General features: G+C 43.5%; 1 protein-coding gene across 1 annotated transcript; it reads right to left on the bottom strand.

The window, feature by feature from the left end:
• Nucleotides 1–16,396: 16,396 nt before the first annotated feature.
• Nucleotides 16,397–40,507, bottom strand: LOC131189915 (neural proliferation differentiation and control protein 1-like). The gene is made up of 9 exons (XM_058166545.1): nucleotides 40,435–40,507; nucleotides 36,293–36,445; nucleotides 30,017–30,130; nucleotides 26,706–26,921; nucleotides 25,420–25,486; nucleotides 24,409–24,493; nucleotides 21,947–22,023; nucleotides 21,255–21,348; nucleotides 16,397–16,493 (listed from the first exon to the last, which is right to left on the bottom strand). The coding sequence occupies exons 1-9, from the start codon at nucleotides 40,505–40,507 to the stop codon at nucleotides 16,428–16,430; spliced, it is 945 nt and encodes a 314-aa protein (XP_058022528.1). The 3' UTR covers nucleotides 16,397–16,427.
• Between the last annotated feature and the right edge of the window lie 31,582 nt (nucleotides 40,508–72,089).

The following is a 72,089-nucleotide window of genomic DNA, read 5'->3' as shown; positions in this document are numbered from 1 at the left end:
GTCTTCGGAGGTTGTGAGAGCTTCATCACTTGAGACTTTCAAGAAAAGATTGGACTGCCATTTGTCAGAAATGGTGTAGGGTCTCCTGCTTTAGCGGGGGTGGGGGTGGGGGGTTGGACTAGATGACCTATAAGGTCCCTTCAGTGGTGGGTTGCTACTGGTTCACCCCGGATCTGGCAAACTGGTAGTGGCGGCGGTGGGAGGCTCCGCCCACTCACTCAGACTCTTCTGCATATGTGCAGAAGTGTTGCGCCCACAGGTGAACCGGTAGTGACGGGTTTTGAAACCCATCCCTGAGCCCTTTCCAACTCTGTTAATAATCTATCTTTAAAGTTGCTGAGGTTGAGAAATACTGCTGTACAAGTAGTCCTTGACTTACAACAGCTTGTTTAGTGACAGTTTGAAGTTACAACATCACTGAAAAAGTGGCTTTTGCCCATTTTTCACACCTACTATCATTATGGCATCTCCATGGTCATGTGATCAAAATTCAGATGGCTGGCAATTGACTCGTATTTAGGATGGTTGCAATTGTCAGGGTCATGACAGAAACTTCTGACAAACAACCGTGTTACTAATTTAACAGGTGCAGTGATTTTCTTAACAATCGTGGTAAAATGGGGGTAAAGCTCACTTAACAAATGTCTCACCTAGCAACAGAAATGTTGGGCTCAATTGTGGTCATAAGTCAAGGACTATCTGTATACTGTTAAAAACATTAAATATAGGAAAACTAACTGGGTGACCTTGGGCCACTCACAGCCCAACTCACCTCACAGGATTGCTGTTGTGAGGAAAATAGGAGGAGGAAGGTGTGTTTGACCACGTTGGGTGCCTTGAATTAATTTTATACAACAATAAGATAGGTGGGATATTAAATAAATAAATAAATAAATAAATAAATATCTGCCTGCACTAGCCCTTTATTTTAACAAACCACAAATCATGGAACAAGTGTTTTGCCTCAGTACTATCTCCAGCATAATCTTTATGACTTGGGCTGCTATGGAGTTGAGATGTAATGAAATCATTTGTGAATCTAGAGCTAGATTGGATTAACAGCTTAATTCTGGCCGAGATGAGAAGATATTTTTTTTCCTAAAGAAGAATTAGGGTGACATGACAGCAGTGATCTGTTATTTGAGAAGCTGCCACAAAGATGAGGGGGGTGGGGAGTGGCATTTATTTTCAAAAGCACCAGAGGGCAAAACAAGAAACAATGGATGGAAACTAATCAAGGAGAGAAGCAACCTGGAATTGAGGAGAACCTTCCTAACAATTAACTAGTGGAACAGCTTTGCCTTCAGAGGTTGTGGGTGCTCCATCACTGGAGATTTTAAAGAAGAGGCTGGACAGTCACTTGTCTGAGATTGTATAGGTTCTGGACTAAAAGACCTCCAAGGTCCCTTCCAAGTTTATTCTATTCTAAATTCTTTTTTTCCCCTTTCTCTTTCTCTTTCTCTCTTTACTTTGTTTGGGCATCTACTGTTGTGAGCTTAAAAGATGTTTTCACAGCAATATTTCACCGGGGGAAGGCAGAGGAAAGACCTGCTTGCAAAACTCACCTGCCTACTTTGACAGTCATCAAACTTAATGCAGTTCCAATTAAAGTGATGGATTGCATTTTTAAGGCAATTCAAAAAGCAATGAATTTTACGAGCCTCCATAATGTAGGCCCTGTGTGTTTGCTCTTAAAACAGTCCCGATATCATTGGCCTTGCCAAAGGTGCCTTTCAGGGCACCCAGAATTGGACCCATTAAGGAACAACCTGCCTTATATAATAAAAGCCAGTAGATATTATTATACCTTAAGATATTGAAGATCGTGATTTAGCATTGGGGGGGGGAGGAAAATAAAAGAGCTAACTCCCCAGAGAATTCACACCCTTGGTGGATATATCCACAGTTGCAATCTAGGGTATTATTGTGCAATCTATACTTTTGGGTCTTACTCTTTAGGCAAATGCCAGCACACCTTCCCAGCCTTAAAAACTTTCCTCCTTTTTGTAATGTCCCAATCCTCCCCAGGGGATGCTTACCCTAACCACTAGGCCCCATGGCCCCCAGACATTCCAGAAGACATGACAAGGCTCAGCCTGGCCTGTTAGTGCTCATCAGGACTTATAAAGTGATAAAACCCCAGCAGATCGCTGAGAGATAAAACCACAGGAGTCAAGGTCTCTCCCTCTTTTCTCAGCCCCTCCCTCCAGGACAATGTATCAAAGGGCCTTCAGGCTCCATTATCTTGCTAAATGGGCTGTCAAGTTATCAATTGCTCTTCTCAAGTCCTTGATGGCTCTCCTGGTGGGTTGGTTTCCTGGACTCCTATTTTCTCTTGCCTACGGGGGCTGCAGCCCTCCCCCCTCCTCCCAGCTCACTTCCAAAAGGATCCATCAGCTTCCCCCAACAATGAGGCATTCACACCTCTCTGCTTTCTGACAAGGGCCTCCTCCCCAAATTTATCCAACTCTAGTTGTAAACAACCTTCATCCTCTGCCTGGCAAAAATCAAGGTCATTAGATCCTGCAAGAGATCAGGCTCTGCTGTACCTATCCAGTGCATTTTTATTATTTTAACTTTAATGTTGAACCAATGTCCCATCAGAGCTAAGACACTGAGTTACAAAAATCAGATCGTGGTCTTAAGCAAGCCAGTGTCTGAGATTAAGCCCACCTGTCTGCAAAGAGACCCAGGCAGGTTTATTTGGCAGAGGTGTATAGATTACAACTAGATCCAGATAATGTTTGCAACAGCTTCTTGAATGAGAAGCAAAATGTTTTCAAGGGAGGAAAAAAACCCAAGAAAGTCCAGTTTCCTTTTGGAAAAGCACCTTTGGGACAACCATGACCTGGATGACTTGAGAATCTGACTTTGGTGTGTGTTGTGCAAAAGCTCATTGATTTGCCATTTGTTTAGAGTTGTGTATAGTGTGCAAACCAGGTAACTTGATTGATTCAGTAAATTAAAGGCTAAATCTGAAATGAGCAAATTGTTGCAAATATTGTTTTATACACCTCTGCTAAATAAATGGTCTCTTTGCAGAAGCTTCTTGGATGAGAAATGAAACATTTTCAAGGAGAAAAAAACCTAAGTAAGTCCAGTTGCCTTTTGGGACAACACATCCTAAATTACAGAAAAGCTACCCTAGATTAAAATTAATCAGGGATATTGTGCAAACTTGTGTGAATGTAGCTGAGGAATATGAAGACAGAGTATTTTACGGTATATTTCACCTTGAACTGGAAGAAAGGTAGGATACTGCTCTTAAATAAATATGAAACACCCAAAAGAGCAGGTTACAAATCTATATGTACTGCAATATGCAGCTTTATTTACCAACCATGCCAGCTGAACAATATTCCAAAACCTGATGCCATTTATTTGTTGAGTTGTGACCAGGGGCAGGATTCAAAACCCATTGCTACGGGTTTGCTCGTGGGCACTTGTGCATATGTGTGATGCTTTTGCGCATGCACAGAAGTGTCCAGGCAGGTGGGTGGAGCTTCCTGTCGCCGCTGCTACCGGTTCCCCCAATCCAGAGCAAACCGGTAGCAACCCACCACTTGTTGTGACTCTTCCAGAGTTGCTGGTTGGAATGAATGGAGTCTATTGTCATACATATGAATGCTAGTTGGGGAAGGACTGGTTATATGGTAGTGGCTGGGGAAAGTAGAAGTTGTAATATGCCTCAGGGGACTTGCCAAGGTGGTTAGGTGCTGGCTTAGAAATGTAGAAACTCTGATTTCTACTCTCACCTTAGCCATGAAAACTGGATGAGTCAGTGGGGTTTGGGCCAGTTTCTCTCTCTCTCTCTCTCTTTTCCCCTCTTCCCTTCTCCCTCCTTCCCTCTCTCCCCAACTCACCTCACAGGGTTGTTGTGAAAATAGGAAGAGGAGGGAGTATTAGGTATTGTCATCGTTTTGATTTACTTACAAAGTAATAAAGATGGGATAAAAATCTAAATAAAAATAATTAGGAAGGCCCACAACGTCTTATGATGTGAAGTTGAATCAAGGAATAGCAAAAATATAGAATATGTCAGGGTGAGGAGTTACTTATAAAAATGATCTTTTTACATCCCAATCTCAGGTTAACCTATAAGACTGAAAGAAAAAAAATATGTAAGCGTGGGTTTCCCCCATCTTTTGATGTATTAGCAGATCTTTTTTCAAGCCATAACAACAGTCATCAAAGTAGTGCAGAATCTTAGGACACTAGATTGAAGAATGACTTGAGTAGGTGTTTCTCAATCTCAGTGAGGTTAAGATGCATGGACTTCAATTCCCAGAATTCCCCAGCCAGCCATGCTGTGAGTTGAAAGTCCACACAATCTTAGTGGTTGAGAAATATTGAATAGAATAGAAGAAAATAGAATTTTTTATTGGCCAAGTGTGATTGGACACACAAGGAATTTGTCTTGGTGCATATGCTCTCAGTGTACATAAAAGAAAAGATACCTTCAACAAGAATCATAAGGTGTAACACTCATTGATAGTCATAGGGTACAAATAAGCAATCAGGAAACAATTTCGATATAAATTGTAAGGATACAAGCAACAAAGTTACAGTCATATAGTCATAAGTGGAAGGAGATGGGTGAAGGGACCGATGAGAAGATTAATAGTAATGCAGACTTAGTAATAGTTTGACAGTGTTGAGGGAATTATTTGTTTAGCAGAGTGATGGCGTTCGGGAAGAAACTGTTCTTGTGTCTAGGTGTTCTGGTGTGCAGTCCTCTATAGAGTCATTTTGAGAGTAGGAGTTGAAACAGTTTATGTCCAGGATGTGAGGGGTCTATAAATATTTCCACATCCCTCTTTTTGACTTGTGCAGTATACAGGTCCTCAGTGGAAGGTAAGTTGGTAGTAATTGTTTTTTCTGCAGTTCTAATTATCCTCTGAAGTCTGTGTCTGTCTTGTTGGATTGCAGAGCCAAATCAGACAGTTATAGAGGCGCAGATGACATCATTGAATATTCAGAAAGGTTCATAAATGTTTAAGTACCATTGTTGTTTTTTTCTTTTGGAGTAGAGTTTTATTAGACACAGCCCAGAAAAAGTGTGAAAAGTAGAAAGGTGGGAGATAAAATGGAATCTACTTTAATTCAATCTAATTTACCCCAGTACTGTTTACAATCTCTCTGTCTTATACCTTGTATCATTTTTTTGTTTGTTTGTTTTAACCCCACTCGTCTTTCATGGGATCTTATCAATACCATCCACTCAAGATATTTTGGGACTTCCTCTTTCTTTTAATGCATTCATTTTTCTTTCGTTATCCTGCAATTTGATCTCCATATGTATATTCTCTCGGACTAAGCCACCTCAACGTACTTCCTTCATACCAATCCCTTTTACATTCAGTCCTTGCTCAATTCAATTCAATTCAAATCTTTTATTGTCAGAGTACAACATGTGTACAATGAGATTGGCTGAGCCTCCCTTCGTGTACCCCCCCCCCTTAACACAATGCAACTCACAGTGAAAGACAAAAAAATAAAATCTTTAGCCCAGTGAATCCTACTAACAAACACTCAGTCCTATGGCACCATGTGAACTTGTTGCATGTCGTGCAGGCCCCGCAAGTCGATCGTACTATGTTGTTGTAGAGTTATTTTCCATTCAGAAGCCTAACAGCCCAGGGATAAAAACTGCTCTTCAGCCTGTTTGTCTGGCTGCCTATGCTTCTATATCTCCTTCCAGACGGTAGGAGAATAAAGAAGGTTATGAATAATATGGAGAACGGTTGCAGGAACTGGGTATGTCTAGTTTAATAAAAAAGAAGGACTAGGGGAGACATGATAGCAGTGTTCCAATATCTCAGGGGTTGCCACAAAGAAGAGGGAGTTGGGCTGTTCTCCAAGGCACCTGAGGGTAGAACAAGAAGCAATGGGTGGAAACTGATCAAGGAAAGAAGCAACTTAGAACTAAGGAGAAATTTCCTGACGGTTAGAACAATCAATAAGTGGAATGACTTGCCTGCAGAAGTTGTGAATGCTCCAACACTGGAAATTTTTAAGAAAATGTTGGATAACCATTTGTCTGAAATGGTGTAGGGTTTCCTGCCTGGGCAGGGGGTTGGACTAGAAGGCTTCCAAGGTCCCTTCCAACTCTGTTGTTATATTATTATTATAAGGGCTGACCAGGGTGTGAGTCATCCCTAAGGATTTTCCTCACTCTTCTAAGGCAGCGAGCCCTAGTGATGTCATCTACTGGTATCAGGGGACAGCCCACGATGTTTTGTGCTGTGCTCACCACCCTCTGTATTGTCTTTCTATCCGCGGCTGTCAAGCCAGCATACCACACCGTAATGCACTGAGTGAGGACGCTTTCTATTGTGGATCGGTAAAAGGTGGTCATCAGGTGTTGTTCCGCTTTGTTTTTTCGCAAGACCCTAAGGAAGTGGAGTCTCTGTTGGGCCTTCCAGGCCATCTGGGTCCTGTTGATTTTCCAGGTGAGATCTTCACTGAGATAGACTCCCAGGAATTTAAAGGAGGAAACTCTCTCCACACAGCCCCCCTCCACGTAAAGCTGGCCAGGTTCCTCTCTCTTCTTCCGGAAGTCTAACATCATCTCCTTTGTCTTGCTGATGTTCAGGTACAGGTTGTTTTGTAAGCACCATGTGGATAGTTTTTGAACCCACCCACCCCCATACGCTGTTTTGTCTCCACCTGTAATAAGACCCAATGCGGTGGTATCATCTGCGAACTTAATGATCACAGTGGATGGGTCAGACGATGCACAAAAGGGCCTCTGTGGCTCAGACTGGTAAGACAGTCTGTTATTAACACAGCTGCCTGCAATTATTGCAGGTTCAAGTCCCACCAGGCCCAAGATTGACTCAGCCTTCCATCCTTTATAAGGTAGGTAAAATGAGGACCCAGATTGTTGGGGGCAATAAGTTGACTTTGTATATAAATATACAAATAGGATGAAGACTATTGCTAACATAGTGTAAGCCGCCCTGAGTCTTGGAGAAGGGTGGGATATAAATGCACACACAAAAAAAATCATGTGTGTACAGTGAATATAGGTAGGGACTGAGCACACAGCCCTGTGGGGAGCCAGTGCTAAGCTTCAGGGAGGTGGATAAGACAGACCCAACCCTCACTGTTTGTGGCTGGTCCCTCAGAAAGTCTTTGATCGAGATTTCTTGACCCTCTCTCTCTTCTTTCTGCCCATCAGGTGATATGAAAACTTTGAAAAGTCTTGACATCTGGGTCTCTCTCCTAGAAACAACTAAGGAGGGTAAAAAATTACACCATCCCTAGAAGATGACCGAATTTGTCTAAGCGTGCCTAGTGTAGGAACAGCAATGCTTTGATTGTCAAGAGTCACACTTAACATTTGTAACCTCTCCCCTCTTTGCCCCATTATTGGGGAATGAACACAAAGTTGGTGGGTCTGGACTACTCTTTTTCAACACTGGTTTTGGGGAAGAAGTTGAAATTGGGGTTAAGCCTAGTTTGGCCTTTTTTAAATATGGTGGGTTGTCCCAGAGGTGCTTTTCCAAAAGGCAACTAGTCTTTTCTTGTTTTTGTTTTTGTTTTGTTTTCTTGAAAACCTTTTGCTTCTCGTCTAAGAAGCTGCTTCTTGGATCAGAAGCAAAATATTTTCAAGAAAACAACCACCACCAAGAAAGTCCAGTTGCCTTTTGGAAAAAGCACCTTCTAGACAACCATTACCCGGATGATTGAGTATCTCCATAGACATGTGGAAGGTTCTTAAAATATCAGGAAAAGGGACTGTTGAATTCACTTGTCCTGTCCTTGAAATTTGGCAGTACAATTGGAGGGAGATCCAGAGGTCGAGAAAAAGAGGGGGACATACCCACCCATTTTTCTTTTATTCAAACAGGAGAAATATTCTACGGCAGTGTTTCTCAAGCTTGGCAACCCTAAGATGTGTGGACTCCAACTCCCAGAATTCCCAACCTGCATACATAGATGTTGAGAAACAATGAAAGATTTTGCTCTGAGCTCTACCTGAGCCCCTTTCTTTAAAAGGTGGGTCTGGCATCAGAAGATTGGGACATTTGTCCAGAGTTGCAATGTCTAAAGCAAAGAGGAAGAGATAAAGGCTCCGTAAACCAGCACTAAACACTAAACTAACCATGGATATGTTCTTAAACACAAATCTGATGTGATGAAGACATCCTGAAGATATAGCTCATGCATCTCCAAACTTGGCAACTTTAAAATTTGCAGACTTCAACTCCCAGAATTCCCCAGCCGGCCAGCCAGGTTAGGGAATTCTGGAAGTTGAAGTCTACAAGTCTTAAAGTTGCCAAGTTTGAAGACCCCTTCAAACTAGCTCTTGAAGAAGACGTGGCTCCCCCTCCCCCCAATTCTTTGGTGAGTATAAAGGAAGGAAGCCCTCTTGGATTTTGTACATTTGTTTTCTTTTCCTTCCTTTCTTGTCAAGTTCTTGCCATCTTTTTTAAAATTATTATTATTTTTGTCTCGTATTTTTGGAAAACATGTTTTTACTTCTGTGTCGCCCCAAGATTGGGCAGTGTATAAATTTAATAAATAAATAAATAGATAGGTGAAAGTTGAATGCCAGATTGTCTTCTCCCCCCAGCATTTTACAAATGAACATAAGACCATCCTTGTAACAACTCTAAAGGATCACATGCAAGATAGCTCTTCAAGTTTGTCTAGGCCTAGGCCAGGGGTCTGCAAACTTGGCTTTTTTAAGACTTGTGGACTTCAACTCCCAGAGTTCCTCAGCCAAGTTTGCAGACCCCTGGCCTAGGCTACCTACTGATGGCAGCTCAAACTCCTGAATGCTTTTGACAATAACTTGCTCTATGCGATTTTAAATACAATCACAGGAAGCATTATTTCCCCTCCCCGCCAAGAAACAATAGAATAATGTAATTACCTGACAAATTGTGCTATGTCATGGTTTATTTAACTGCAGTTTGTTGGAAAAATTACAATTGTTTGGTTTGGCACAACACACTAAAGTATATGTTATAGTCTGCAAACCACAATAAGCTAGTTTGGGACATCATGCTAGGGCATAACCTGTTTTGTTTTGGCATGGCTTAATTATGCTAAACCAGAATTTCGGAGTAGCTGATATGATCATTTTGTGCATTCTTCTTCTCAGCTTCCAGCTCTGGCTTGTTCGGGAGTAGACAGAAGCTAACATTAACTTCAGAGGAAGCTTGTGTAGTTGGTTTAATGCCGGAAATGCCAAGGTAAGGAGATTAAATTCATCCACAAGAGAGGATTCCAGTTTAACATGACATACAAACAAAGCCCATGTGTGATCAGAGTTTATCTGTGCTTTGGCTGCTGAAAAATGGTCCCCTGCTCCACACATGCAAATATTTGTGCACACATGTTCCTGAATGAAGAGTCATCAAAGAGACTGGATGTTTTAAGAGATGGAAAAGAAGTCAACAATAACTTTCTAGTAACTCACGTTAGCTACATTTATTAAGGTATCTCCTCAGGTCTCCAAAATAATCATTTTCAATTTCCATATTAATTATATTTTTATTAAGTTAAATTAGCCAACATGGTGAAGGCATTGAGCTAGAAGTAGGGAGATCCAGATTCTAGTTCCCTTTCAGCCACAAAGCTTCCTGGATGACTTCCGGGCCAAACATTCTCTTACAATTGAATAGAATAACAGAATAACAGAGTTGGAAGGGACCTTGGAGGTCTTCTAGTCCAACCCTCTGCTCAGGCAGGAAACCTTTATAGTATACCATTTCAGACAAATGGTTGTCCAGTCTCTTCTTGAGTACTTCCAGGGTTGCAGTATCCACAAGTTCTGGAAGCAAAGCTGTCCCAGTGTGGTGATGGTGGCATTTTGGGGGGAAAACTGGAGGAGGAAACATTACTATATGTCTTACCCTTCTCAAGAAAAGGGAGAATATAAAGCTAACATATAAAATAAATAAATGGAGGGTAAATTGTCCTTCAAAGATCCCCAAAATTTTGCATTCCTTGTAGATTTACTCAGAACGATGACCTATCAGGTTCAGCTGAGCTTCTTAATACAAAGGTATACATACAATTAACCTACACATAATTCCCGCCCTTTTATAGTGACTTGCTACTGAGAGCCAGTATTGGCTATTCACCTTCTATGCCTTCCCCTGAATGGTCTTAGTTGCCCTTTTATTTCCATATTCTACCCAATGGCCGTTTGATTTAATTACCCAGCAAATCTTAAAAGGTGCTCCAACCTTCCTTCAAGGCGATACTTCTTAGATTGGCTGGACTATGACGTCCATCAACCCATGGGGCATTTTCAATAGATCTATTCCATGATAGAAATGCCATACTCAGAAAGACTGTCTTTAATCCCCCACTGTCTGGCACATGCCAATTCTTTACCAGCTTGGATGAGTCAGAGCAGGACTTGATAAATTGAAGTAGATATTAAATGAAAGAGGAAAGATAAATGTATGCATTAAGAAAATGATGATAAATGTTGAAGATGATGGCACAAAAATGTTGTACCCAGTTGTGACACTGTACATTAATAATGTACAGGAATGATAGAAGAGATGTAATTATAGTGCAAAAAAGAATTCAAAATGAAGATGTATGTAAATAGAAAATCCGGGCTGCTCGAATACCATCTTCTATTGAATTGAAAATGGAAAGAACAAGGGAGTGGAAAAGGAAAGAGGAGTAGAGAGAGGGAAGGAGGGGAGTAGGGAGGTAAAGAGAGAGAAGGAAATTGTAATGTCCTTCCTGTCAAAGACTACTTCAGCTTTAATTGCAATAATACAAGGGCAACCAATAGATTTAAACTTAATGTAAACCGCTTTAATCTAGATTGCAGAAAATATGACTTCTGCAACAGAATCATCAGTGCTTGGAATACTTTACCTGACTCTGTGGTCTCTTCCCATAATCCTAATAGCTTTAACCAAAAACTTTCTACTATTGACCTCACCCCATTCCTAAGAGGACCATAAGGGGCGTGCATAAGCGCACAAACGTGCCTACCGTTCCTGTCCTATTGTTTTTCTTTTCTTCTTCCTATATATGTTTATATGTGTATATACTATATAATCTTTTTGTATGATGTTGTGACAAAATAAATAAATAAATAAATAAATAAAGAAGAGGAAGACGGAAGGGGAAAGAAGAGTAGGAGAGAGGGTTAGAAAGGGAGGAATAAGAGAGGAGTGGGGAAAGAGGAGGAAGTAGAAAAGGTAAGGAGAGGAGGAATGAGGAAAGTAGAAAGAGATAGAAGAAGGAAGAAGAGGAAGAGGAAAGGTTATGGTAAAATAGAGGAAAGGAAATGGTAAAAGAGCAGACCCAAACAATTAACAAATGAAAGTAAAAAGATGAGATGAATGAATAATGATTAATGATGGATAAGGGACTGTACATTTAAATATGTTGATGAAAATTAAAAATAAAAAAACTTTTTTTTAAAAAAAAAAGATAAATTGAAGTAGAGGACATTGGGTGGTAGTTTTCTCCCATCTGCCTCCTCTGGCATTCTACACCAATTTGGGACATCCTTGTGGCAGGCAACCCCCTGCAATTCTCCCTCAATGAGAGGAATAAAACCTCAACCAATATCATAACCATTGATAGCAGCAGCAGAAACACCTTGCAAATTATTGCTATTAGTTCAACTCCATTCAGTTGCAAATGTGCTAAGCTGTGCTTTGTCTCATCCTGGTTTCTTGAGCAAAACCCAATGGGCTAGGACAGGGGTCTGCAAACTTGGCTCTTTTAAGACTTGTGGACTTCAACTCCGGAACTCTGGGAGTTGAAGTCCACAAGTCTTAAAAGAGCCAAGTTTGCAGACCCCTGGGCTAGGATTACGCAAAGCCACACGTTAGGCTTTAAAACGATAACGGTTCACATACTATATGGAATCTGTGCTGCTCAATTCAAATGAAAACAGCGAAGAGAGGTTTTCTGTCTTCTATTAGGCATGAATATTTTTGCATCTTAATTCCAGCAACTCTACATTAAGCCAAAATTAAAAGGGAACATCCTATTTATTTTTTTATTTTTTTGGCCTGAGGCAAATTTAAACTTGCAAGTGAATTTCCAGGTGAAAAAGACCTTTAAAGGCACAAATCAGCATTTTTCAAACTTGGTAACTTTAAGATGCGTGGAATTCCAGAATTCCCCAGCCAGCCATGCCCATTCATTTATGAAGAGGCTTATGTGTAAAACAGTGTTTCTCAACTTTAGCAACAGATGGGTGGACTTCAACTCCCCAGAATTCCCCCGCCTGGCCGAGGAATTCTGGGAGTTGAAGTCCACCCATCAGTTGCTAAGGTTGAGAAATGTAGGTAGACAGAGGATCCAACATTGCCTGCCCCCATCTAGAATAACAGCTATTCCTCATTTGCAATTGAATTTCATACCCCCCCCCCACATAGGGCTTAGTTCTGTAAGAATAAGGAGGAATAAAAACTCCGAAACAAGTTTGTCTGCAACACCGAATGTATATGGTGTGCCCACGTCTGCGCACACAATCTAGGTAGACTAGATCCAAATTAGTGGATCAGGAAGAAGAAATGGTGAGCCCATTCACAACTGGTATAAGACTGCAATGCTGTTGTTTAAAGTAGCAAATTAGAAGGCCTTGTATACTCCTCCCCTTCTCTCAGGGAAAGCCCTTTTTCTAAGACAGGAAGGAACATGCTAAGGTTAAGAGGATTCCCACTATGACACATGATCACACTGCTTTTCGAAAATAGGCTCATGCTTCTCTAATATAGAACGGCTTTTCTACATTTGCACGTTAGCTTGGAGGAGGGGGGGGATTCAACTGGAACCTGATACAGGCGTGTGTTTGTGTGTATACACCCGCGCACATTGAGATGTTGTATGTAGAGGCCATGCAAGCTACCCAGCAGTTTTACATTCCACGCATACACGTGTGTGTTTTCACACATGGAAAAGAGATCTGTGAACATGCATGCAACCCACCAGGAGATGAGCCGATTTCATGCCTGCACTGAGGCAGCTGTGGGGTGATGGGGCAGCTCCCCTTGATTGGTCAAGGTTCAACATAATACAGGTTGAAAGGAAGGTGACCAATTGGGCATCAACATATGTAGAAGTACAACCTATTTAAACAAACCGCTCAAGTGCTATTTAAGCCTTTGGGGAGGAAAAAATATACTATACTATACTATATGATACTATACCATTTAAGGCAGGGGTCCCCAACTCCCAGGTTGCAACCCATTATGGGGCTGCAACGCATTCGGAACCAGGTTACACAAGGAATGGACGAGTGCGCGCAGCTCCATTTGCACCAGCAACAGGCGCTTGTGCTCACAGGTAGCCTTCCATTTGCCTTTGCACCCGCCACATGTGCAAATGGAGCTGCACCAGGGGTAAAATACTACCGGTTTGGACCGGTTCGGCTGAACCAGTAGCGATGACAGCAGGTGGTTCGGAGAATTGGTAGTGATGGCAGCGCGAGGCTCCACCCACCCATCTGGTCACCATTACTTCCTGGTTTTAACCAGGAAGTAACCTGTTTTTCCCCTCTGCGCATTCACAGAAGGGTTTGCACATGCACAGTGGGTCTGCCCGTGCGGGGTGCATGTACTTCCGAACTAGTAGAGAAGGTAAGTAGATTTCACCCCTGAGCTGCACACATGCGCCTGTCGCTCACCCAGAACCATCCCTTCCCTCTGCTGAGCTGCCAAGCCGAAAAGGTTGGGGACCGCTGATCTAGGGTACCTTAAGTACTATGTTCCTGATTCTCACCAAGTTGCAACCAAGTGAGGCAGGGACCTCAAAGCACATCCGTGGGGCCTCTCGTATGGAGCTGTTCATGCAAAAAATGAAGAGCTAGCCAAGAGGAAGGGAATTCAATTGCCTCAGGACTTAGGCATCCGAAGTATGAATTTGAAACTATCAAAGGATAATTTCAAGGTAGAAATATGAATCTGTTAAAGAAAAAAAGTTTTTCAGTGTTTTGGATTCCTCCAAATCCTCCTTTTGACTTGACCAATGAGTTCAGTAGATGAAAAGAAGAAGAAGAAGAAGAAGAAAAAACAGCACATTGACACACAACGGGAAAGAGTAGGTCTATGTGTTGAGGATGGGGTGATATTCAATGAGCATCTTGTCCCTCACAAACTTTTGGGTGTTTGTCTGCAGTCCCGAAAAAGAAACTCTCTACAGAAACATCTTATTGCTGTTTCCTCTCCTTCCTTTATATATGATCCCAAAATCTGTTTGCCACAAACAAGTCCACCTTTGAAAAATCATTCAAGTAGAGAAGACTAGTGAGATCTCTTGGTCTTGTGATCAATGACTCCATCATCTAAGATAAGTCAGGTCCTGCAGAGGAAGCCATAAACAAACAAAATTTGGATGGCCAACAGGTGTTATTATATAGCAATGATGGCTAACCTTTTTGCTGTCGTGCCAAAAGTGGGGAGAGCATGGGTGGGGGTGTCACACGTGTGTGTGCCCACAACCATAATTCAATGTGCCCTTCCCCCCATGCATGCGCGTATGACACCCACCCCCCTGTGCTCCCCCCGCTTTTGGCACGTGATGGCACAATGGGCCTGCTAGGCCCGTTTTCAGGTAACACCCTGCTGCTGCACCCTCCCCAGACTCCAGAGGCTTTCTAGGAGCCTGGGGAGGGCGAAAACGGCCTTCTCCACCCCCTGGAGGCCCTCCGGAGGCCGAAAATGGCCTGTTTTCCAACTTCTTGAGGGACCAGAAGGTCCATTGTTTGCTCTTCCCAGGCTCCAGATGCTTTCTAGGAGCCTGGGGAGGCCGAAAAATGGGCCTTTTGGTCCCACCGGAAGTCAGGAAATTGGTCGTTTCTGGCCTCCGGAGTGCCTCCTGGGGGTGGGGAAGGCCCGAAAATCAGCTGGCCAGCATGCGCATGCACGCTGGAGCTGAGCTAGGGCATCGCTCACATGCCCATAGATATGGTGCCACCTGTGGCATGCGTGCCATAGGTTTGCCATCACGGTTATATACAGTGCCTAATATCCAATCCACACAGGGCATATGCCGCCTCACTCTGTGATTGCCAGATAGTTGAAGAGGAGAAAAATACCAGGAAGGGAAAAGCAGCATCCATTTCAGCTGGCTCAAGGATGGGTGGAGAGAACTTCAGGAATGGTGAATCTCCCTTAGACCTTGCTTCTCGTATGTTTTGGCCGCTGGGTCGCAATGGAATTATTTTAGCATTATTCATTGCTTAAGACTCTAAACAACAGCATGGTTTTATAAATACATACGTAAATAAAAACCCACCATCGGGTCCCTAGCCCCAGCTTTGTTGAACTTGCAAGCTAAAACTCATCTAGAAGGAGTGGTGGTGTAGGAGATGACCAGGCTAAGCCCGAGGGAGGGGTCAAACCATCATAAGTCACGAGTCCCGCAAGAGATCTAAGTCCAACCCACCTTGAATTCCGTTCTTAACTCCCGCACATTCCCTTAATGGTCATTTGGCCAGATTTTTCTCCAGAACCTAAGCTTGCAATAAACCTTTATACTCATTTGAACTGCCTGAATCTCCTGATCTCCCCGATTTTTGACAGGTGGCCTCAAATAGAAGTGTGCATTTTTTTTCTTCCCAGTTAAAATGATATCTATCCAGCAACAGCATCCGGATGACTTATGCCAGGGGTCTCCAACCTTGGCAACTTTCAGACTTGTGGATTTCAACCCCCAGAACTGGGAACTCTGAGGAACTCTGGGAGTTGAAGCCCACAAGTCTGAAAGTTGCCAAGGTTGAAGACCCCTGACTTATGCAGTTGGGGTGGGACAAGGTCTGTTCCAACCATGGAGCAAAGCGAGACAGGAGACTTAAGTTATCATCATGAGAATGTAGCAAATTATATACTGTTGCTATTATTAATATTACGATTATTGCCAAGGAGAGGTGTTTTATGGGATTTACCACCTCTGCTGACATGACAAATTGACTAGCTTGTATATTATATACAGTATGTATATATATATATATCGTCCAGGAAAGAGTGAACACCACTGATGAGGAAAATGCTTTGGGCCAATCTTAGACCTCTAAGCGTGCCTCTCCATTCTCTTTTGGTACATGACAAAGGAAGTCTTCTGCTCCTTAAATCTCCACAGCTAGATTGGATACAATAATAAACCCTTCCAGTTCAAGAGTTGATGGCATCAGGAGAGCTTGAATCAAAATCCCCAAAGGATAAATAGGAACCTCCAGGATAAAAGTTCATTGTCAGAAGACCTTCAGCTGAAGCAAAGCTATGATAGAAAATCTCCTAAAAGCCTGAAAGCGTTCCCGTCGTATTAGAATAAGAGGATATGGGAAAAGGTGGGATGGATGTGATCTCCCTTCAGAGGAAGAGGATGGACAGACGGCACCTTGGGGATGTTTGTAAGTTTGAACCTTTCCTACGTGGATCCAGAAGATGACAAGATAAGATGAAGGAAGAAAAACAGGAGGGTAATTAGGGGGGGCATCGGTGGAGGGTGGACGTGTCGAAGAGAGGGTTGTGGATCTCCATTTCTCCACTCTGAAAAGAGAAGAAGACACTAAATTAATCGAAGCGTTCTTTTAAAAGGGGGAAAAAATGCAAGACCAGGGGTCTGTCTACTACATTGCCGTCTCCATCAGTGGATAGGCAAAGTACATGTTTGAACATGTCCCTTGGAAAGCAGTGAGATCAGCCCATCCTACCTCACAGGGTTCTTATTGTGGGGAAAAGACGAGGAGGAAGGAGTATTGGGTGTGTGCACCGCCTTGAGTTAATTATAAAAATAATAAAGGCGGGATAAAAATAAATAAATAAACTTCTCATGGATACCACGATAGCATCTCAAAGGAAAATATTTTAGGTTAACTTTATGCAGGGAAAGTTTTCTTTTCTTTCGCCATTAAAAGAGCATTCACCTTTGATTTTTCTACCTTTTACTGTGAACAATATTCGTACACTTAGCTAATCCTTTTGTAACAGAATTGATCTCTGAACTCTTCTCATATGAAATGTGAGCTTTACAATAAGCCAAGAGATCTGCTGTGTTTCTCTTACAATTGTGCAGAGTTATTAAATTAGGGAAGCCCACTGTTTTGGCCCAGTTGGGCAAACAATGTCTAATATGGAAATTATCCAAGCATCCAGGTAAATCCTAGATTTACAGCCAGTCAAAGTTAGGAGTTACCTGAAAAAGAGGACTTATGATCCAGGATCTGAAAGTTCTGGTGGTTCTCCACCTGGTCACATGACTGCAGTTTGTGTGCTTGGCGACATGGTGGCATCTACAGGTATTTGCAGCATCCTGTGGTCATGTGTTTTACCACAGTTTTGATAAAAATGGCATTTCTGCTTTTTGATAAAAGTGCGCCATAACAACGGGTCCATTTAAAAACTGCAGCGTTTGCACTTAAGACCATGGTCTTTGCTTAATGACCATTGCAAAAAATGTCATTACCTAATTGATGATGGTTTTATGCCTGTTACGACTTGCAGCTGTAATGGGCAGGCTCCATTATGGTTGCAACTCAAGGATTGGCTCCTTGGATTGGCTCACCAGATCCTGAAACCTCATGTATAGAGCCTGATTGGGATGGTTGGACACTGGCTCTTGAAACCATGTCAATTTTTTTTGCTTTGCAGTTGGTTGGTAGGAAGCAAACCAGAATGAACAAAGGAAAGAAACCACAGCTGTGTGTGGAGCAAGTGACGTCAGTGAGCACTCAAGGAGAGAAGTCGCTGAAGACATCTCAGCCAAAGTCCACCCAAACCTGGAGGTGAGACTTGAAGCTAGAACTTTGTCTGCATATGCAAATATTTCTGGATTCCTATCGCTTTCTTTAATCTCCTTACTTGTTCTCCAGTTTTAAACACCCATCAGATGGATACATGTGGTTAGTTACTCGATGGGACTATTAAGATGGAGATGACCAGACCAGGCTTGGAAGTTAAAAAAAAAAACAAGAAAAAAACCCAGGGGCAAAGCACTCCATTTCTATTGCCCAGAGATTGCATGCAATCGGTAGGAGTTGAGTTCAACTCAAAGGACTTCTCCTACTCTCCCTCCTCCCCCTTCCCTTCACATGGTTTAATTCTGAGAGTCCCCTGTTTTACTGTTTGCTAGTCACATCTTTATATTATGCATTTATGTATCTGATTATTGTTACATGTGGGGGGACGGTTCTAAGTCTTTTGTATGTATGGTTTTTTCATATACTACATCGTGTTATATGTCTAATCAATGTGTGTGCAGAAGTGAATGCTCCAATACTGGAAATTTTTAAGAAGATGTTGGATAACCATTTGTCTGAAGTGGTGTAAGGTTTCCTGCCTGAGTAGGGGGTTGGACTAGAAGGCCTCCAAGGTCCCTTCCAACTCTATTATTCTATTCTATTCTATTCTATTCTATTCTATTCTATTCTATTCTATTCTATTCTATTCTATTCTATTCTATTATCTACGTCACCTTTTATATCTAATCAGTCAATGGCTACTTGATGCAGTAGGCAAGACTCTTATCTTGGGAATTTTTATCATCGCTTTGAAACTCTCCACTCTCCAGCCAGAAATCGATTAGGTCTACACCTTCCCCATGTATCGAAGGGGATGGGAGCTATTTAAGATTAAATAGTCCTTATGGAACAGCCTCCTCCCTGAGATTAAGAGGGTCTTTTTTGGCCTTCTGAAGGTTACTAAAACCTTGTTTTTTACTCAGGCATTATAATACTGGGATGCTAGGGGAGCCCAAAATATGTGCGTTTGTGTCTATGGAGATTCTCAGTCTTCCAGATCATGGTTGTCCCAAAGGTGCTTTTTCAAGAGGCAACGGGACTTTCTTTGTTTTTCCTTGAAGATTTTTCACTTCTCCTCCAAAGAAGCTGAACTGAAGAAGCTTCTTGGATGAGAAGCGAAATGTCTTCAAGGAGAAACAATGTCCAGTTGCCTCTTGAAAAAAGCACCTTTGGGACTAGGTGTGTTTGTATTCTGGGATTATTAGCTATACCAAAGTAATTTTGTATTGGATCGTTTTTTAACTTCATCTTTGTCCAGTTTTAGGGTTATTGTTTAATTTTTATGTTTTCGTTTGTGTGAACTAGTTGTGAGCTGCCCAGAATTGTGCTTTTAAGATGAATATACAAATTTTAGAAGGAAAAAAAACAACTCACCTCCTACTTTGTTTAGCAAGTCTTCAGCATCAAATCTAACTACAGTTCAGAGAGGTGGGTCTGATGTCACTTAGGTACAGAATAACTCATTTTAGCATATAACCTGGAGCTCCACAACTTGTGATTCACAGGCAAAGTATCCCCAGCTTCTCCATTCCCTGGGGCCATCCATAATCCAGCTATTGAAACTGATGGCAAACTGTCCAATTATGAGGGGTTCCCCCCCCATTTGAAAAATAATCAGAAAAACAGATGTGATTTAATGCTTCTATTTTCCTAAAAGGGAAAGGGAAAATACTAAAAGAGAATCAAACATTGTGTCCTTACTGCTTTCACATGATAGTTCTTCCCACTATCCCAAAGGCTTAAAATGTTTTTTTTTTACCAAGGCCTGGTTATACCTAGAAAAAGGTTGTCCACCTATACCTATGAACTGTTCTGGTATATTCATTTAATTCCTATAGAACCACAGCTATCTCTGTATATGTCTACCTACTATTACAATGCTTAAAAGCAAAGAATCTTTATCAGCAAAAATACACAGGGGATTTCCCCCCTTTTCCCGCCTTTTTCTTCTGCGTGCTCTGTATGCTATTTAGATGGAGCGTGTGATATTCCTGTGTTCCCGACTACCTTGTCTGCTGTGAATATAAATGTAAAATATATCTATTTATATAAAACTACATGTTTGTGTCAGTGTCTCTGACTTCATTTGAAAACTTGCTGCACAATTCCCTGGCAGGATCTTTATCAGCAGAAATAGGGAGGGGAAGGGTGGACAAATGAATCAGAATCAGAATAGAGCTGGAAGGGACCTTGGAGGTCTTCTAGTCCAGCCCCCTACTTGAGCAGGAGATCCTATCATTTCAGACAAGCGACTATCCAGTCTCTTCTTAAAAATCCCCAGTGATGGCTGAATGGAAGGTGGACGAATGGAACGGTGGACGAATGGTGGTTTATTGCCTTATTATAACTAGGCATAGTTTCTTGTCTGTGCCTAAAGGTATGGATTGGGGGTAGGGGAAGCTGGGGACTGGAGTGTGTTAAGAGATCAATGCAAAATATGTATCCCAACAATCTCAAAAGTTAACACATTACTAACATTTTCCGAAGAAAAATTCAGTCCAGTATCATTATTCTCTTGAAAGTCATCGTAGTGACTTTTCGGCTTTTAAGGCCTCCAGAGCAGTTTAAAACATAAAAACTCATTAAAATGATACCGATCAGATTGCATGAAGGATAGTCTCAGGAGCACATTGACCGCTTATTGAGCAATTTGGCTAAGAACTGTTTGCAAAGAGTTATCCAGGCTCCAGTTGTTATTATTCAGCAGCACACCTGAGGCTTTGTTGTTACCTCTTATCTAGATTATGCTAGATTGTAAAATATGGGCCTTGCTTATTCATTCAGATAAGTAGATTATGTCTTGCTAAAATAAAGCCATTAAAAGAGATAATTTATATATTTACTATCTTTGTATACCAGTGGAGGGTTTCACATTTTGTTACTACTGGTTCGCTGCATGCGCACACACTTGCTTTGCGCATGCACCTGCCTTCCTTCCACACATGTGCCCGGCCTCAAAAACATGCCTAAATAAGAATGCATGGGGCCGGGGCGGGTGGGCAGGAGTGGGCCCACCTGCGATTTCCACAACCGGTTCGCCCGAACTGGTTGGAACCACCTGAATACCACCTCTGTTGTATACCCCTTCTCATTATTGCAAATACAGGTAATCCTTACAACCACAATTGAGCCCAAAATTTCTGTTGCTAAGCAAGTGAGTTTTGCCCTATTTTACGACCTTTCTTACTGCATTTCTTAAGTGAATCACTGCAGTTATTAAGTTAGGAAGGAGGTTGTTAAGTGAATCTGGCTTCCTCATTGAGTTGGCTCGTCCGAAGGTCACAAAAGGGGATCACCTGACCCCAGGACACTGCAATCGTCATAAATATGAGCCAGTTGCCAAGCGCCTGAATTTTGATCACATGACCATACGGATGCTGCAGGGGTCATAAGTGTGAAAAGCGTTCATAGATCACTTTTTTCAGTGTGCTGTTATACTGTAATTTCGAAATGTCACTACATGAACTGTTGTAAGTCGAGAACTACCGTGCATATATCCATACATACATACCGGGGCCAATCCAGGACATTCATATACAGTGTAGTCTCCACTTTCACTCTCTGATTCTGTAGGGTTCTGCTCCATTGTTTTGGGAGATTGTCTCCTGGGGAGAAGGACACAAAATAAAGTGATGGGATGTTACAGGGATCATAGAGTCCTCATCGGTTAGTTAGCTTCATCAGGTAGACCAGACTAAGAAGTCAATTTCACAGGAAGGCTGAAGCTCTTTTTATCGAGGTCATGCATTGGCTGAGGAATTCTGGGAGTTGTAGTCCACAAGTCGTAAAGTCGCCAAGGTTGGAGACCCCTGTCCTAAGTGATCAAGTGTTTGTCTGCTCTGCCTTGGGAGGTCTGTTTCCCAGCTCTGGAAAACAAATCTTTTAAAGCAGGGGTCTCCAACCTTGGTCCCTTTAAGACTTGTGGACTTCAACTCCCAGAGTCCCTCAGCCAGCTTTGCTGGCTGAGGAACTCTCGGAGTTGAAGTCCACAAGTCTTAAAGGGACCAAGGTTGGAGACCCCTGCTTTAAAGATATCCACAACTTAGAGATCATTTCTCTTGAGGTAAGAGGGATGAAAGTTCCACTCCCCCATGTCCTCTCTCCCAAGGAGCCATGGTTTTTCCAATTCTGAGATTTGCTACGTTCTCGCAGCTCTCCCATTCCCTCCCACCACCAGGGAAAGTTCTAGAGAAGAACACTTACTCCTCACTAGTAAGAAGTTTCTTCCGATGCTGATAGTGGTGGACTTGGCAAGACTGTGCTAGCCTGGAATCCATATACTGAGAAAGAGGAACAGAAGATGATGAAGGAGAGACTCATGAGATCAGGAACATCATCTACTCAAGCATCCTCCACCAACCCAATGTCTTTTCTGAAAGCCGATAGGCAAGCAAGACAATTATGATGGAATATTGTCCGGATTCCCAGGAGGGAGGGAAGGCATTCCAGAGGAGCAATCAAGGGTGGGATTCAGCTGGTTCGGACCCATTCAGGCGAACAGGATGCTAATTTTACATCTGGTTCACTGAACTGGTAGTTGCAAGGACTGGCTGGCCCCACCCACCCCGCCCCTCCCAGGAGTCTCCATACATCCTCCATGTGGCCTGCACGGAGACTCTGGGTTGGTGAAAAACGGGCCTCCCGGAAAGTCTGGAAGTCTGGAAACGGGCCCATTTCCAGCCTCCGGAGTGCTTCCGGAACCCAGGGAAGGCCATTTTTGTTCTCCCAGAGGCTCAAAGAAAGCCTCCAGAGCCGGGGGAGGGCGAAAACACCCCCCTCCACCCCATGGTGCAGGAGGCTGAGTAGGCCACACCCACCATGGCCATGCCCACCCAGGAACCAGGCAGAGAACTGGTTGCTAACATTTTTGAAGTTTGTGATGGAGAAAAAAATGGTGAAAACAGCTCCTCCTTAACACTTCCCAGAATATATGGCTTAGGGTGCCAAGTAGCTTGCTTTAGTTTGGCAAGATTTCTGTCTGGGCGAGGAACAATAAAGAAAAATGTTCAGAGGAGGCTCAATACTGGATTACTGCAATGCTGTCTACATGGGGCTCCCCTTGAGGAGTACCCAGAGGCTCCAGTTAGTCCAGAATGCGGCTGCGCAGGTGATAGAGGGAGCCCCTCGTGGCTCTCATGTGACACCTCTCCTGCGCAGACTGCACTGGCTACCTGTGGCCTTCCGGGTGCGCTTCAAGGTTCTGGTGACTATCTTCAAAGCGCTCCTTGGCATAGGGCCGGGATACTTACGGGACCGTCTGCTGTTACCGAATACCTCTCACCGACCCATGCGCTCTCACAGAGAGGGACTCCTCAGGGTGCCGTCGGCCAGACAGTGCCGGCTGGCGACACCCAGGGGAAGGGCCTTTTCTGTGGGGGCCCCCACCCTCTGGAACGAGCTTCCCCCAGGACTTCGCCAACTTCCTGACCTTCGAACCTTTCGCCGCGAGCTTAAGACACATCTATTTATTTGCGCAGGACTGGACTAGATTTTAAATTCGAATTGGTTTTAATGGGGATTTTATTATTTTTATTGTCATTTTTAATTATTCGGCCATTTGTAATAAGTTTTTTAATGGATGTTTTAATTGTATTTATATGTATATTTTTATCTGGCTGTGAACTGCCCTGAGTCCCTAGGGAGATAGGGCAGTATAAAAATACGAAAAATAAATAAATAAATAAATAAATAATACGTCTTTCCTGATTTTTGGAATCCTGTAGTGCAATAATACCAATTCAACCCAACTCTGATTTCTGGGACGTTATCCCACTGTCATCATTCATGACCACTAGAATATCCTTTGGAAACTTTTGATTTTGGGTTTTACCAGTTAGATAGATTTGTTGTTATAGAAATGGCTAGTTTCTATTATTATGAAAAAGTAAAAAAGTTGAGGGTAGACTTAATGCCTTAATTTACTGCAGCAAAGGAGTCAGAAGTCAATGCCTTCTTTCTTTTCCTTGTTCCCTTGTTTTCCCCCACTATCCACTTCCCTTTTTCCTTTCCTCATTTCCCTAATATTTGCTTCTGCATTTTTTTGTATGCCATATTATAAATGAATAAAACTATTAATAGACTATTGACTGTTTCCTAATATGATTTGATTGCTTATTTGTACCCTATTGACTATCATTAAGTGTTGTACCTTATGATTCTTGATGAACGTTTCTTTTATGTACACTGAGAGCATATGCACCAAAACAAATTCCTTGTGTGTCCAATCACACTTGGCCAATAAAAATTCTATTCTATTCTATTCTATTCTATTCATTTTTTTTAAGATTTTTTTTTTAATTGGACAAGTGTGATTGGACAAATAAGGAATTTGTCTTGGTGCATATGCTCTCAGTGTACATAAAAGAAAAGATACCTTCATCAAGAATTCTAGGGTAAAACACTTAATGATTCTATTCTATGAGAAAGCAAAGACTACTAGAATATCCTCCTCCCTCTCCCCCTCCCCCTCCTCCTCATAATCTCCATTCCATTGAACACGATCTACTAAACCCCATTTGAATGAGTTCATATGATACAACATGAACTATGATTTCCAAACCATAAAGGCTGGCTTCATACAACATGCTACACATATATATAACATGTCCTATAATGAAAGGTCTTCATCTTCCATTAACAAATTTCATTTTGCAAAGCCAACGTACTGCACTGGGTTGATGATATCGGTACTGGTTCCCCCGAGTAGCTGTGTATGCCATCTTTTGAGCCAAGCGTACTTCTTTCTGAAGCCTGCAAATTAATCATAGATTTATTTATTTATTTATTTATTTTGTCACAACAATATACATAAGCATCACACACACACACAAAAAAAATTATATAGTATATAAACATATACATGAAGAAATATAAGGAGGTATAAGCATATATATATATATAGGAAGAAGAAAAGAAAAACCATAGGACAGGAACGGTATGCATCAACTATATCAATCTGATATGATGAAGGGAACAATAGGACAATAGGACAGGAACGGTAGGCACACTTGTGCGCTTCTGCACACCCCTTATGGTCCTCTTAGGAATGGGGTGAGATCAATAGTAGAAAGTTTTTGGTTAAAGCTTTTGGGATTATGGGAAGAGACCACAGAGTCAGGTAAAGTATTCCAAACACTGATGATTCTGTTACAGAAGTCATATTTTCTGCAATCTAGATTAAAGCGGTTAACATTAAGTTTAAATCTATTAGTTGCTCTTGTATTATTGCAATTGAAGCTGAAGTAGTCTTTAACAGGAAGGACATTACAATAGATGATTCTATGAGTTAAACTTAGGTCTTGTTGAAGGCGACGATATTTTGATGATGTTTTAGATGTTTTGAGAGAAATACAGCAGCAACGACAAAAAAATATGAATAACTCCCAACGCATTGTTCTCCTTTTCCTGATTCGTAGATCATTAAATCTGCAGCCCAGTTCACCCTCAGCAATAGGAAAAACAAGGAATAAAGGAATTTACTGATCATGGGCAGAGCTTCTCCCGAAGGGTCCTCTCTGGTGCTCTCTGAGCTTGCTTGTTTTCTTGCAAACGTTTCATTACCCTAACTAGGTAACGTCATCAGTTTTAGTCTGTTTCTCCCACCTCAAACATGAAAATAATTATCATTATAACAATGGAGAAACAATATATGAAAAAGGGGACGATCAGATTCATACCTGTACCAGCAAATGGCTGCAACCACCAATCCAGAGACTCCTGTCACTGTGCACATGACCACAAGAGCTGAAAGGAACACAATGAACAACTCTGAGGGTTGGACCCACAAGGATATGACAAAACGCTGCTTTGCTAGCTATGCAGACACAAACATTTCACCATTCAGCTCTTCTCCTCGTTCTTGCCCCATCTTTTCTGGTTCCTTAAAGAAGACTAAACCAGGGGTCTCCAACCTTAGTAACTTTAAGCCTTGTGAACTGCTGGCTTACTTTGCTGGCTGAGGAACTCTGGGAGTTGAAGTCCACAAACCTTAAAGTTACTAAGGTTGGAGACCCCTGAACTAAACTAATGCCAATAGGTGCAAAAAAGCAGCTTTAAAATTGCCAATGAAGAGTGATCAAAGTTCTACTGTTCAATGAAGCCATCATAGCTTCTACTGTTCAAGATCAACCATCCACAGTAAAGGAACAAGCAGTCAAGAAATATCCTGCAGGCTAGCACTTAGTAGAGCAGCCATGAAGGCCCTGGAAATGATACTCAAACGCCATGATGTGTCCATACCTACAAAGATAAACAAACCATGGTATTAACAGAGTAACAGTTGGAGGGTCAATTATCCTAGCTCTTTAGAGACAGTTCCGGTACTGTGAAAGATAGAAGGAAAGGAAAGAAGATCCAGCAAGGGTTTGGCTTACAGTAATAATGGGACATGTTAAAAGACCAAGTTAGGGATAGATTGTCATGGAGAAAATCCATCCATGTGATCAGAAAAAGTTAACAACAACTTGAGGGCAATCAGTCAGTCAGCGAAGAATCAGGACCACATGTTAAGATCTAATTAAGTTGATTTATTGCTCATGCCTATATATAAGGATCTAGTCAACTAATGGTCAGCACTAAACTGGTGCTAGGTAAGAGTTAACACAATTCAAGAGGGGTTAAGCTTAGCAATAGCAAGAGCACTTAGAAATATATACCACTTCACAGTGATTTACGGCCCTCTCTAAGCGGTTTACAGAGTCAGGCTATTACCCCCAACTATCTTTTACTGACCTCGGAAAGATGGAAGGCTGAGTCAACCTTGAGCTGGTAACAATTGAACTGCCAAATTGCAGGCAACTGGCAGTCAGCAGAAATAGTCTGCAGTACTGCATTCTAACCACTGCGCCACCACAGCCCTTCTTAGACTGCTTATGGGAATGTAATGACTCTAGACTGGTTACTCTTTTGACTTCACCCCCAGACTCTGCCTGTTCTCCTATGGTCAATTATTCAGTCTACTCACTAAGAGTCACAGCTTTATTCATGCTAGTAACTGGAGGACGCGACCTCTGCTTGAAGTCCACTCTCACTCTCCTTGGTGGTGTGGTGGCTGAAATGGGAGTGATTTCATACGACTGAGAGGAAACTGGAGAAGTGTTCCCAGAATAGGAAACACTTGTTGGCTGAGAAGTCGGGAAGTCAGTCTGAGAGCTGGATGGTTCAAATACCTCAGTAATGCCTGTAAAATCAAAACACATTAATTTTAAAGAATGCCATTTTTTTTCCTGCCTGCTTTCTACTCATTGCTGTTTAGTACCAGATCCTGCCAATTTCTCTGTGAGACAAGTCAAAGCCAAATTCTAAACATTTTTTGGAAATATGGTCAAGAAAGCAATGTTGCTCAGAGATGATAAGGAACTGACAACAAGTGTGATATTTTGTCTTTAGTCTATGAGCTAATTTTTACTCTAGGTGAAAAAATTAAAAAACAATACACATCCCCATCCATTCAGTTGTTTTCCTCCAGATATACAATAGTAGAGGGATCGCCTGGTGTCTACCTTTCTATTCCTATTCAACTGTTTTACTATCCATCCATCCATCCATCCATCCATCATCTGTCTAGCTATAAGTGGAAGAACTGAAGACCACTTCCTTCAGGGTTGTTTAGGCAAACTCTCGTTTCCTGTGGGTTTAGAACAGGATTTCTTAACCTTGGCAACTTTATGATGGGTAGACTTCAATTCTAGGGAATTCTGTCCACTCATTTTAAAGTCACCAAATTTGAGAAACATTGCTCTGGAAAATGCTGTGCCTTTTGATCAAGAAAGAATGTAAGTTCTTGTCTGTAGCTCATATGCTTTCTCCTCTTCTTTATTTTCCCTGCTTTTTAGCCTTTTGTCATTATTATTATTATTATTATTATTATTATTATTATTATTATTATTATTATTATTATTATTAACACAAAATGACAGTATACACAGCAAACGAGATAACTATGTTGGATTTCGTATCACAGATCACTTTATTATTATTATTATTATTATTATTATTATTATTATTTACATTTGTGGATGTTTAATCAATAAGTCTAAGAATACTGAACTGAACGGTGTGCATGCTTGCTCTCATCTGGATGCAGGGAATAACTGGGAAAATGCTGGATGCAGTTTGAACTGGAAATGATCTCATTTTCCAACACAGCTAAGAGATAAAAATAGATAGTGGATAAAATCATAATGCATATTCAATCTTACCCAGGCAGTACAGAGAGACAGGGAGATAGATAGATAGATAGATAGATAGATAGATAGATAGATAGATAGATAGATAGATAGATAGATAGATAGATAGAGAGAGAGAGAGAGAGAGAGAGAGAGAGAGAGGGAGATAGATACTGGATCAATGCTTTGGATCAAAATTTATTGGAAAAGAGACATTGCCATGTAATTTGAGGAGTGAGGTGAAGCACAATCCAGAGTCAAGCTTTCCAAATTCTATGCCAAATTTTCCATGACGGTGGCAGTCAGAAAATGCCACATGACCCAACAATCTCTTGAATCATGAATCATTCCAAGGCATGGCATTATTATGCAAATACTAAATGCACTTAGAAATGAATGCAAAGCAGACTCTAATCTTATACATGTAGTCCTCGACCTACGACCGCAATTGAGCCCAAAATTTCTGTTGCTAAGCAAGAGGGTCGTTAAGTGACATTTGCCCTTGTCTTGCCACAGTTGTTAAGTAAATCACTACAGGTGTTAATAATTCAGTTGTTAAATAAATCTGGCTTCTCCATTGACTTTGTTTGTTGGAAGCTGGCTGGGAAGGTTGCAAATTTATTTATTTTTTATTTATTTTTCAAATTTATATACCGCCCTATCTCCCTAAGGACTCAGGGCGGTTCACAGGCAGTTAAAATACATATAAATACAGATTAAAAACAATTAAAAAACTTATTCTATTGCCCCAAATTTAAAATAGTATAAATAATAAAAACCCCTTAAAACCCATAACTTTAAAATCTAATCCAGTCCCGCGCAGATAAATAAGTGTGTTTTAAGCTCATGTGGAAGGTCTGAGGTCCGGAAGTTGACGAAGTCCTGGGGAGTTCGTTCCAGAGGGCGGAGCCCCACAGAGAAGGCCCTTCCTGGGTGTCGCCAGACGGCACTGCCTAGCTGACGGCACCCTGAGGAGTCCCTCTCTGTGAGAGCGCACGGGTCGGTGAGAGGTATTTGGTAGCAGTAGGCGGTCCCATAAATAACAATAGCAATAGCATAATTAGATTTATATACCACTTCACAGGGCTTTACAGCACTCTCTAAGCGGTTTACAGTCAGCATATTGTCCCCCAACAATCTGGGACCTCATTTTACCCACCTCGGAAGGATAGAAGGCTGAGTCAGTGAGAATCAAACTGCTGAACTACAGAATTAGCCTGCAAAATTTGCATACTAACCATTGTGCCACCACGGCTCTTAAAATGGTGACCACGTGACCCCACGACACTGCAAGTTACCATTTTAAATACAGGCCAGTTGCCAAGCATGCAAATTTTGATCACGTGGGGAAGCTACAACAGTCGTGTGAAAAACAATCGTAAGTCACTTTGTTCAGTGCCAGTATAACTTCAAATGATCACTAAAGGGATGGTTGTTAAGTGAAGAACTACCTGTATGCAGTCACTTGCCCTGCCAGTATTTTTGTGTGTGTGTGTTTGTGTGCCTGTGTGTGGTTTCCTCCTTGATAGTTACTTGATTAATCTGTTCAATGGTTTGAAATTATTAAAGAGAATGGGGCCCAAGGGTGGGCTTCAAAAATTTTAGCAAGGGGTTCTTTGCACAGTTGCTGGATGGGCGTGGCCATGGTGGGCATGGCCTAGTTGGCATCCTGCACCATGGGGGTGGGGTTTGCCCTCCCCAGGCCCTGGAGGCTTTTCTTGAGCCTCCAGGAGGGCGAAAACAGCCTCCCCAGGCTCCTGAGGCCCTCTGGAGGTCGGAAACAGGGCTGTTTCTGGACTTCCGAAACTTCTGATAGGCCCGTTTTTTGCCCTCCCCAAGCCTCCGCGTGCCCCCTGCACTTACCTGCATCCAAAATGGGCTGCGTGGGGACTCCTGGGAGGGGTGGGGTGGGCGGGGCCAGCCAGGAGTGGGATTTGGGGGGTTCTCCGAACTGCACAGAATCTTAGCTAGAGATTCTCCCAAACCCCCAGCAGCCCACCCGTGGTTGGGCCTTTTATGCTGATTCCTTGCGTTAGATAAGAACCACTTCAAATAATTTGTTCCCTTTTGGACAAAGAAAGAAAGAAGAGTTGGTGAGTTTACATACCAGGTACGGTGGCCTCCATCGTGGACGGCTGCAATGTCTTTTCATGCTTAGCCAAAAGGTAACGCAAAAGACCCGGCAAATCTTTAGGTCTCTTCTGAGTTTTGAGTTTGCTTTCTGAAAAAGAGGAAATGGAGAGGAGAAGTACAGCCAGTAAACACACACACACACACGCACACTAACACTGGCAGGACCAGGGTTTAATGTTTGACATTCAGTGTCATGTTGATCTTGAAGTTGAGACCAGTGGTGGGTTTCAAAGTGTTTTATTACCGGTTGTGTGGGTGTGGCTTGTTGGGCGTGGCATGGCTTGTTGGGCGTGGCTTGTTGGGCGTGGCAGGGGAAGGATACTGTAAAATCTCCATTCCCACCCCACTCCTGGGGGAAGGATACTGCAAAATCTCCATTCCCACCCCACTCCAGGGGAAGGATACTGTAAAATCTCCATTCCCACCCCACTCCTGGGGGAAGGATACTGCAAAATCTCCATTCCCACCCCACTCCAGGGGAAGGATACTGCAAAATCCACATTTCCTCCCGATCAGCTGGGATTCAGGAGGCAGAGAATAGATGGGGGCGGGGCCAATCAGAATTTTTACTACCGGTTCTCCGAACTACTCAAAATTTCTGCTACCGGTTCTCCAGAACTGGACAGAACCTGCTGAAACCCACCTCTGGTTGAGACTCTGGAAAAAGTGCAAAGCAGAGCAATAAAGATGATTAGGTGGCTGGAGGCTAAAACGTATGAAGATTGGATGCAAAAAACGGCTTTGTCTAGTCTAGTGAAAAAGAAGGACTAGGATGATATGATAGAAGTCTTCCAGTATTCGAGGGGCTGCCACAAAGAAGAGAGGGTCAGCCTATTCTCCAAAGCACCTGTCGTGTCCCACTCCTCCGCTGACGGCCGGGTCAGGGAAATCCGAATCAGGCGTGCCTCTGCAGCTCTGCCAAAGTCCTAGCAAAGTTCTCAAGGCAGGCAGGAGACCAGGAAGTGACTTCAGCAAGATAAAGTAGACTTTGCCTGACTCAGAGAATGCCAGAAAGCAGATCCTTTATATAGGCCATGGGGTGTGGCTCCATGACTCAGCACTTATCCAGGCCTGCCCCTCCCTTCCTTCTGTTGCCTCCGCCTATCAAGTCTTCTGACGCGAGGGTCACTCCAGTCGGCAGCTGTTGGCAATAGACCTCCCTCAGGCTCACATGCTGTGGAGGAGGGGGAGGGGTCTAGTTGCTCCGTTTGCCTGGGCATGGAGCCAGAGCTGGGGGCTGGAGATACTTCCTCCTCTTCAGCCTGTCTGGGCATGGAGCCAGGGCTGGGGCCGGGAGGCATACTAGGACATTCCTCAACGTTCGGAAGCAGATAAGAAGGCCCCGGCTGCGGTGAAAGCGAGCGAGACACAACAGCACCAGAGGCAAGACACGAAAGAATGGATGGAACCTAGCCAAGGAGAGAAGCAACTTAGAAATAAGGAGAAATTTCCTGACAGTGAGAACAACCAACCAGTGGAACAGTTTGCTTCCAGAAGTTGTGGGTGCTCCATCACTGGAGGTTTTTAAGAGGAGACTGGACAACCATTTGACTGAAACAGCATAGGGTCTCCTGCTTTGAGCCGGGGGTTGGACTAGAAGACCTCCAAGGTCCCTTTCAATTCATGATGATGATTCTTCATCAGACCAATTGCTATCCTACTGCACTGTTTTGAATCACGATGTTTGTAGACAAAGTTAAGTAATAAAACCAGATCTCTGCTCAGTTGAATGTGCAGTCAAGATGTCAAGAGGAAGTGAAGAGAGGAGCGAGATCGGCTCAAAGACGTGAGAGTCACAAGAAAATGCTACAGTGGAAGGAGTCAACCTTTACTGGATATTCCTTTACAAGAAGTCCTTGACATACAATCATAACTGAGCCTGGCAATTGAATCATGACAGTTGTAAAGCTGCTCAACATGAATTTTACAACCCCCCTCCTTTTTTTTTAATTTTGCAGCAGTTGTTAAGCATACCCATTGTTTGCGATGAGGTGTTTTTTGCAAGAAACCAGAAATGAATTCCTGTTTCCAGAAAACCATTGTAAATTGCAGTCACATCAGTGGTGAAATCCAATTTTTTTTACTACCGGTTCTGTGGGCATGGCTTGGTGGGCATGGCAGGAGAAGGATATTGCAAAATCTCCATTCCCACCCCACTCTGGGGCCAGCCAGAGGTGGTATTTGCCGGTTCTCTGAACTTCTCAAAATTTCCGCTACCGGTTCTCCAGAACCTGTCAGAACCTGCTGGATTTCACCCCGAGTCACATGACTGTGGGGCACTGCAAACAGCCATAAATGCGGGCCGGTTTCCAAGTGCCCAAACTGCAGTCACATGACCATGGATGGGGGTGGGGATTAGGCACTTCAGAACCGAGTTGTAAATAGCTTTTGGATGGTTCATTGTAATTTTGAACAGTCACTAAGTGATCGGTCATAAGTCCAGGACTACCTGTACATTGTGGCTGAAAAATTCTGGAATTTTGTTTGACCAGTGGCAAATCATTGTCTGGTTAAGCACAGGGGAGTAAAGGCAATAGTTTCACTGGGACACCATGTGCCTTTAAATCAGGGGTCTCCTAACTTGGCAACTTTAAGATGTATGGACTTCAACTTCCAGAATTCCTCAGCCAGCCATGCTAGCTTGGGAATGCTGGGAGTTGAAGTCCACAAGTCTTAAAGTTGTCAAGTTTGGAGACCCCCTGATTTAAATGATGGATTTATATATACTGCGTAGAGAACAGTGGTGGGTTTCACATTTTGTTACCACTGGTTCGCCCCACGTGTGCACACTTGCTTCGTGTCTGTGCCTTCTGTGCATCCGGCCGGCCTTCCGTACATGCGCTTTGCTCATGCCCTTCCGCGCATGCACCCGGCCTCAAAAACATGCCTAAATAGGACGAGATAGAGGCTGGATCGGTGGGCCCACACGTGATTTCCGCTACCGGTTCGGGCGAACTGGTCCAAAACGTCTGAATCCCACCTCTGGTCGAGAAGGAATAACCATGAGGAACAGGAGGAAGAGCTGCAATCAAAACAATTGTTAGCTAAAAGAATCTGAGTCTGGTGCAGAACTGTAATTTGAGAAAGCTTCTCTGACTTAAACCCTCCCTAGTTCTCCTGAGGGGAGGGAGGGGAGGTGTAAATGTATTCAGACTTGCAGGATTGCAATTACTTTAATCTTAAAAGTAATATTAGCATTCATACATTTCCTACTCTGGTGTACCTTGAAGGGCTGGCACCATGCACCTAAGTCAAGATGTACCTGCTTCTTATCAGAAATTTTACTACTAAAAATCTGAATGGAAGTCGAGCGGAACGTGATGAAATTTAAGTATGAAAAAAAAAAACCCACACAAAAATCGAACCACTCATCCTTTTTTCATCAAGAGACCTCTTTTATTAGCTGGCAGAATCAAAATTGCCCGTTTTATGATGATGGTGATGAGTTACGACAAGCAATATAAAAACACTTCAGAAAAATAAAGAGGCCAAAAAACAGCCCCATAATTCCTTTTTATTGGAAGGAAGACAGAAATCGGAGGAAGAGAGTTCGCATTTGTTCCTGTTTTGACCCAGAACTTAGATCAGAGGAAGAATAATGTATCATAGCCTTTACAATGTTGGCAGAAATGTCAACTCTTGTTTTCTGATCTTGACCGGTAGCATCTGACCCTTTAATTATGTTCCAATCTCCAAGTGGAGGGACAGAGAATGGAGTGACAGATTGCAAGGTCATCACTTGGGAGAGAAAATCTCCTTGGGTGTCAGAGTCATAACCGACCCTGAATACCACTAGTAGGAGCTGGCTGTGGAACACTTTAGAAGCCATGATCAGGAGCAAAGTGTTGTGTCCCACTCCTCCGCTGACGGCCGGGTCAGGGAAATCCGAATCAGGCTTGCCTCTGCAGCTCTGCCAAAGTCCTAGCAAAGTCCTCAGGGCAGGCAGGAGACCAGAAAGTGACTTCAACAAGATATGTTTAGACTTTGCCTGACTCAGAGAATGCCAGAAAGCAGATCCTTTATATAGGCCATGTGGTGTGGCTCCATGACTCAGCACTTATCCAGGCCTGCCCCTCCCTTCCTTCTGTTGCCTCCGCCTATCAAGTCTTCTGACGCGAGGGTCACTCCAGTCGGCAGCTGTTGGCAATAGACCTCCCTCAGGCTCACATGCTGTGGAGGAGGGGGAGGGGTCTAGTTGCTCCGTTTGCCTGGGCATGGAGCCAGAGCTGGGGGCTGGAGATACTTCCTCCTCTTCAGCCTGTCTGGGCATGGAGCCAGGGCTGGGGCCGGGAGGCATACTAGGACATTCCTCCATGTTTGGAAGCAGATAAGAAGACCCCGGCTGTGGTGAGATCGGACGAGACACAACACAAAGATGGTTGCTGGGAGCAATTTTTTCAGCCCACTTTGCATACTAATGGCCAAAAACTTCAGCTGTGAACCATTTGCACATATACGTTGACCTTCAGCTATGAAGACAACCTATGTAAAAATTGCAACCCTATTCAGTTCCAGTGCTTTGTTTCTTGATTCTTTACCTTAACAGAATAACAGAATCGGAAGGGACCTTGGAGGTCTTCTAGTCTGAACCCCTGCTCTGGCAGGAAACCCTTACACCATTTTGGACAAATGGTTGTCCAAACACCTCCCCCTACTTAGTCTAATGGCAAATGGAAAGGAAGAGGCATGTAGCTGCCAATGTTTCACTCTTGATAGCAACAATTTTTGAACCAGGGTACCTCAAATGGGCTAACTTACAGAGAACATCTCCAACATCCAGGACCCATGACTTCTGGGGAATAATATTTGGGGAAGCTACGGCTGCTTAACTGCTACTGACTGCTGCTATATGCTGCTGCTGCTGCAGTCACATGATCTTCCTTTTCTATGTTCTGTGACTGTTTCCCAGCCAGTCTCATAATCCTTTGCTCCCTACCCCACCCAGCAGCAGCCATTTACCTTCCTACTGGGAAGGGAAAGGGACGGGAGGGCAGGGCAGGGAACTCAGTGGGGAAACTGGCAGGAAGTGGAGTTTCACTCCTGCTCCCACTCCTTTTTTTGTCTGGGTCATTCTGTTGTAGCTCTGTTTAAGTAAAGAAATACCTCAGGGTTCCGATGAGGAACAGGTCACCATGGATAGAAAGGCATTCCAGCCCATCTATACCGGGGACTAATGACTTGCCCTCAGAGGGACCTCGGCCGACGTTACTGCCCACTAGGAACCGTTCCATAAGGTTCTGCCTCGTGATGGTAACGAGACGGCAGCTGAAAAATCGGCAGGTCAGATTCTGGGTAGGTGTGGATGCCACAACTATCATCCACACTGCTCGAAGGTACCTCAAGGGGGTTGGTGATGGGTGTGTTGCCACCTTCCAGCCGTGGCCTCTCTTGGGGACTGGACCCCTCAAGACACCGTCAGTACTGGCCCAAGTGTTGTCCAGGACAGGAGTCCAAAAGGGATCCCATCTGAAATGGCATGGCCAGAAGCATAGCTTCCAGCCCAGTGGTGGGTTGCCCCGGTTCGGACCGGTTTGCAAGAACCAGTAGTAAAACCAGTGGGAGGCTCCGCCCACTCGCCCGAACATCATCAGGAAGCTTCTGTGCATGCGCGCGCAGCCCCATTGCGAACCGGTAGTAAAGGTAAGTAGAATCCACCCCTGTTTGGGTCGTGTGGGTTCCATCTGCCACAGGGGCTGGCGCCCTGGTGGCTCACCAGATGGGACCCAGTACCCAGCACAGGCCAGGTAAACCCCCCCCCCAAAAGAAAGAAATAATGACATAGAATTGAATGCTCTGTTTAATGGCAAATCGTACTCTCCTGAAATGCGATGGTAGCTATAGGAGGAGATATTGTTGTAGGAGAGCAATCCATGACTTTGGAAGATTTTACCATCCGAGCTTTTATCCTTCAACACAATTTAATAGCACCCACACAATTTAATACTGAAATACCATGATTTAGTGGGGGAGAGAGACATTGTCTCCCGTGCTTTTTCCCAATCAGTTTCACCACGATCACCGCAAATAGATTTTTGCACCTCCACAGACACATCATTACTATCTTTTCTTCCTTCAGCGCAGCAGTAAAAGCTAGATTCCACTGCTAACCTACGCCCTTTATCAAACTCCAGGTTGAAAGTCCTCTTCGCTGTCATAAACCTCTTGGTCAGGTTGCCTTGCTCTTCCCAGTATTTTGAAAAAACTCCAAGCCTACTTGACCCTTCAAGCTTTCAAAACCCACAGGACTTACCATGCTTAGAGCCTTTTTTCGGCACACAGTTTCCATTGGAATCCTCTTCATGACCGGGGAAACAAGAGCCACAGCTTGGTGCTCCATCTGGTCCGCAGCCCATTCGCTGGTGAAGTAGGCAGTTGATCTTGTACCTGGCAGGACAAAGGGGGTCTGCAAAAAAAGAGCACACAAAGAGATAGCAATAGCACTTAGGCTTATATACCTCTTCACAGTGCTTTTACAGCCCTCTCTATGCAGTTTACAGAGTCAGCATATTCAGGGGTGGGATTCAGCCGGTTCAGACCGGTTCGGGCGAACTGGTAGCTCCGACAATCAGCTGAGAGTGAACCGGTTCGCTCCGACAATCAGCTGGGCCCGCTCGCCCGCTCCTGCGCTATACTGACCTATATTTCCTTTGTTTGAAACCCAGCTGATAGACACAGCAGAGCGGATTGCCGCTGCTCAGCTGTTTTACTCACCGGGGCTGCAGTAGAAGGTAAGTTTTAGAGTTTGGAGTTTTCAAACGCACTGCACATGCGTGGAGCGCATGTTTGGCACGTATGCGCTCAGTGAACCGGTTGTTACATCGGTTGAATCCCACCACTGAGCATATTGCCTCCAACAATCTGGGTCCTCATTTTACCGATCTTTGGAAGAACGGAAGACTGAGTCAACCGTGGGCCGGTCAGGATCGAAGGAATTGAACTCCTGGCCATGTGAGCAGAATTAGCCTGCAATACTGCATTCTAAGCACTGCACCACCATGGCTCATGGAGATGAGGAACACTTGGTTTAAAGATAATGACATCAGTGTCATCCGTTCAGTCATGTCTGACTCTTGGTCAGGGGTCTCTCCACAGTTTCCGATCTTGCACTTCTTCCCTGAGATTTTCTATGTTCTGCCTGCTGTGCAGTCATCATGTTCTTTTATGGCTTGGTTGCCTTTTTTCCTGCTAATTCATCCAAAAGATAATTGCTTTCTTCAGTGAATTCCCCCACATGACATGGCCAAAGTAAGTGAGATGCCTTTTCACGGTTGTGCCTTCTAGTGACAAAGCTTTAAGGAAAAAAGGTCAATTCCTTGAAGTTCTCTGTGTGCTTTGCCAACAAGCTTCAGTCCCAAGTACCTCCAAGTTCTTCCTCATTTTCAAGCATTCGGGAACCCTGACATTTAAGGTCTAAGCAACATGCCTGTCAGGCCTGGAAGCCATTTTTTGTATTGGGCCTTCAGGCCTGCCACATTTAAAGGTAAAGGTAAAGGTTCCCCTCGCACACACATGCTAGTCATTGCCGACTCTAGGGGGCAGTGCTCATCTCCGTTTCAAAGCCGAAGAGCCAGCGCTGTCCGAAGACGTCTCCATGGTCATGTGGCCGGCATGACTCAACACCAAAGGCGCACGGAACGCTGTTACCTTCCCACCAGAGGTGGTCCCTATTTTTTCTACTTGGATTTTTACATGCTTTCAAAACTGCTAGGTTGGCAGAAGCTGGGATAAATAAACCGCTCAGAGAGGGCTGTCAAGCACTGTGAAGCAGTATATAAGTGTAAGTGCTATTGCTATTCCCTGTGGCACCATATAGAAGTGAAAAATGGAATTTGAAGGATCAGGATAGGAAGAGTCTTAGACTTAGAACAGGGATGTCCACACTTGGCCCCTTGAAGAGTGGTGGACTTCAACTCCCAGAATTCCCCAGCCAGCAACTTGCTCATATTTATAGCTCATGCTGGCTGGGGAATTCTGGGAGTTGAAGTCCACCACTCTTCAAGGGGCCATGTTTGGACACCTTGACTTAGAATAACAGAGTTGGAAGTGACCTTGTAAATCATCTAATCCAAACTCCTGCTCAAGCAGGAGACCCTACGCCATTTCTGACAAGTGGCTTTTTAGTCTCTTCTTGAATGTCTCAAGTGATGAAGCTCCCACAACTTCTGAAGGCAAATCTGTTCCATTGGTTGATTGTTCTCACTGTCAGAAAATTTCTCCATATTTCTAGGTTGAGTCTCTTCTTGTTCAGTTTCCATCCATTATTCCTTGTCTGACCTTCAGGTGCTTTGGAAAATAGGTCGATCCCCTCCTCTCTGCGACAGCCCCTCAAATATTGGACTTCCTTAAATTGACCAAATAAGGCTAGACCGCATGTGGAAGCAGTGTCGAGAGAAAATAAATAATTGCATTATCTCTAATCATGTTATGTGTGATGAAGCAAAGGTTTTTTCTCAGACCCTGGGAGAATAAATCATTCGTACTGGACAAGAGCTATCAGGAAAAAAGACGTTCCAGAATTTGGATGCCGTGGTGCTGTTTGAAAGATTAAATCTTGGCATCCCACCTGTCTCACCTCTGAAAGGTCAGATCCCCACCTCTCTCACCTCCATGACAGGTATACCTTTGCCACCAGCTTTTGTATGAAAGATTGCAGAATCAATGACAAAGACGAGAGGCTCACATTATTTTCCAAATCACCAAAAGGCAAGACAAGAAACAATGGATGGAAACTAACCGAGGAAAAAAGCAAGCGAGAACTAAGGAGAAATTTCCTAATGGTGAGAACAATCAACCAACGGAACGGCTTGCCCTGCAGATGTTGTGTGTGCTCCATCACGGGAGGCTTTCAAAAAGAGACTGGACAACCATCTGCTTGAAATGGTGTACGGTCTCCTGCTTAAGCAAGGGGGTTGGACTAGAAGACCTCTAAGGTCCCTTCCAATGCTATTATCCTATGTTCTATGACTTCAGTGCCATCCAACCGTTGTTTTGAACTGTTTCCAAAAAGAGACTTAGAAGGCACAACTCTTTAACAGCAATAATCCTTTCTGACTTGATAGATTTCAGTAAAATAAAAAGAGAACTCCCCCTGAAGTCTGCAAGGAGAGAGAGGGGCTGATCTATGAGCCACCGGGGCTGAATAAGCTGCAGTTTTATTCTTTCCCTCTCTTTTCAGGAGCTGCTTTGAAACAAAGGTCCCTTATGAAAAGGATGTTTGTGGTGTTTCTTTCCATTTAATGCTAGTGAATGCACTGATACAGGAGGATTGGTACCATTGGTAACTAAACCTTGGAGCAGGAGATCGGGATGGGCATAAGATAAAATTGCTTTCCTTCAGTCCACCCCTTTTACAGGACTGTTGTGGGCTTCCTCAGGCAGAAATAAAACTAGTCCAGTAGCAGCTAGCAGGGCACCTTTGTATAGACATGAGCTGCACCTGTTGAACATCTCCCGGCCACTGAAGTGTTAAAAAGTACTTTCGTAAAAAAAAAAAAAAATAGAGGAAAGAGGGCTAGTTCTTACTCATGGGTGAATTTGTGAAGTGGAACAAAGAGTTTTGGATGGAGAAGAAGGTGGCATGTAATGGGTGAGTCACAAGCCTTTGTTCTGCCACAAGCCCTTGTGCCCAGTGAATTATAATGATGAAGGTTGGCATGAAACTTAAGACCTTTGGAAAGGAAAGACAGTTTCTGCCTGGGGTGGAGAATTCTTAGGGGGAATAAGCAACAATTCAGCGGAGAGAAATCTTTGGAGCCAAGACTAATTTCTAGAAATCTATCAAGGACAAGGTGTCTCCTTCTACTCCAAAATCCAGCCCCAAGATCCAGCCCCTGAAGGGATATGATCTTTTTGATCCTGGGAGAGTGGTAGATTTGAAGAAAGCAACATTCAATTTCTTAGAATGACTTGAATAAGTTACAGCCAAGAAGCCACGAAGCCCCAGTTTCTTCTTATCCTAGAACCAAACCTAGGTTGAAACTACTGCATTCCGTTTCTCCATCCATCCATCCATCCCAAGTAACCAGCAACCCACCTCCATTTATTCCTTCATTCCAAGCCTTTGCCGTTCTCTCCTTCTTCCATTTATCCTTTCATTCCGAGCCTTTGCCATTCTCTTCTTCCTCCATTTATTCTTTCAGTACAAGGCTTTGCCGTTCTCTCCTTCCTCCATTTATTCTTTCATTCCAAGCCTTTGTTGTTCTCTCTTTTGTAGCCTTTGAGTGGACCGTTTCTCTCTCCTTTTGTTACCTCCCCGCCCTTTCCCCTTCTGCTGTTACATTTCTCTGCTTTCTTCTCTTCCTTCGGCAGTCGCTCCCCTCCTCTCCTCTTCCCGAATCCCCCAAGTTGCACCCCCTCCCCATCCCCCCACCTCCAACCAGGTGCCCCCCTCACCTGCTTCCCAGTTGGCCCCCGTAGTAGCCAGGATTGCGAAAAATCCCAGCCATCCTGTGGCTTGGCTCAGCATCATCGCCTTTCAAAGAAATAAATGAATCGGGGGAAGGGGGGAAGGGTAAGTAGTAAGCTAGAGAGGGGGCTCTGCCCCTTCACAGCTCTTGGCATGGAGCCCAATACGAGAGAAGAACCTGCTGGCCAGGGCCGGTGGGGAGGGACTGCGGATATTTATGAATGAACCACTGAGGATTGGAGGATGGATGGGGAGGTGGTGGTGGTGGGGGGGTGGATAAGGATGGAGAATTGGACAGAAGAAAAATATCCCTGAATATTTCGCGTACTGGAAAGGGGGAAGGTACAGGAGACGTTGTGATGCGTGGATAGCTTTAGACTGACAAGTTAATTAGATGAGCTTTTACTAAATAGAATGGATCCAACTAAAATCAGTGCACCGTTGGACAATTACAGGTCTGGGAATCATCCAACTACTAACTGGCTAGGGAAGGGGTGGGGGAAAACCATAATGTAATATTCTCATTGTATGTTTTGGTGCCCAGATCAAGCATTTTGTACAAATATTTTCTCGAATCCCAACCTCCCTGTACCGATGTGGATGGTTTACTTTAAGGCAGCGTTCACGCTGCCTTTCGGAACTAAAGTTTTCAAGATTCCCGTGGGATTTTAAAAGCGTGCTGGTCATACATCTACATGAACAGAGGCTTTGGTGGGGGGGGGAAGAAAGATAAATTGATGTGAGCCATACGATTTCAGTGGTATAAAAATCTGTCCAATCCATCCAACGAAGGTTAGCGTACACAGGTTGTCCTTGACTTACAACAGCTCAGTGACTATTCAAAGTTACAACGGCACTGAAAAAAGTGACTTATGACCGCTTTTCACACTTACGACCATTGCAGAATCCCCATGGTCCTATGAACAAAATTTGGACACTTGGCAACGGACTCATATTTATGATGGTTGAGGCATCTGGGGGGGGGGGGTCATGTGATCATCTTTTGCCACCTTGTGATAAGCAAAGTCAATGAGGAATCTGGATTCACTTAACAACCGTGTTACTAACTTGACAACTGCAATGATTCACTTAACAACCATGGCAAGTAAGGTCATAACGTGGGGAAAAATTCACCTAACAACTGTCTCTTTTAGCAAGGAAAATGTCGGGCTCAGTTGTGGTCGTAAGTTGAGGATTACCTGTATGTACACATTCATCATAGTGATGCAGATTTATAGCTCCACTCATGCCAATATAAGCTTGATATGAGCCACAGGCCACTATTTATTTATTTGTTTGTTTGTTTGTATTTTGTATTTCTAGACCACCTGTCTCCCTTAAGGATACCCTCAGCAATGTATGACCCTAGTGTTTCTCAACCCTGGCAACAAGTAAAGAAGAACAAGTAAAGGAAACAATGATAGCTTGGGCTAAAAATTTCAGATACTCAATTGATTTAATGGCAACAGTTATGGGAGAGGAACTATAAATTAACACTGTCCACTGCATATAAAGAAAATCAATATAAAATGTTTTATAGATGGCACATGCTTCCTGAGAAACTGGCAAAAATGTTTAAAGATAAATCAGCTAAATGCTGGAAATGTCACCAGTTATACCAGGATCTTATTTTCATATGTGGTGGACATGCCCAGAAGCTAAAAATTATTGGAATAAAATAAAGACATGGTTAGAAGAAATGACTCATCAACATATTGATTTAAAACTGGAGCTGTTTTTATTGGGTATCCTCCCAGAGAAAATTAGTAAAGAAAATATTTACTTGATTGTACATGTAATAATAGCAGCCAGAATTGTTTTTGCACAAAATTGGAAAACAGAGAAAATACCTCTGGAAGGAGAAGTTATCAAAAAAAATTTAGATCGTGCAGAAATGAATAGATTAACTTTGATGATCAAAGAAAGAGAGGATTCAGAATATTTTAAGATATGGGATCAATTTTACCATTGGTTAGAAAAAAGATACAAATAAGTAAATTGATAAATATGTAAGAAAATGGTATAACTAGAATATTGAATTAGTGGAAAAAACTGTAATAGATTAAATTGAAAAGCCAGGAAGAAAACACCAAGATGTCACACGGAAGAAATGACTGATGTACTAAATGTTTGTTAGTTTATAAATAAAAAACTTTATTAAAAAGAAACACCAAAACACACACACACACACACACACACAAATGTTGGCGGCCTTAAGACACGTGGATTTCAACTCCCAGAATTCCCCAGCCAGCTACGAATTCAGGGAGTTGAAGTCCATGTGACTTAAAGTTGCTAAAATTGAGAAACATTGTTTAATTACCATCTATACATTTATCCGGAAATAGGTTTTACTAACTTCAATGAAACATATTTTTGTCCCAGTGTACAATGATGCACTAAAAGTCACTCGATAGTGAGATGGGCGTCATATAAATTTAATAAATACATAAGTCTGCATTTCTAAAATAATGGAAACAGAATTCTGTTTTTATGCATCACGGAGTTCCACTGAGCAGTTGGAATTGCTTCATCATTGCAAGGTACCAAAGTTATACACAGAGAGTGTAGTCTTTATATATCCATACAATAGTAAGCAAGCCCCATTGAGTTAATCACAATTTATTCACTGAGTAAATTTACTCATTATAGTGCACCTTGGAAAGCCCATCAGCATGAACAGAACAGGCTAGCAGACTTAGGCAGTGTAGTCTCTTGGCTAATGTAACATTCCCATATGCTAAATAAATAAATACTCCCTCATACATTTTTATAATGTAGCAGTTTAAGAATATAAAACGAAATCCTTCTTTCAGATTCTAGGTTAATCCACTCACATCAAAGTGCATAATTCATCCAAATTTAGCAAGCAATTTTATATTTGGAAGTTTGATACCAGAGTCACTGACTGCATTCACACCTTAAACTATCTGGTTTGAGATTAACTTAGAGAATTTTCTCACAAAGGCCATGCTAGAGAGGCAGTTTGGTGTAGTGGTTAAGTGATCAAGGTAGAAACCTGGAGACTCTGAGTTCTAGTCTTACCTTAGGCATGAAGCTAGGGCCATGACCTTAGGCCAGTCCTTGTCTCAGGAGAACTCAGGAGAACTCAGGAGAACTCATTTCCAAAAATCTTGCCAAGAAAATTTCAGGAACTAGTCGAGGTAGTCACCAAGTTTTGTTTTTTTAAACACCAAGACTCAAAAGAGGAGAGAGAGAGATAATCTGTATCCCAAACATTCCCAGGTAACATTTTTCTGCCACATTCATTCACTCATTAATTAATTAAAATAAAGGAAACGCTATTGGGATGAATTGTTTAGGTGAGATGGGAGTGTACAAAGGTGCTGAATTCAGCACCTTTGTGCACCCCATCTCACCTAAACGATACATCCCAATAACTTTTCCTTTATTTTGTCCCCAGTCCATAAATAAGAAAAGTTTAGTTAATCTTCGCTGTATCAGTATTAAAACTAGCATTGTTGCCAGAGTTGAAATCCAATTTTTTTTACTACCGGTTCTGTGGCGTGGCTTGGTGGGCGTGGCAGGGGAAGGAAACTGCAAAATCTCCATTCCCACCCCACTCCAAGGGAAGAATAGAAAGAGTGCAGAGAAGAGCAACAAAGATGATTAGGGGACTGGAGGATAAAACATATGAAGAACGGTTGCAGGAACTGGGTATGTCTAGTTTAACAAAAAGAAGGACTAGGGGAGACATGATAGCTGTGTTCCAATATCTCAGGGGCTGCCACAAAGAAGAGGGAGTCGGGCTGTTCTCCAAAGCACCTGAGGGTAGAACAAGAAGCAATGGGTGGAAACTGATCAAAGAAAGAAGCAACTTAGAACTAAGGAGAAATTTCCTGACAGTTAGTGTTAGGTTCGGGAAGTAATGAGGCTGGAGACCAGGGTAGTGACAACAGCTCTTTAATATAGGGTGAACCCAGCAACAGGCTGGGGGAAAAACCTCTCCTTTTATACAGTTCTGCTGGAGGTTTCGACCAATCAGCAACGTGCTGATTTCCCGCTCAAATATTTAAAGGTACAACACTAATACATAACACTCCTCCCCTCCCAGAAAACACTTGCCTCTATTTACATAAATATTTACATGTTATTTTTCGACGTAGTCACGCAAATAACCTGGGCGTCTCCTAGTCCTTTCTGACCTGCGCGGTTCAGTTCTGGGTGGTGTTTTGAGCTGGTCGGAGGGGCTGTTTTCTCCTCCCAGCTCTTTCTCTGGGGCCAACGGGCTCCGGATTATTGGCCGACTCTTTTCTTGGCCATCCGGCCTTGGATTACTTTTGGAATTTCCTGCTGCTTCCCTCGGGAACCTGATGGCGTCGCTGGAACTCTGGGACCTCAGCTAAGTCTTGCGCCTCCCGGGTCATTGTCAGCTGTGGAATCAAATTGGTATTGGTCATGATATGTTTCGTTTGGTTCAGTTTGGTCAGTTATTCGTTTCCTTAACTGATCTATGTGGCGCCTCCACACTCTGTTGTCGGGTAGCTCTACCACGTATGATTTTGGGCCAGTTACTTTATTATTTGTCCTGTGAGCCAACTAGGGCCGTCCCCATAGTTTCGGCCCACACCGGTCGCCTATGCTCATTTCCTTGTCTTTCTAGTTTTCCCTTGTAACCCTCTGGTGTGTAATGGGGATTCAAACGGTCAAGTGGGCACGGAGTTTCCGTCCCATTAGCAATTCGGCTGGGCTTTCCCGGTGGCCGTGCTTGGGGGTCTGTGCTGGACGGCTAGGAAAAAGTCTATTTTTGTTTGCCAGTCACCTGGCTTGAGCCTGGACAATGCCTCCTTAGCGCTCCGGACGGAACGCTCTGCAAGGCCATTCGACGCAGGGTGGAAAGGCGCAGAGAGGGCATGTCGGATGCCTTCCTCTGCCAGGTATTCTTCAAACTGGGCTGCCGTGAATTGGGGCCCATTGTCGGACACCAGAGTGTCCGCAACCCGTGAGTTGCGAATAGGTGGCGCAGGGTTGCGATTACTGCTTCGGCCGTGGTGGATTTCATGAGTATGATCTCCAACCATTTAGAAAATGCATCCACAACCACTAGGAATGTTTGCCCGTGGAAGGGGCCAGCAAAATCAATGTGGATTCTTGACCAGGGCCCTTGGGGCTTTTCCCATTCTCTGACTGGGGCCGTTGGGGGTAGAGGTCTGGACTCTTGGCAAGCCTGGCATTTCCCTACCCTCTCAGCAATCACTGCGCCCATGAGTGGCCACCATACATAGCTTCTAGCTAACCCCTTCATCCTTACGATCCCTGGGTGACCCTCGTGGAGGAGGTCCAATACCTTTCCCCTTAATTTTTCAGGAATTATTACACGATCACCCCATAACAGGCACCCCCCTTGAGCCGAGAGCTCATCTCGTTTTTTAACAAATTCTTTGAACCGTTCGCCCGGCGCAGCGGGCCACCCTCTCTGTACCCAACCGAGTACAGTCCTTAACACAATGTCGGTATGATGCCGAGCCACTTCCTTAGATGTGACTGGGCCAGAGTCCAATGAGTCAATAAGTAGGATGGGTGTCCCGGAGTGGGGTCTTGATCGCCCCAGGTAGTGGGCATCGGCTTAACGCGCCTGCATGCCCCACTTCTTTTCCTGGTCGATGCTGCAGCTTATGCGAATAAGCGGCTAAGAATATAGTCCATCGGGTCAAGCGTGGCGAAAGTGCCACAGGCGTTGGTGATCGCCAGCCAGTATTCCTAGTAGCGGTCTGTGGTCAGTCACGATTTCAAAATTCCGCCCAAATACATACTCGTGGAATTTCTTGACCCTGACACAATGGCTAGTGCTTCTTTGTCTAACTGGCTGTAGTTCCTCTCTGGGGAGGACATCGTTCTCGAATAGAACGCTATAGGGGCTTCTGTGCCGTTTGGAAGTCTATGGCTGAGTACAGCCCCACCCCATAAGGGAGGCGCAAACCAACACTAGGGTAATGAGTCGTGATATTGGATGAGCAGGCTATCACTTGAGAGCAGGTTCTTTACTGCTTCAAAAGCCCTATTTTCTGACTTTCCCCAAGACCAAACAGTATTTTTCCCTAAGAGCCTATGCAGCGGTTCCGCAACGGTTGCTTTGTTCTTTAAAAAGACCGCGTAAAAATTAACCAATCCTAGGAACGCCTGCAGCTCTGCTTTGTTTTTGGGCGCTGGAGCCTTTCTAATTGCCTTAACCTTGCTCTCAGTAGGGTGAATTCCTTTCTTGTCTATCCGGTAGCCCAAGAAGTCGACGGATTCGACCCCGATCTGGCATTTGTTTGTCTTGACTTTTAACCCGGCTGTCCGGAAAATGTTCAAGACCTTTCTTAACCGCTCCCCCAGTTCCTCCAAGTTTTCCCCTGAAATTAGGACATCATCGAAGTAAGGAACTACCCCTGGGAGCCCTTGCAGTAGTCGTTCCATCAGGTTTTGGAACAGCCCTGGTGCCACACTGACCCCAAATTGTAATCGGGTGCACTTGAAGGCACCCCTGTGCGTCTGTCGTTTGGGCTTGGCTGTGCGGGCGTCTACTGGCAGTTGTTGGTAGGCTTGGGCCAAGTCTAACTTTGCAAAGACTTGCCCTTGCCCCAAAGAGTGCAATAAGTGTTGCACCACGGAACCGGGTGCGCTTTTCTGTAAGGCTTTGTTAAGCGTCGCCTTGTAGTCAGCGCAAATTCTAATTGACCCGTCCTGTTTTATGGGGTGACGATTGGCGTCTCCACCTTGCGTGATCGACTGGCACCAAGATCCCTGATTAATGAGCTTATCCAGCTCCTTATCAATTTTTGGTTTTAGGGCAAAGGACTCTCCTCGCCTTAAGCCTAATGGGGGCTACCTGGGGTCTAAGTTGAAGGAAATAGGGGTCCCTTGTACTTGCCCAGGCAGTCCTTGAAGACATCTTGAACTCGTTAAAGAGAATGTCTTTCAGGTTACAGTCACTTGTAGATGCCAGTCACTCCCATGCCCAGGGCACGAAACCAGTCTAGTCCCAACAGACTGGGCAGAGTTCCTTCGGCGATCGTGATGGGCAGGGTCTTTTATGTGGACCATACTCGACTCGGACGGAGGTGGTCCCTCGAACAGGGATGCGATTCCCTGGTAGTCGTGCACTCGTAGCCGTTGTGCTTGCAGGTGGCGCTTCGACGGACGGCAGCGACTTCGCCAGAGTGTCCCAGGACATGATGGTGATCGCTGATCCGTGTCTACTTCAAGCCTGCACCGTACTCCCTCTATCTTGGGCTTTGTGAAGATCTTCTTTTCCACTTTGGGTGAGGCGCGGCCTATAATGACAGTCGTTTGGTTAGACTTCGCGCCTTTCTTGTTTGAACCAATCGCGGGCCGCCTTTCCGGTTCCGCGTTCTGATTGGCCGATTTGAATTTTCGGCGGGAAGGTTGGGCCGCTCTGCAGACCTGAGCTAGGTGCCCTTTCTTCCCACACCGCGGCATGTTGCGTCTTTAAACCTGCAGCGTTGGCGCTGGTGCTGCCCTCCGCAGCTTCCGCGTCGCCACGGTCCTCAATGTCGCGTTTCTCGGTCCGGCAGACCCTTCCTCATCCTCGCCTCACCGTCGGATTCGGACTGAATCTCCTCCTGGTGTACTGGCGTTGGCTTTCCCCTCGCCTTGGATTGAAGAGGCTTTTGCAGGGTCTCTGCTGCTTTAGTAGACATTTCGTGTGCTCTGGCTTCGTCCAGAGCGTTGGCTAGTGTCAGGTTGCTCTTGGCTAGCAGCCGTCGCCGTAGACGGATGTCCTTGACCTCGGACGAGTTGCTCGAGTAGCACCTCGTCTAGGTCTCGTAGCCGCAGTCCTTGGACGCTCTTCTTAAAGCGGCCATGTAGTCACCGATGGACTCGCCTCCATCTGTCTTCGTTCTCCGAATTCAAACCGCTGCACGTATTTGGGCCGGCGCGCCGAAATGGTTCTTCAGCAAAGTCTGCAGAGTCGGCCACGATACCGATTGAATCGGCGTTGGCTCTGCCAGGGCTTCCACTCGATGACCTCCGGCCCACAATGGCTTAAGTAAGCCCGTTTGCGGTTATCAGGGATCCCCTGTAGTTCGTTGGCTTCTAGAAAGCTTTCGAAACGGGTCATATACGTCCCCCATTTCTCCTTGGCCGGGTTGTACGGTGCGGGTGGCGTGTTTGCCATTTCCGCGTTTCTGCCCTTAGTTTGCTGGGTTCGGGACTATCGCGCTTCAGCTCGGTTCTGGTTCTCCTTAGCCTCGAGATCCCATCCTCGTCGCCAATGTTAAGTTCGGGAAGTAATGAGGCTGGAGACCAGGGTAGTGACAACAGCTCTTTAATATAGGGTGAACCCAGCAACAGGCTGGGGGAAAAACCTCTCCTTTTATACAGTTCTGCTGGAGGTTTCGACCAATCAGCACGTGCTGATTTCCCGCTCAAATATTTAAAGGGACAACACTAATACATAACAGTTAGAACAATTAATAAGTGGAACGACTTGCCTTCAGAAGTTGTGAATGCTCCAACACTGGAAATTTTTAAGAAAATGTTGGATAACCATCTGACTGAGATGGTGTAGGGTTTCCTGCCTGGGCAGGGGGTTGGACTAGAAGGCCTCCAAGATCCCTTCCAACTCTGTTGTTATGTTATGTTATGTAATATTGCAAAATCTCCATTCCTACCCCACTCCAGGGGAAGAATATTGCAAAATCTCCATTCCCACCCCATTCCTGGGTGAAGGATATTGCAAAATCCCCATTCCCACCCCACTCTGGGGCCAGACAGAGGTGGTATTTGCTGAATTGCTCAAAATTTCCGCTACCGGTTCTCCAGAACCTGTCAGAACCTGCTGGATTTCACACCTGATTGTCACCTTTACTCCAGCACCCTTCAAGAGCCATTTAAAGTATGGCCAATCTGTTACACTTTTCTCCCACTGCACTGGAGACCCTGTCAGTGACCAGAAACAGGTGTGATCACACCTGCACTTATTACCTGTTTCAGGCTGTTGCCACTCCCCTCCAGTCTCAGGACAGTCTTGTTATTGCTTTTCTGCTGTTAATTCTCTAAGGGGAGGGATGCAGCAATTCTGGTCAATCAGAAGTGAGCAAAATAGCACTAATCTACTCAGCTGGCAGCAGATGCTTTGACTCTACTGTACAACGTGTATCATAGAGGCAAGGCTGAATTAAAAGAATGATGGAGTCAGTTTCCTCTGCCATTGCCTTCCAGACGGAGCAGGGACAAATCTGAAAGTTGACATTCCTATATAAAGAAAGGAAGGGAGGGAGGGAGGGAGGGAGGGAGGGGGAGAGAGAGAGAGAGAGAGAGAGAGAGAGAGAGAGAGAGAGAGAGCGTTGCTTGGGACTTGGCAGTTATGACAGAATGGGGAAGGAGGAGGAGAAGGAAGAGAAGATAATTTAAAGAAGAGGAAGATGTTTTAAAGGGGAGGAAGAGAGGAGAAGGAGGAGAAGAGAAGGAGGAGGAGAAAAGGAGGAGAAGAAAAGAAAAGGAGGAGAGAAGAAGAAGAGAAGAACGAAGAGAAGAAGAAGAACTAGGGATGACCAAGGGAATCCTGCAACTAGACCTGCCCAGTTTTCCAACAGTACCATAATGGATGATTATGGTCATTCTCCACCAGCTAATTACATGTAGTAGAGGGATTACAGCAAAACTAGAGCATCCTTTGCCGATGGCATGTGGCGCATGCAAAATACAAGTCAGCACCATTCATCACTAAGTAACAACAGATGCAGTAGAGTGTGGTTACCTATCAGCAAGATGGGAGGCAAATTTAATTCTTTCTGCCACTGAGTGAATAACTCCTTTAACACAGCAATGGGAACACTCAACACTCCCTTGGAGTGTTGAGCAAACTCAGCAGTTGTAAAGCATGTTGCAGAGTTTTAATACAAGTGAGGTATTTAACCAGTCATCATATAACTGACACATTCTCTCTCCGGAGTGAGTCTCCACTCTCTTGGCTTTTCATAAATGCTTGTAGGTTTGGCTCTGTTAACTTGGTTGGGCTCCAGAAGAAGAGCATGCAAACATGGGGTCGACTACGCGCCCCGAAACTCCCCTTTTTAATAGAATATCTGTGTTGGAAGAGACTTTGGAGCAGGGGTGGGCTGCTGGGGGTTCGGTAGAACCTCTAGCTAAGATTCTATACAGTTCGGAGAACCTCCAAATCCCACTTCTGACTGGCCCACCTACCCCACCCAGGAGTCCCCACGTGGCCCGTTTTGGATGCAGGTAAGTGCAGGGCACACGTGGAGGCTTGGGGAGGGCGAAAAACGGGCCTACTAGAAGTTCGGGAAGGCCAGAAACAGGTCTGCTTTCAGCTTCCCGAGGGCCTCCAGAGCCTGGGGTGGCCGTTTTCGCCCTCCTGGAGGCTCAAGAAAAGCCTCTGGAGCCTGGGGAGGGAAAAAACGCCCCCCCCACACCATGGTGCAGGAGGCCGACTAGGCCATTGCCACGCCCACACAGCAACCGGGCAGAGAGCCCCTTGCTAATATTTTTGAAGCCCACCCCCTGCTTTGGAGGTCTTATAGTCCAATCCCCTGGTCAAGCAGGAGATCCTATAATTTTAATTATTTTTGTTTTTAACATTTTATTATGTTGGTGAAGATTTTTAGTCATCCAGACAGATTTGTCTGGAAGTTGAATCATGGCAACTGGATGTCTTTTGTGTCTGTGTGTGTATATGAAATGTTTCACTGCTTTTCCAAGAAGCTACTTAGATAAGCAGCAAAATGTTTCAAGCCAAAAAGAAAAGTCCAGTTGCCATGACTCAATTTCTAGCCAACATTTTATTACATTTATAATATACAACTTTTACATTTTTATATAACATAACAACAGAGTTGGAAGGGACCTTGGAGGCCTTCTAGTCCAACCCCCTGCCTAGGCAGGAACCCTACACCATCTCAGTCAGATGGTTATCCAACATTTTCTTAAAAATTTCCAGTGTTGGAGCATTCACAACTTCTGCAGGCAAGTCGTTCCACTTATTAATTGTTCTAACTGTCAGGAAATTTCTCCTTAATTCTAAGTTGCTTCTTTCTTTGATCAGTTTCCACCCATTGCTTCTTGTTCTACCCTCAGGTGCTTTGGAGAAACCTTCTTTGTGGCAACCCCTGAGATATTGGAACACAGCTATCATGTCTCCCCTAGTCCTTCTTTTTATTAAACTAGACATACCCAGTTCCTGCAACCGTTCTTCATATGTTTTATCCTCCAGTCCTCTAATCATCTTTGTTGCTCAATTTGTACACCACCCAAAGGGAGATTGGGAGACCACCCATATCAATTTGTACACCACCCAAAGGGAGATAGGCAGTTTCTAAATATAATGCCTAAATAAATACACATGGATTATGTGGACAGTGTCCATGTAAAATTACTTCTTGACAAAATGAGAATAAAATTGAAGTAAAAGTGCAGAAAAAATATATAAGGATTGTGAGAAGGATGAGTGGAAGAAAACTAAAATACAAAATTAAATTTCGAGGGTGGGAAAATGAGAGAACCAAAAGCCAAAGACAAATGTTAAAAACAGAAAAAGGATCAGAAAAAGAGACCATTGAGACAGCAGATATAAATAAAGCAGATAAAATATAAATACGTTGAAAGTATGGATCCTATAACACTGAACTTTAAAGCAATGATTCTGAAAATAAAAGCCATTAGAGTTTGGGTAGATTAGCTTGAAAAGAAACAGGATGTGTACTCTCAGGTTTGCAATAGAATACATTGCAGAGATATTTTCCTTATTCTTTGTCTCTCTTTGTGACCAAAAGGATCACAAAAATTTGAAAAGCCAATCATTTCATAGGAAGATAAAATACCATATGTGAACAACAAAAACATCCAAGTTATGCAGAAAAGAATATCTAAGAGCTTCACTCAGTGAGCCTTGATAACTCTGATAAGATTAAAGGATCTGTAGACAAAAAACAACTTTGAACATCAGTCATCCACATGATGTAATGGGGAATTAGAAAAGGAACACAAGCATTCTTCAAATGATTGTGAAGGAGATAAATGCTTCTTATGTAGCAATCTCATCATATGGCTCTCAGGAGTCAGTTTCAGGGGCCCTTGAAGTATTAATGGGGACATTAACTGCAGACTCCCTCAAGAATGGAAACTTTGCAGCTAATTCCCCAGGTGACTTGATTTGAAAGTTTTAAAAACAGGATAAATGAAAAGAAAACAAGGCGACAGCAGTTTAGTTGCAGTGCTGGAGGCAGACATATTTAGTACCACCATTGCCTTTAGAATTCCCAGGTATATGGAACTATGCAAGATGACACAACAGTATTACATCTTACAATAGGGAGATAGCTTTACGAACAATTCACATGTCTCTTTTTACGCAGGGGAAAAAAAGCCAACCAAAATGCTTCATCAGTGAAGATTTGTAAGAAGAGATTGGACAGCCATTTGTCTGAAATGGCATAGAATATCCAGCCTGAGCCGAGGGGGGCGGCTGGACTAAAAAACCTCCAAGGTTGCTTCCAACTTGTGTTATTCTTCCTGGAAGAACCATCAGACCCCATGAAGACTTACACTTAAGAATGTTACTAATAACTGGTCAAGAAGGGCCCACTATTTGGCTTAAAGGGGTGGATGTTCAATCAATCAGAATAGAGCTGGAAGGGACCTTGGAGGTCTTCTAGTCCAACTCCCTGCTCAAAGCAGGAGACCCTATACCAGTGATGGTGAACCTTTTTGGCACCAAGTGCCCAAACTGGAATGCATGTGTACGTATGTAGAGCACCAGAAACCCAAAGACCAGCTGGCCAGTGCGCATGCACGCGCTAGCCACCTGATCTTTGAGTTTCTGGTGCATGCAAAAGATCAGCTGGTCGGTGCGCCAGAAACCTGAAGAGCAGCTGGCAATGGCATGAGTGCCCAAAGAGAGGGCTCTGTGTGCCACCTCTGGCATGCATGCCGTAGGTTCACTGTCACAGCCCTATACCATTTCAAACAAATGGCTGTCCACTTATTATTGCAACTCAATGCAATAATAAAGGATTAGAATAGAATAGAATAGAATTTTATTGGCCAAGTGTGATTGGACACACAAGGAATTTGTCTTGGTGCATATGCTCTCAGTGTACATAAAAGAAAAGATACGTTCATCAAGGATGTACTATGTAGCTGTTAGGGACGTGGTGGCTCAGGGGCTAGGACGTTGAGCTTGTCGATTGAAAGGTCCGCAGCTCGGCGGTTCGAATCCCTAGTGCTGCCGTGTAACGGGTGAGCTCCTGTTACTTGTCCCAGCTTCTGCCAACTTAGCAGTTTCGAAAGCACGTAAAAATGCAAGTAGAAAAAAATAGGGACCACCTTTGGTGGGAAGGTAACAGTGTTCCGTGCGCCTTTGGTGTTGAGTCATGCCGGCCACATGACCACGGAGACGTCTTCGGACAGTGCTGGCTCTTTGGCTTTGAAACGGAAATGAGCACCGCCCTCTAGAGTCGGCAACGACTAGCATGTATGTGCGAGGGGAACCTTTACCATTACCTTTATGTAGGTGTTATGGATCCTCTGAAGCTTGGCTTTCTTCTGATCAAGGGCTGGGTCAGGTTTTCTGTAGCATTATACCCCCACTCCCCCCAAAAATGGATGGAGCCAAGGCTCATCCATCTCCTTCCACTTGTGACTGTATGACTATAACTTTGTTGCTTGTATCCTTATGATTTATGTTGATATTGATTGTCCTAATTGCTTATTTGTACCCTATCACTATCATTAAGTGTTGTGCCTTATGATTCTTGATGAAGGTATCTTTTCTTTTATGTACACCAAGAGCATATACAACAAAGACAAATTCCTTGTGTGTCCAATCACACTTGGCCAATAAAAAATTCTATTCTATTCTATTCTATTCTATTCTATTCTATTCTATTCTATTCTATTCTATTCTATTCTATTCTATTCAGTTTTGGGAGGAGCTGGAGTTTTCAAAACAAGAAATGGCTCCTTTAAGGAGCTACAAGCATTCTAAGGCATCTATGATAACCCCTAGAATCCTTCCAAATGAAAAGTATCTGGAAAGTATGAGATCCAGCTACTCTAAGGATCTTTGTAAAAAAAAGAAAAAACCCAGTGATGCTGGCCCATATATTAGCTTTGGCCCATATTTTTTTGAGGCCTGGAGTTAATAAGACAGAATTCAGTAAAGGGGAGATGGTCAAAGCACCAGGAGACTGTTAGATAGTCCTGCCTTCAGCATAAAGCCTCTTAGCTGTTTTTGGGCCACCTCAGAAAAAGGAACAGGAACAAACTACTTCCAAAAATAATGCCAAGAAAACTGCAGGAACTTGTCCAATCAATCGCCAGGGGTCAAGATTGAGCAGAAGGGAAATTGTTCCTTTTATCTCTCCAAGGATAGCCTTCAACTTTATAATGATCCTTTCCAGGGGTGAAATGTAAATTTTTTTTACTACCGGTTCTGTGGGTGTGGCTTGGGGGGGGTGTAAAAACATTTTTTTAAACTCTTAAAAGCATTTTTTCCGCCGAAGAAAAAATGCTTTTAAAAGTAAAAAAAAACCTCTGATGATCGCACGGCTCAGCTGGGCATGTGAGGGGGGTGGAGAAGGGGCAGGGCAGGGATTTTGCTACTGGTTCTCCGAACCACCTGCTGCCATCGCTACCAGATCGGGTGATCCAGTCCAAACCGGGAGCATTTCACCCCTGATCCTTCCTCGATATCCCAAAGGTGTTTTTATTTTCCCCCAAAACACAACTGGACTTTGGGGGTTTTCCTTTTGAAAATGTTTTGCTTCTCATCCAGAATGGATAGCTCAGACTGCTAACGACCAGATGACTACAAAGAATATAAACCCTTCCATTCCCCACCAGTCAGTTAAAATCCGTATACTTTTGACAAGGGTTGTCTGGAGCAGTTTCTCCTCTTAATGCAGAGGTGGGGACCACTGGCCCTTTGATGACTTGTGGACTTCAACTCCCACAATTCCTAGCTCAGGAATTCTGGGAGTTGAAGTCCACAAGTCATAAAGGGGCCATCATTCTCTCCTCTTTTTTACACCTTTTAAAACGGTCTCTGATAGGAGCATTTGCAGGAAGGTCAAAATGGTGATTGTCATTGCACAATCAAATCCCACCCCACTTATTTTTTAATGGATATTATGAAGCCTATAAAAAAAGAGGAGAAGGCTTTGTGCATTTGCAGGCATCACTTTGACTTTTCTGACCTTCCTGGAGGTACCTGTGCTTTCCTATAGAGGCACAAATACTGGACTCTTCACTAAAATGTAGGAAATACTCACAGAGCAAGAAAGTACTTCTCTGATTGCATCTTTATAGGAATTCAAACAGTGCCTCCCCATCCCAGTGTAGAGCTGGAGAAAGCATTACCTGTTGAATTGCTGACAGGTTGCACAACAGTTCTGATAAAGAATCCATGCCAGAAAAGAAACAAACAAAACCCCAACAGCCCCAGTGTTCTCCTTGCTTCACAAGGCCTGGTGCAGCCATGTCATCTTTATTTCAACGCCAGCGGTTCCCATAGCAACTATTACTCCTGGTTGCCATACGTTGTTCCAGCCTGGGCTCCCTGGTTGCCATAGCAATGGAATGACATGGAGGTGGAGAATAAGCTTCATTGCTCTTGATGGAAAAAATGATGCAGTTATTGATGAGATGGGCAATAAAAACAACCATTTCCAGCTGGATATTGCAGAGAAAATTGGAGGGAAGAGGAATTCCGGGCTAATTTGGTCAAATTAAGTGGGTTATATTGAAGAAAAAGTGGTTTCCGTTTATAGTGCCAAAGTGGCCTTGCCCTAAAATTTGACAGAGGAAAGTGGCAAGAAAATTAGCCATGATGACGGACAAATAACAGAAAGAAGGATGTTATTATCTTCTCATCACGGCAAGCTGAAGGCAGAAGGATCACGCAGACATAGCTGCATTAAATTAACAGCAGAATTAATAACATGCAAGTAAAGGCAATGCATTTCTAGTAAAAAGTTTCCCCATTTTTGTCTCCTGTCCTGAAAGAGTAATTCATTGAAAAATCAAGAAGAATTCAAGGTTATGTATATTGGGAGGGGGGCACATTTATAGTGTTATGATTGGCTATTAGAGCTGTCATTCAGAGAGGACAGAGGGCATTGTGCCCTCCCCCCATTTTATTTTCTGCAGGAGGGGGAGATGAATAAAGAAGAATTGAGGAAGGTTGGTAGAAATATAGATCTAAATGCTCCAGGTCTCAGCCAGAAATCATCCAACTATTTAAGACACAGATCTAGGATTAAATAGTTATTGCCAGAAGAAGCAAAATTGGCATTCTAAATTGGTAGAAGCCATTCTGCTGTAGCTACAGAATAACAAAGTTGGAAGGGACCTTAGAGATCTTCTAGTCCAACCCCCTGCTCAGGCAAGAAACCCTGTACCATTTCAGACAAATTGTTGTCCAATCTTTTCTTTAAAATCTCCAGTGTTTTTAAGAAGTCTAAGAGCAGAACTTCAGAGAGGCTAATTCAATTTTTTGGCAATGTATTAAAAGTATTTTAAAGTTTTAAAAAATGCTCTGAAAAGTGAAAGTGCTGTTGTGTATTTTCCTCACGTTCTGCCCGGTGACGTTAGAACATAGAATTACAGGGTTGAAAGGGACCTTGGAGGTCTTCCAATCCAATCCCTTGCTTGAGTAGGAGACTATACCATTTTGGACAAATGGCTTCAAATCTCTTCTTAAAATCCTCCTATGATGGAGCATCCACAACTTCCAAGGCAATTTGTTCCACTGAATAAATGTTCTCACTGTCATAAAAAATTCTCCTTAGTTCTAGGATGGTTCTCTCTTTGATATGTTTCCATTACTACTTGTCCTACCCTTAGGTGCTTTGGAGAATATGTCAACCCCCTATTCTGTGACCGCCCCTCAATACTGCTATCATGTTATTCCATCCCTATATACCTGTGATGGGGAACCTATGGCACGCGGGCCACAGGTGGCACGCAGAGCCATATCGGTGGGCACGGGAGCTCAGCTGATTTTTGGGCCTTCTGGGCCCGCCGGAAGTCAGAAAAAAGGCTGTTTCCGCCCTCCAGAGGGCCTCAGGGAGGGTGGGGCGGAAGGCCATTTTCGCCCTCCCCAGCCTCCTAGAAAGGCTCTAGAGCCTGGGGAGAGTGAAAAACGGGCCTTCCGGTCCCACCAGAATTCGGCAAATGGGACATTTCTGGCCTCCGGAGGGTCTCCAGGGGGGTGAGAAAGGCTGTTTTCGCCCTCCCCAGTCCCCTAGAAAGGCTCTGGAGCCTGGGGAGAGTGAAAAATGGGCCTTTTGGGCCCACTGTGCCATCACATGCTAAAAGCAGGGGGAACACAGGGGGTCATGCACGCATGTGTGTGTGGGGGGGCCAGGGTGCATAGAATTATGGGTGTGGACACGCGCGCATGACACCCCCCCCCCTGCTTTTGGCACATGAAGGCAAAAAGGTTAGCCATCCCTGCTATATACTTACACATACCCAGAGCCAACATAGTGCAGTAGTGAATAGTGAGAGTGTTGGGCTAGGAATTGAGAGATCCAGCTGCTCCCACTCCACCTCTGAGCCAGAAAAAGCCGTTAAAATACCTCAGAAAAAAAGTATCTCAGAATAATCACCTATCAAAATAAAAGAGAAAAACAAAAGAATGGCTAAATTGGGAAAAGGTTTGGTGGTGGCAGCAAAGCCTATAAATCTGTTGAAGGCCTCCGCAGAGCATTGTGCTGATGCTTTAATGTTGGAAAGCCAGCGATAAACAGAAAGGAAAACCATTACAGCTAAGCCTGGATTTTAGCATCCATCAACTTCAAAGAATAAAAAAGCACCCTGAGACAGAATAAAGGATGTGCTATATATTACTTGGCTGTTCTTTGTTCCAAAGGTCCCCCCCTTGTTGGTTGGACCAGGTTCTATTGTAATGAAGACTATCCAACTATGTTTTGTAACTCAAAATATGTACAATATGTTTGAGTCTTTTGTCTGTTTTCTAATATTGTAATCCAGGCGTCTCCAACCTTGGTCCCTTTAAGACTTGTGGACTTCAACTCCCAGAGTTCCTCAGCCAGCTTTGCTGGCTGAGGACCTGGGAGTTAATCCACAAGTCTAAAGGACCAAGGTTGAGACCCCTGTTGTAATCCATATCTAAATTTATCCCATTCCGTAGCAGTTATTTCTATCATGCTTTTATATGGGAGAATTCTCTTGGCATTACTGGAAATTCCTGATTAGACCTATCATAATTTGAAAAGTTTTCAATTTCTTGAAAACTTCACTTATTCCCCCTAAATAAAGGTACCGGCAGATCCTTGATTTACGACACTAATGAACCTGCTCATTACAATGTTAAGTCATGGTGGTTATAAAGCTGACCTGATTTTACAACCTTTCTGTGGCACTCATCAAGTGAATCCACAGTTGTTAAGTGACCCCATTGTTCGCTATGGGACATTTTGCTAAACATCAGAATAATCACCAGTTTCTTTTTGCAAAATGTTGTAATCAAGTCATGCCACAAAAGGGGAGTCAATCTCTTCTCCAAAGCAGCTGAAGGTATAACAAAAGCAATGGATGGAAATGAATCAAGGAAAGAACCAATGAGTATGTCTTTGGGCGGAATTTTGAAATTGTGACTGACCACAGACCGTTATTGGGACTACTGGCTGGCGACCGCCAACACCTGTGGCACTTTCGCCACGTTTGACTCGATGGACTATATTTTTAGCAGCTTACTCATACAAGCTGCAGCATCGACCGGGAAAAGAAGTGGGGCATGCAGGCGCTTTGAGCCGATGCCCACTGCCGGGGCGACCGAAGATCCCTCCGGGACACCCATCCTCCTTATTGACTCGTTGGACTCTGGCCCAGTCACATCAAAGGAAGTGGCTCGGGCATCATACCGGGACATTGTGTTAAGGACTGTACCGGTTGGGTACAGAGAGGGTGGCCACTTGGCGAGCGGTTCAAAGAATTTGTTAAGAAACGTGATGAGCTCTCGGCTCAAGGGGTGCCTGTTATGGGGTGATCGTGTAATAATTCCTGTTAAGTTAAGGGGCAAGGTATTGGACCTCCTCCACGGTCACCCAGGCATCGTGAGGATGAAGGGTTAGCTAGGAGCTATGTATGGTGGCCACTCATGGACGCAGAGATTGCTGAGAGGGTAGGGAAATGCCAAGCTTGCCAAGAGTCCAGACCGCTACCCCAACAGCCCCAGTCAGAGAATGGGAAAAGCCCCAAGGGCCTTGGTCAAGAATCCACATTGACTTTGCTGGCCCTTTCACGGCCAAACATTCCTAGTGGTGGTGGACGCATTTTCCAAATGGTTAGAGATCATACTTATGAAGTCCACCACAGCGAAGCAGTAATCGCAACCCTCGCCACCTATTCGCAACTCACGGGTTGCGGACACTCTGGTGTCCGACAATGAGCCCAATTCACGGCAGCCCAGTTTGAAGAGTACCTGGCAGAGGAAGGCATCCGACATGCCCTCTCTGCACCTTTCCACCCTGCGTCGAATGGCCTTGCAGGCGTTCCGTCCGGGCGCTAAGGAGGCATTGTCCAGGCTCAAGCCAGGTGACTGGCAAACAAAATAGTCGGCCAATAATCCAGAGCCCGACGGCCCAGAGAAAGAGCTGGGAGGAGAAAACAGCCCCTCCGACCAGCTCAAAACACCACCCAGAACTGAACCGCGGAGGTCAGAAAGAACTAGGAGACGCCCAGGTTATTTGCGTGACTACGTCGAAAAATAACATGTAAATAAATATGTAAATAAGACCAAGTGTTTTCTGGGAGGGGAGGAGTGTTATGTATTAACAGTTGTGCCTTTAAATATTTGAGCGGGAAATCAGCACGTTGCTGATTGGACGAAGCCTCCAGCAGAACTGTATAAAAGGAGAGGTTTTTCCCCCAGCCTGTTGCTGGGTTCACCATATATTAAAGAGCTGTTGTCACTACCCTGGTCTCCAGCCTCGTTACTTCCCGAACTTAACAGTTCTGATAAAGAATCCATGCCAGAAAAGAAACAAACAAAACCCCAACAGCCCCAGTGTTCTCCTTGCTTCACAAGGCCTGGTGCAGCCATGTCATCTTTATTTCAACGCCAGCGGTTCCCATAGCAACTATTACTCCTGGTTGCCATACGTTGTTCCAGCCTGGGCTCCCTGGTTGCCATAGCAATGGAATGACATGGAGGTGGAGAATAAGCTTCATTGCTCTTGATGGAAAAAATGATGCAGTTATTGATGAGATGGGCAATAAAAACAACCATTTCCAGCTGGATATTGCAGAGAAAATTGGAGGGAAGAGGAATTCCGGGCTAATTTGGTCAAATTAAGTGGGTTATATTGAAGAAAAAGTGGTTTCCGTTTATAGTGCCAAAGTGGCCTTGCCCTAAAATTTGACAGAGGAAAGTGGCAAGAAAATTAGCCATGATGACGGACAAATAACAGAAAGAAGGATGTTATTATCTTCTCATCACGGCAAGCTGAAGGCAGAAGGATCACGCAGACATAGCTGCATTAAATTAACAGCAGAATTAATAACATGCAAGTAAAGGCAATGCATTTCTAGTAAAAAGTTTCCCCATTTTTGTCTCCTGTCCTGAAAGAGTAATTCATTGAAAAATCAAGAAGAATTCAAGGTTATGTATATTGGGAGGGGGGCACATTTATAGTGTTATGATTGGCTATTAGAGCTGTCATTCAGAGAGGACAGAGGGCATTGTGCCCTCCCCCCATTTTATTTTCTGCAGGAGGGGGAGATGAATAAAGAAGAATTGAGGAAGGTTGGTAGAAATATAGATCTAAATGCTCCAGGTCTCAGCCCAAGGAAATCATCCAACTATTTAAGACACAGATCTAGGATTAAATAGTTATTGCCAGAAGAAGCAAAATTGGCATTCTAAATTGGTAGAAGCCATTCTGCTGTAGCTACAGAATAACAAAGTTGGAAGGGACCTTAGAGATCTTCTAGTCCAACCCCCTGCTCAGGCAAGAAACCCTGTACCATTTCAGACAAATTGTTGTCCAATCTTTTCTTTAAAATCTCCAGTGTTTTTAAGAAGTCTAAGAGCAGAACTTCAGAGAGGCTAATTCAATTTTTTGGCAATGTATTAAAAGTATTTTAAAGTTTTAAAAAATGCTCTGAAAAGTGAAAGTGCTGTTGTGTATTTTCCTCACGTTCTGCCCGGTGACGTTAGAACATAGAATTACAGGGTTGAAAGGGACCTTGGAGGTCTTCCAATCCAATCCCTTGCTTGAGTAGGAGACTATACCATTTTGGACAAATGGCTTCAAATCTCTTCTTAAAATCCTCCTATGATGGAGCATCCACAACTTCCAAGGCAATTTGTTCCACTGAATAAATGTTCTCACTGTCATAAAAAATTCTCCTTAGTTCTAGGATGGTTCTCTCTTTGATATGTTTCCATTACTACTTGTCCTACCCTTAGGTGCTTTGGAGAATATGTCAACCCCCTATTCTGTGACCGCCCCTCAATACTGCTATCATGTTATTCCATCCCTATATACCTGTGATGGGGAACCTATGGCACGCGGGCCACAGGTGGCACGCAGAGCCATATCGGTGGGCACGGGAGCTCAGCTGATTTTTGGGCCTTCTGGGCCCGCCGGAAGTCAGAAAAAAGGCTGTTTCCGCCCTCCAGAGGGCCTCAGGGAGGGTGGGGCGGAAGGCCATTTTCGCCCTCCCCAGCCTCCTAGAAAGGCTCTAGAGCCTGGGGAGAGTGAAAAACGGGCCTTCCGGTCCCACCAGAATTCGGAAAATGGGACATTTCTGGCCTCCGGAGGGTCTCCAGGGGTGAGAAGGCTGGCCTCCCAGTCCCTAGAAAGGCTCTGGAGCCTGGGGAGAGTGAAAAATGGGCCTTTTGGGCCCACTGTGCCATCACATGCTAAAAGCAGGGGGAACACAGGGGGTCATGCACGCATGTGTGTGTGGGGGGGCCAGGGTGCATAGAATTATGGGTGTGGACACGCATGACACCCCCCCCCCCGCTTTTGGCACATGAAGGCAAAAAGGTTAGCCATCCCTGCTATATACTTACACATACCCAGAGCCAACATAGTGCAGTAGTGAATAGTGAGAGTGTTGGGCTAGGAATTGAGAGATCCAGCTGCTCCCACTCCACCTCTGAGCCAGAAAAAGCCGTTAAAATACCTCAGAAAAAAAGTATCTCAGAATAATCACCTATCAAAATAAAAGAGAAAAACAAAAGAATGGCTAAATTGGGAAAAGGTTTGGTGGTGGCAGCAAAGCCTATAAATCTGTTGAAGGCCTCCGCAGAGCATTGTGCTGATGCTTTAATGTTGGAAAGCCAGCGATAAACAGAAAGGAAAACCATTACAGCTAAGCCTGGATTTTAGCATCCATCAACTTCAAAGAATAAAAAAGCACCCTGAGACAGAATAAAGGATGTGCTATATATTACTTGGCTGTTCTTTGTTCCAAAGGTCCCCCCCTTGTTGGTTGGACCAGGTTCTATTGTAATGAAGACTATCCAACTATGTTTTGTAACTCAAAATATGTACAATATGTTTGAGTCTTTTGTCTGTTTTCTAATATTGTAATCCAGGCGTCTCCAACCTTGGTCCCTTTAAGACTTGTGGACTTCAACTCCCAGAGTTCCTCAGCCAGCTTTGCTGGCTGAGGGACTCTGGGAGTTGAAGTCCACAAGTCTAAAAGGGACCAAGGTTGGAGACCCCTGTTGTAATCCATATCTAAATTTATCCCATTCCGTAGCAGTTATTTCTATCATGCTTTTTATATGGGAGAATTCTCTCTTGGCATTACTGGAAATTCCTGATTAGACCTATCATAATTTGAAAAGTTTTCAATTTCTTGAAAACTTCACTTATTCCCCCTAAATAAAGGTACCGGCAGATCCTTGATTTACGACACTAATGAACCTGCTCATTACAATGTTAAGTCATGGTGGTTATAAAGCTGACCTGATTTTACAACCTTTCTGTGGCACTCATCAAGTGAATCCACAGTTGTTAAGTGACCCCATTGTTCGCTATGGGACATTTTTGCTAAACATCAGAAATAATCACCAGTTTCTTTTTTTGCAAAAATGTTGTAATCGAAGTCATGCCACAAAAAGGGGGAGTCAATCTCTTCTCCAAAGCAGCTGAAGGTATAACAAAAAGCAATGGATGGAAATGAATCAAGGAAAGAACCAACCTAGAACTAAGGAGGAATTTCCTAACAGTGAGAATAATCAACCAATGAAACAGCTTGCCTTCATAAGTTGTAGGGGCTTCATCACAAAAGTTTTTAAGAAGTGATTGGACAGCCACTTGCCTGGAATGGTATAGGGCAGGGATCTGCAAACTTGGCTCTTTTAAGACTTTTGGACTTCAACTCCTAGAGTTCCTCAGCCAGCTGGCTGAGGAGCTCTGGGAGTTGAAGTCCACAAAAGAGCCAAGTTTGCAGACTCCTGGTATAGGGCTTCCTGCTTGAGCAGGGGGTTGGACTAGAAGATATCCAAGGTCCCTTCTAACCAGGGGTGAAATCCAGCAGGTTCTGGAGAACCGGTAGCAGAAATTTTGAGTAGTTCAGAAAACCAGCAAATACCACATCTGGCTGGCCCCAGAGTGGGATGGGAATGGAGATTTGGCATATTCTTCCCTCAGGAATGGGGAGGGAATAGGAATTTTGCAATATTCTTCCCCTGCCACGCCCACCAAGCCACGCCCACAGAACCAGTTGTAAACAAATTTGAATTTCACCACCGCTTCCAACTCTTACGTGGATCTCTGCAAATGTCTGTAAATGCAGGCCAGCTGCGGAGTGCTCAAAATGCAGACACACGACCTCAGGGAACTGGGTCATAAGTACCTTTTGGGAGGCTGGTCATGATTTTGAACAGTCATGTTTTGGTGAAAGTTGCCTGATCTTTAGGCTGCTGGCAAGAAGAGGCTGTACCCTGCTGTGAAAGCTCCGGATGTTGCTTTGTAACTATCCTCCAAAGATAAAGTGAGTGATATGTTTGAAGGAAATTAAATGTCTTTCAAATCAACCCCAACTCCTGCTGACTTCAAAGGCCCATGCATTTAGCTTTCTTGGAACCCGGCAACAGTGGTGGTCATTATCTTTGCTTCAAGTTGTTTACAGTATTCAATTTTCCAGTCTAGTCTATACTTCTGGAAGCTTCTGGTGGGTTCTGGTACAAGTAGTAATCTGGTTGATCTCAGCTGGCTTCAGAGTCCAGAGAAGAGCAACCATGTGCTGCCACCTATTGAGACAGTTTAGACAACAGAGTCTGTGCTTCCTTTTGTTAAAGAACACCTGAATTCTCTGAGTTCAAGTCTTTAATAAATATAGTAAATGGAAACTTCAGCTACTATTGCCCAGAAATTTGTACTGAAATGTTAAAAGGTAATCAGTGAATAGAAGGAAACATTATGGCAAAGAAGAACTCACAAAATACAGAAACTAAAGATTGAGAATTCCTAAAGACTAAGTAGATAATTCAGGTAGTCTTCCACTTACTGTCAACCCTGGAGCCATCTTTGAACGTCTTCAGGGTTGCCACAGCAAGGCTGGATAGAGCCGTGGAAAAGGGAGGGGGGAGTAGAGATATCTGGGGGAATATGTAGCCAAAATAACATTCTTTCTTCTGGGAACCAAGGACATTCTCACCAGCACCTTGAGGGGCGTGGATGGGGCCTTCAGGGGCTGGGAGGGGGATTTGTTTGGGGCATGTGATGGTTGTGTGCAATGGGGGGGGGAAGAACTTTGAATTTCGAATTGGGTGGAGAAAACCCGGGGAGCTTCAGAGTCGGATTTTCACCAGCTGTGCCAATGTGTCAATATGATTTATATATTAATAAATCTATACTTTGAGGAATTTTCTGGCCTTGGAGTTTTGATTTCATCTGAGCTGTTAACTTGTGAAGGAAGTTAGCACCCACCCCTCTCCTAGAAAAATGAAATATTCTAGGAAATATTAAAAAGGCAGAATATTATTTTTCCCTGGATGAGAAATGGAGAAACATGTTTTTTTAGGCAGGAAGCAGACTCACTCTTAATAGCCTCCACCATCCTTAATAGCCCACAGCAAATGTCCACAGTTAAGAGATAAAGAGATAGCTAGGTCTATTCATAGGCAAATGCCCTCACCCAAACAAAGATCCAACAAAGGTAGGATTAGCCCTCCACCCACCTTACCAGTGGTGAAATCTGAACCGGTTTACTACCGGTATCGCTGGCTGCGCATGCACAATACACACCATGCACCCGCTGCAGGCACACATGGACAGTACGCACCAAAAGGAAGCTTCGGAAGGTTAAGTAGAACAGCTGTGGGGGGGAATCAGTTGTGGGGTGCAAGCCTGGGAACCTTTTAAAAAACTTTTAAAAAGTAAAAAAAAAAGTTCTGACGATCGCACGTCACTCAGCTGATCTTCGGAACTTTTTTTTTTTTTACTTATTTTACTACCAGTTTAGGTGAACCAGTAGCATTTTTTACTACCTGTTTGGGCAAACCGGCCCAAACTGGTAGCATTTCACCCCTGCATCTCACCACATGGCACCTGGGAAAAGGCTCAACCAAGCCTGGCACACAGACAGCCTACAAAGTTAGCTAAGAACCCTGCCCCCTGGGAGTCTGACAGCCAATAGAATACATTTCTGGTACAGGAACAGGAAACTCTAAGGCAGGGCCCAGGACATTGACTCTCTCTCTCTCTCTCTCCCTCCCTCCCTCCCTCCCTCCTTCTCTCCTGCTGTCCACCATTAAACCATCTTTCCAAGCAGTCTCCATGTTTTCAGTGTCTTTCTTCCAACACTTGGAACCCTGACATTTACAATCATTCATTTAGTAATTGTTCAAAGTTACAACAGAACTGAAAAAGATGACAATGGGTCCTCACACTTACTACCAACACAGCATCCCCCAAAGATCATGTGATCAAAATTGGGCTGTTGGCAACTGGCATGTATTTACAATGATTGCGTGTCCTGAGTCATATGGGTCACCATTTGAAACCTGCCCAACCAGTTTTTGGCAACCAATGTCACGATTCACGTAACCTTGATCCGGGGTGAAATCCAGCAGGTTCTGGAGAACCGGTAGCGGAAATTTTGAATAGTTCAGAGAGCTGGCAAATACCACTTCTGGCTGGCCGCAGAGTGGGGTGGGAATGGAGATTTTGCAATATCCTTTCCCCAGGAGTGGGGAGGGAATGGGGATTTTGCAGTATCCTTCCCCTGCCACACCCACCAAGCCGCACCACGCCCACTAGCCCACGCCCACAGAACCGGTAGTAAAAAAATTTAGAATTCACCACTGCCTTGATCTCTTAAAAATCATGGCAAAAAAATTGTAAAGTTGGGCACAACTCACTGAGCATCCACCTTGCTCAGCAATGGAAATCTGAGGCTCAATTATGGTCGCAAGTCAAAGACTACCCGTGTATGGAGGTTTTTTTTAAAATTCAATTTCTAAAATAGATGGCTTGCCAAGCAAAATTGACCAGTTTAGAGAGGGTTAAAAGGAACAGATAATGAAAAATAAAATCATAGCAATAAAAGCATCTGAGTCAGGAACAAAGAGAGACTCAAATTGTTTTAGTTGTTAGAGATAATAGAAAATTGTTGTTTAGGCTGAACGTCTCAAGCTATTTTATAAAGAACTAAATAAGGGAGCAGCCTCTGAAGGAGAATAAAAAATAAGTTCTTTTTGATACATGAATTCCTTAGGCAAGAGATAACTGCAATGGGGATTTTTTTAAAAAAATCAAGATGGTGGCTACAAGTATTGATGAAAGCTACTTTTTTTTCCTCATGCATCATGGCCACCATCATGATTTATTTTAACCCTTGCAGATATCTCTGCCGTTAGGCTTGGATTCTTCAGAATTCAAGCTATTAATTATAATTAATCCTACAATACCTGCATTGCCACTAATATTTGAGAAAGGTATAGACTTTGTAGAATCATCAGACTGAAAGAGAACATCTAATCCCAGGCTGGCTGGGGAATTCTGGGAGTTAAAGTCCACACATTTTCAAGATGCCAAGCTTGAGGAAACGCCTTGGCAGTGTAAAAATCAGGTTTCAACCTTCTGCTCAAAGGAGGAACTCAGATTAAAGCATCCCAAGAGATCCCAACAGTTGCCTTTTGAAAAGTACCTTTGGGCCAAGAGATGATTTTTTCTCTCCATCACATCTATTGAACAGGGTCCATTGCTTCTCTGGGTAAACAATTTGTCTGCCAAACTGCTCTTACTGTTAAAAATGTTTTTTTTCCTAACATTCAGTTTCCTGGACTTGATTCTAAATCAAATCTTGGCCTTATAGGTGACATTTTTCAGGTGTGGCAAGAATATTATCATATTGACTTTCATTCATCTGGTCCCAGGACTAAAGTTTGCCAATTCCTCCCAACTGGCTTCATAAGAATACTGCCTTGTCTCTGGAGAGAACCTGATGTGTGGTGCCTGAAGAGAACACGCTACTCGGAGTAGCCTCTGACTGTCCTGCTTTCATTTCAGTTAACACACTCAAACACAGGTGCTATGGTGATAAGCAGTTTACTCAAAGCTGAAAAGAAAACAATAGATGAGGAATATAAAGCAAAACAGTTTTTGGCAGAAGCTTGCTTCAATGAGTTACTTTTAACAGGAGCATTCAGAAGAATAGTCCAAATCCAGTCCAGAGTTCAAAAATCCAGGTCATTTGTCAGCCAGTTCAGTGGTCAGAATTTCATGCAAGAACCAAAGAACAGTTTCTTCCCATGAGGAAACATGGATCATGATTGCCTCAAACTGCAGCCAACTTTCACCAATCAAGAGATTTACTTCCTCGCTTGGCAAGCAATCTCATAGAATAGGTTCTTCTGTCCTTTCTACTCTCTGGGTGCAAGGGCTTCCTTATGTCATTATCTCACTGCTCCAGCTTGTCCTGTCTCAGGTCAAGCACATACAAACCCAAGAGGCAGTTACAAACTTTTACTTATAAAATATAACCAAGTTCCCACCAGCCTAGCAAATTGTATAAATAAAGCGTTCCAAGTGCCAGGGAGTCAGGCACAAGACAGGTCAAATGGTTCCAGAGTCCAAGGCATGGAAGACATTGTTAACTGGCCTGATTTTAAATTTTAAATTTAAATTTTAATTGAACTTTGATGGGTTTTAAATTTCTGTAATTTTATGGGGTGTAATGTTATTTTAATTTTTTTGGCAAATTTGAATCAGTTTTTTAAGGGTTGTTTTAATTATGGTGTATGTTTCTGTTTGTATTTTATTTGCCTGTTCACCGCCCTGAGTCCTTCGGGAGAAGGGCGGTATACAAATTAAAACATCATTATTATTATTATTATTATTATTATTATTATTATTATTATTATTATTATTATTATTATTATTATTATTATTATTATTATTAACTGGTCAGTTCCCGAAGGCAGAAGGGAAAGGGGCAAGAAAAAGTAAAACAAGGCTTGTCAAAGAGTCAGAGTAAAAAAAAAAATTTTTTTTGACATCAATCCTAACTCCCAAGTTCCTCTTAAGTAAGAACAGGGTCTTGGGTCTCTCATTTGGGAAGATAGGGTTGCTTCCTCATGAGTAGCCTCACTGACTTCAGCTATTCTTCCCTAAGTTTTGCTTTATGTACCCTTGCATCGGGAGGAGTGGCCATTTGCCTTCCATGTTGGTTTAATTTAGAGAAAAGAAGGACTGGTGACATGATAGGAGTATTCCAGTATTGGAGGGGCTGCCACAAAGAAGAGGTGGGGTCAACTTATTTCCCAAAGCCCCAGAAGGCAAGACAAAAAAGAATGGATGGGAACTAATCAAGGAGAGAAGCAATCTGGAATTGAGGAGAAACTTTCTAACAGCGAGAACAATTAACCAATGGAACAGTTTTGCCTCCAGAAGTTGTGGGTGCTTCATCACTGGAGGTTTCTAAGAAGAGATTGGATAGTTACTTGTCTGAAATGGTATAGAAGAGAAGGGGGTTGGACTAGAACAGTGGTCACCAACCAGGGGTCCGTGGACCACTGATGGTCCACGAGAAAATTTTGGTGGTCCGCAGAAAAATCATTTGCATTTTTTATATTGCACTAAATACTATTTATTTTTTTAAAAAAATCATATTAGTGGTCCTTGGGATTTAAAATTATGAATTTAGTGGTCCCTGAGGTCTGAGAGGTTGGAGACCCCTGCTCTAGAAGACCTCCAAGGTCCCTTTCAGCTCTATTCTGATAGATAGAATAGAATAGAATTTTTTATTGGCCAAGTGTGATTGTATACACAAGGAATTTGTCTTGGTGCATACGCTCTCTGTGTACATAAAAGAAAAGATACTTTCGTCAAGGTACAACACTTAACAACACTTAATGATAGTCATAGGGTACAAATGTAGGGTACATAGGGTACAAACAAAGCTTAGTCAAAAATTACAGACCGATCTCTCTTTGCTGCGTCACCTGCAAAGTCATGGAATCAATCATCAACCAATCCATTACCTCACACTTAGAAACTAACAACCTACTCTCCAATAAACAATTTGGTTTCAGGAAAAAATTATCATGTAACTTACAACTTCTCCACTGTAAAAACATATGGACTACAAATCTTGATCAAGGCAAATCAATAGATGCAATCTACATAGACTTCTGCAAAGCTTTTGACACAGTAGTACACGATAAACTTCTCCTAAAACTAATATCCTATGGCATCTCAGGACCCCTTCACAAATGGATATCTGCTTTTCTGTCTAACAGACAACAAGTGGTCAAAATTGGCAATGCTTTATCAAATCCTGTTCCTGTCAAGAGTGGCGTTCCTCAAGGCAGCGTCCTTGGACCAACACTCTTTATACTATACATTAATGATCTTTGTGACCATATCTCAAGTAATTGTGTTCTCTTTGCTGACGATGTCAAACTATTTAACACCACAGAAATACTTCTATCATTCAAAACGACCTTGATCATCTAACCGCTTGGTCTAAAAATTGGCAGCTCCAAATCTCAACCAGCAAATGCTCAGTCTTACATATTGGAAAAAAGAACCCAAACACTAAGTACATACTAGATGGACATTACCTTACAGATGACCCCCATCCCGTTAAAGACCTTGGAGTTTTCATGTCAAATGATCTAAGTGCCAAAGCCCACTGCAACTACATAGCAAAAAAAGCTCTAAGAGTTGTAAACCTAATCTTGCGTAGCTTCTTTTCCAAAAACACCACACTACTAACCAGAGCATATAAAACATTTGCTAGACCAATTCTAGAATACAGCTCGCCTGTTTGGAACCCTCACCACATCTCTGACATCAATACAATTGAACGTGTCCAGAAATATTTTACAAGAAGAGTTCTCCATTCCTCTGAAAACAATAAAATACCTTATCCCACCAGACTTGAAATCCTAGGCTTAGAAAACTTGGAACTCCGTCGCCTTCGACAAGACCTAAGTTTAACTCACAGAATCATCTATTGTAATGTCCTTCCTGTTAAAGACTACTTCAGCTTTAATTGCAATAATACTAGAGCAACTAATAGATTTAAACTTAATGTCAACCGCTTTAATCTAGATTGCAGAAAATATGACTTCTGTAACAGAATCATCAGTGCTTGGAATACTTTACCTGACTCTGTGGTCTCTTCCCATAATCCTAAAAGTTTTATCCAAAAACTTTCTAATATTGACCTCACCCCATTCCTAAGAGGACCATAAGGGGCGTGCATAAGCGCACAAACGTGCCTACGTTCCTGTCCTATTGTTTTTCTTTTTTTTCTTCTTATGTATATATATATGCTTATACCTCCTTATATTTCCTCATATATATGTTTATATACTATATAATCTTTTTTGTATGATACCTACATATATTGTTGTGACAAAATAAATAAATAAATAAAATAAATAAATGTATACTGGTGGTAATTGTTTGTCTTCCTCATTGCATAATGATGGCAGCTGCTCCCTCTGGCTGCCGACCAGGTTCCACTTCTCCACTTGCTCAGTCCGCTGTTCAACTGGTGCTGACTGCTGTAATCTCAGAGAAGCTGTCTCCCTGTCATTATCAGATTCAGAATCCAGAACCTCCATGGTCTAATAGTGCCTGAGGCTGACATTTCACAGTCCTGCTGGAGCAGCATCTTCACATTCAGAGTCACGGTCTGATTCCTGGATTATGACATTGACCTACTTGTTCTATTTGCCATGACTATAAGTTCAAGCACTCCATCTCATTGGCCAACATAGAGAATAAGTTAAGTGCAAAGTACTGTATGAAGAATATTAGCTTGGAAGAGGCAGAAGGCCAGGTTAGGACCTATCCTCATTATGATCTGAATTACGTGCATATAGGAGGTTTTGTTTGATGATTTTGCTCCCTGACACTGTATCTTCATCAGCTTTGCTCACCACATTATTATTGTCTTCCATTAAAACATTAAAACTGCATTTCCACAACAGTTAACATTTGGAGTCACTTCTTGGTGGTTGATGAAGGGAAAAAGAACAAGCTTGGCTTTTAACCAACAAATTGCATGTCAGGGAACCAATTATAGGATAAGAAAATCACTACATAGCAGGAACAGCAATTATTTTAAGTTATTACCTTTCGATTTGTTCCACTGGTTTTGCATGTGTTCTTCTTCTGATTTTTAATTTTTTACGTTATGATGAGTTAGA

Source organism: Ahaetulla prasina, chromosome 2 (assembly GCF_028640845.1).
Source record: "Ahaetulla prasina isolate Xishuangbanna chromosome 2, ASM2864084v1, whole genome shotgun sequence".
Taxonomy (NCBI): Eukaryota; Metazoa; Chordata; class Lepidosauria; order Squamata; family Colubridae; genus Ahaetulla; species Ahaetulla prasina.
Note: the sequence above shows the minus strand (reverse complement) of the source record. Positions and strands in the feature narration are given on the sequence as shown.

Excerpts from the sequence above, each read along its gene's own strand:
- LOC131189915 (XM_058166545.1), bottom strand. The coding sequence starts at position 40,507 with ATGCTGAGCCAAGCCACAGGATGGCTGGGATTTTTCGCAATCCTGGCT. Across the intron at positions 30,131-36,292 it reads GAAAAAAGGCTCTAAGCATG|AAAGCAAACTCAAAACTCAG; the intron begins GTAAGTCCTGTG and ends CCTCTTTTTCAG. Across the intron at positions 21,349-21,946 it reads AAACTTCTTACTAGTGAGGA|GAGACAATCTCCCAAAACAA; the intron begins GTAAGTGTTCTT and ends CCTTCTCCCCAG.